The sequence below is a fragment of the Primulina tabacum genome, chromosome 4 (assembly GCF_025594145.1).
Source record: "Primulina tabacum isolate GXHZ01 chromosome 4, ASM2559414v2, whole genome shotgun sequence".
Taxonomy (NCBI): Eukaryota; Viridiplantae; Streptophyta; class Magnoliopsida; order Lamiales; family Gesneriaceae; genus Primulina; species Primulina tabacum.
In genome coordinates, this window is record NC_134553.1 from 20711771 (window position 1) to 20783859 (window position 72089).

The window sequence follows — 72089 nt, forward strand, 5'->3', positions numbered from 1 at the left end:
TCATCAGTTAGTATAGCTTACAGAGTCTTTAACAAGAAAACCCTAAATGTTGAAGAATCTGCTCATGTTGACTTCGATGAAACTGAACTAACTAACAAGCCAACTGATCAAGTTGAGCTAGTTGATCGACTGACAGATATCAGTTTGGAGGATGATAATGAAGAAGACAATCATATTAATCAAAACACTCTTCAAACACCCGAACCAGAAGTGTCAGATCAATCAACTGAACCAGAAGCCATTCCTAATGATTAGTTGATAGAGCAAACTGATGATATTCAGTTGCCAGCTGAAGAAATTGCTGATACAACAAATACTGAGTATAGATGGAGAAAATCACACCCACCTGAATTTGTAATAGGAAATCCATCTGATCCAGTAAGAACTCGCCATCAAATGCTAAATCTATTTATCTATTCAGCTTTTGTTTCACAAATAGAACCAAAGAAAACTGATGAAGCTCTTGCTGATCCTAACTGGGGTAAATGCAATGCAAGAAGAGCTAAATCAGTTTACTCATAACAATGTCTGGAACTTAGTTCCAAGACCAATTTCAAAAACTGTCATAGGTACAAAATGGGTTTTCAGGAACAAACTGAACGAAGATGGTTCGGTTGGACGCAACAAAGCAAGATGAGTAGCACAAGGATACAGACAAGAAGAAGGAATTGACTATGATGAGACATATGCTCTAGTTGCAAGACTGGAAGCAATCAGAATGTTTCTTGCCTATGCATCATACAAGAATTTCAAGGTCTTTGAGATGGACGTAAAAAGTGCATTCCTAAATGGCCAATTGCAAGAGGAAGTATATTTTGAACAACCCCCAGGTTTTGTAAATCACATCTTTCCTGATCATGTATATCATTTGAACAAAGCATTATATGGTCTTAAACAAGCTCCCAGAGCTTCGTACGAAACTCTTTCAAAATTTCTAACTGATCATGATTTTTCTGTTGGATCAGTTGATAAGACCTTGTTAAAATTTACTAAGAATAATCACATTTTATTAGTTCAAATTTATGTTGATGATATCATATTTGGGTCAACTAACCCCAAATTATGCGAGAAATTTGCTAAGTTGATGCAGGAAAGGTTCGAAATGAGCATGATGGGTGAACTGACATTCTTCCTTGGACTGCAAGTGAAGCAACTGGAGACTGGCATATTCATCAGTCAGACTAAATATACAAAGGAGCTGCTGAAGAAATTTGGCATGGAATCATGTTCAGCTGCAAATACTCCCATGAGCTCATCAGTTAAATTGGACACAGATCAAGGGGGAATATCAGTTGAGGCGACACTATACCGAGGTTTAATTGGGTCATTATTATACCTAACTGCCAGTCGCCCTGATATTGTATTTGCTGTGTGTATGTGTGCTAGATTTCAAGCAAATCCTAAGAAATCACATTTCTCAGCTGCTAAAAGAATTTTGAGATATCTTAAGGGCACACAAAATGTTGGATTATGGTATTCTAAATACTCTACTTTCAATTTAGTTGGATATTCAGTTGCAGATTATGCAGGATGTAAGCTTGATCAAAAAAGTACAAGTGGATCTTGTCAGTTTCTTGTAGACAAACTGATCTCTTGGTTCAGCAAGAAGCAGACATCTATAGCTATCTCAACAACTGAAGCAGAATACCTTGCTGCTGGTAGTTGCATGTGCACAACTGATCTGGATCCAGCAACAACTGAAAGATTATGGAGTAATTACAAATAATTCGCCCATATTTTGTGACAACACGAGTACAATTGCCATCACTTATAATCCAGTTCTCCACTCAAGGACAAAGCATATAGATGTCAGACACCACTTCATCAGAGATCATGCTTTGAAGAAGGACATTAAACTGGAGTATATATCAACTGAACAACAAGCAGCCGACATCTTTACCAAACCATTACCCGAGACTAAGTTTTCTTACTTTCGCAATATTCTTGGTTTAATTGATTTGTCTTAAAATTATTACTAATGTTGCTTTCACTAATAGAATTATCTGCAGAAAATAAGAACACAACAGAAATCATAGAACCAACTGTATCTAGCCAATCCCTAACCCAATCATTCATCTCATAAATTCGAATTCTAGAAAATGCCCTAGTTTTAGAAATCTTATCAACTACATGCCACTCCTTCCATAACATAGCCTCCAACAAACATTTGTGCTCAATCAAATCTGTAACATGCCTAACTTCAAAACGTTCAAGATACTTTCTTGCTGTTGCTTCCTGAGCAAAAGTAGGAATCGCACCACTTCTACTCACTCTCTGCAACTCATGAATCTTAAACCATGTTGACCTCACCTTTTTGAAAACATATTCCTCCATCCTTCTCTTCATCTTTTCTAAACGTGGATTCGATTGTTCAGTAACATGAACGTGTGTACTGCTGCATGCATCAGAGTCACTTGAATCCGACATTTTGAACTATTGTTGTCCCACATTGTATCATCTTATTTATAGACAGATAAAATTTAAATGATAAAGAAACTGAAGAGACTCTAGTCAACCGAAGCGTTTTTCTCATTTACCGAGGCCTCTTAACTATCAGTTGTTCATTGTCAACTGATATTAGTCTACCATTTACAACTCAACAATTAACTGATTTCAATTCTTAATCAACTTATATCAGTTAGTCTTTCATCAGTTCATGTGTTTATGATCATAATTTATTATTTGCAGGAAAAAGAAAAGCAAAGATAAGCCAAAATAAATACTTCATTCAACAATAAATATTTGCCTGAATTACATTTTCATATTTTTCCTCTATATCATCTATCCACATTCTCAACCAAACAGATAGAGCTGAGGAAGATGTCTTGCAAAAGCTGTGAGAAGAAGCTATGCTGATTAAGGAGCTCCAGTTCCTTTTGAAGCATCAGCTGATAGATATGACCTTCTTTGAAGACGTCCACCCACACAGCTATGTTCAAGTGCTCCCGCACTTCTCTCAACTCTGCCATCAGCTTGGGAGTAGTAGCCTCTCCAGAATTATACAGGAACTCTAGCTCCTGTAACCTTTCCCAGTAGGGTAGACTCTCATAGAAGACTTCGTCTTCTATGGCAGTCTTCCTAACTTCCAGAGAAAATGGCGAAGCACTCGAGCTACTCGCATCTGCCATTCTTTAGTTTTGAATATTTTTCACCAATATAACTGAAATCAACCGTGTTATGTCTATTTATAGCAGAATATCAAGGAAGCTGAAAAAGTCGTCAATATTTCAGCAGACCGATAATCTTTCTAATCTTTGAATTATTAGCTTTAATTATCTTATGCACTAATTAAGGGGGAATAATGGTTTTAAGAGGTTAACTGAGAAGACAAATGTTAGTAAATTCTTAAACTGAAAGGGACACAGTCTTTCAACTGATCTTTCAGTTGGGAATTTCACTAATCTTCTCATATAAGTTAACTGATTAAAACGAATTATATTCCAAATCAAGTGACGTGACTGTCTACTATCTAATGATGAATCCTATTTTGAAAAACGTGGAAGCATTTGAACCATTTAAATTGTACACACGCTTATAACACACGTACACACATTTTTACTCAAATTTTTAATGGACTGACACGTATCCCGAATTTAAACAGTCACGAACAACTGTACTAAGCCCGCTTCAATTCAGTTTTTCTTCTTACGCGTACAAACAGTTTCTAAGATAATACTTATTCCAGAGCTCTCGTTTACAAATTGCAGACCATTTTATCTATCAAAATGGCGAATCAAATTCCCGCTTACATGCTGAATGCAATGGCTATCAACTTTGGATCAATTCTATCTTTTGGCGACACTAATGTCAAGAACGTTTTTCAAAAACTCGAAACTGCTGGGTTAAGGACATTCTTGGGACAATCATCACAAGAGATCTACCCCAAAGAACTTCAGGAAATCTACTCCAACGGTACGATCAATTCTGATGGAAACATCGCTTTTACTATCAATGGTCAGCCGCTGACCATTTCCGAAGATTGCTTTGGAAATATTTTCTTTACCATCTGATGGACTAGCACACTTATCTGATGTTAAGGCATCTGACATTGAAAAGATGCAAACCTCACTTTCTGCTGAAGGACGGAAAATCTCTGTTTCCGAGCCAAAGAAGGAATTGAAGCACGAAGTTCAGTTACTTGCTGATATAGTCGCCAAAGGGATATTGGCGAAAGCTGGATCTTTTGCTGCACTTACTTTGGAAAAATTTCAAGCTATTTCCATCATTATGGCTGAACATAAATTCAACTGGAAGCATCTTATATTCAATATTTTAAAGAATATGTTTCTATCATCCAAACAGTCCAAAGGTTTTGCAGTGCAACTGAGCTATCTGCTGAAAGAGAAGGGGTTAGTGGCAGATAATACAGAAAAATCATCAAAATTTAAAGTCTTTAATGCGAAGAATACTATGCCACCCAAGACAAAATTGGACATCTTTTCTGATCAGTTTGTAAAGATAAAACAGGAGATTGGGATTCAACAAGCGGCTCCTAAATCAATAAAAAAGGCCAAGACATTGGCTCAACTGAAGTCAGCAAAAAGAAAATTAATTGTGGAAGAATCCGATCCAGAGAAAACTCCTTCCCCAAAGATCACCAAGAAACCGAGAACCCAGAGGATTAAACCAATAACTACAGTGGAATCTATTCCTACTGACAAGCCAATATCTTCAGATGCTCAGCAGCCAATTGAAGCAGTCCCTCTGAAGATCATCCCACCAGAAAAAACAATTGGTGAAAAGAAAGAAACAGTTAGGATGAAAGCCCCTCTGATTAATATTACTCGTCCCACTCCTCTGGCACCTGCCCGACCCAAGGGCATTAGTATTATAGAACGGATGGATACTACACGAACTGGTCTGGAAATTCCACACATCTTCAGTTCTGACAAAGGCAAAGGAAAATTGACTGAAGAACCAAGGCCATCCAATCCCATTCAAACCCACATTGACCTTGTTTGGGACGAGGTTAATGATTTTGCAGCTTCAAAACTTCAACTCTATGATGCTTGGACAGCCTATCGTACACAGATTTTTGCCAAGCAACTAAGAAAGCAATCTCAAATGAACAAATTCATCAAGCTGGAAGCTTCTGTCCTCAAGATAGTCAAAGCTGCCACCATTGTCCAAGCTATGGAGAGAAAAACATATTTGTTTGATCAGATGAGAGCAAAGAAGTTAACACAAATTATTGACAAACTGAAGGCTAACTACGTTCCAACAAATCCTACTGCCTATGCTGATCATGCAGTGATCACTCAGCTAGACACCGATCTGATGGGATTGCTATCTCAAATAAAGTTTTGGGAAATGGATCAAGAGTTAGTCCTTCATAAAGGAGATTCAGACGATGATGAAAAGGAAATAGTTGAAGAACCTCCCTCAAAGCAGAAAGAGTCATCGTCACAACAGGCTATTATTCCAACTGAAGAGCCAGTTTAGGATGTGTCTCAATCACCAACTGGTGAACATCAAATGTACACTGAAGCAGAATTATCTTTCGCAAGCATTGATAAATTTATTCAGATAGTGGTGCAAGAATCCCAATTGAGTGAACCCATTTTTGATAATGTTGATCATCCCGTTGATCAAATCAATCTAGAGGTACCTATCTCTTCAGAAGCACCAGTTCAGCCAGATCCTTCTGCTGAACAGCCTATTTCAACTGATGTGCAAATTGATCCCCAAGATCATCCTCTAGAGACACCAATTTTGACTTCATCAGACTCTATTATTCCTCCAGGCAGCTCATTTGCTGATCAACATCCACTTTCTCAACCTCAAGTTCCAGAAGACATTGCTGCAACAAGTCACTTCAGTTCAGAATGTTGCTGAAACAGTAACAACTAACCAAGAGTTGGTTATATTTGATCAAACCACAAAGGGACCGGAATTCCCTCATCAGTCACCTCCTCCTCAATCCACAGAAATGGATTTTGTTCTTGAAGAGATCCAAAATATGCAGCACAATATGCAGCAGATAATCACTGACATCAAGAAGATTCAATCTACACAATTATCTCACACTGTCAAATTGGAATCTTCAATTGAATATGACTCTGTAAAACTGAAAGCAATTCAAGCAAACATGGATTCTCTCACCAAAACTGTAGATGAGATGAAGAAAGGTGTAGCTCAAAGCCTATTTACAACTCAGGATATAGTTAGTCAACGAGTTCAACGATTAGAAACTTCTGTTTCTAATAAAATGGAATTGTTGCAGACCTGTTTGCAAACTGCTGTCTCAAGTATCTCAGCAGATGTCAAAATTCTTTCAACTGATGTTCGAAAATTATCTGAGAAGATGGAGTTGTTTGACAAAAAGGGGGAAGAAATCAAAGGAATGCTAGAACAACAGAAGAAATTCTCGTTTCAGTAGCAGTCTTCACTGTACTCATCAAGTTACTGATTCAGTTGATCAGTTTCTTATTTTATCTACAAAGAGTCCAATAAATCATAAAATTCATTTGATCAATCTCTTATATACAAAGGATTCAGTTACTTAATTTTGTCAAACACCATAAAGGGGAAAATTGTTGGAAACTAAATCCAGCCGAATGCCTTAAAGTTAAGTATCTCTCAGCTGAAGATGTCTCGGGAAAGAACTTTCAACCGACAAAGAGACATAACAGATTACAACTGAATATGAAACGCCGCACCACAACCAAAACTACCTAGAACAACGCATTCCGGCTAAAGCATTTAAGACGCCGCAAACAAAGTCCAAAGAATAATGAAGTGGAAATCAACGAATACATAGATTCAAATTTATCTCAAGTTACCATTGGAAAAGAAGCATATAAATATGACAGAAGAGCAGCTGAAAACAAAAACGAAGTAAATACTATTCAAAAAGCTTGCTGTCACTCTGTCAAAATCTCGGCTCACCTCTTACTTGATTTATTCGTAGCAGTTAAGGCTACAATTTGAGCTTACAAGCAAGTTGTAATAATCATTAAAATTCGATAGTGCTAAGATCAGTTAAGCACTGAGAACATTCTGTTATACTAAGAGTTTCAGTTTTTGGCAGTGTTAAGTCCAAGCTGAAGTGGGTCAGTACAATTCTTGTATTTGATCAAAGTCTTTTAGTGAATATCCTATCCTTGTGATAGAAGGGGTGACATAGGAGTAATTGAAATCTCCGAACATCCAGAAACAACCTTTGCGCATTTTATTTTTGTATTCTATCTTTCAGTCAGTTACGTTCCGCAACTGATTCAGTTTAACTGATTGATATTGATCAACAAGATTCCGAGAATCAGTTTGTCACCAAACTGAACTCAAAATTTGAAAAGATCAATTTTAATTGTGAGTGTTTATTCAACCCCCCTTTCTAAACACTTTTGATACGTTAACCGATCCTAACATAGTCATAAGATGATTATACCGCACAACCCTCCCTCGGACTTTCCAAGTGGTTATCATTCATCGATAGGATAAGTCCGTGGTTATGATTGTAAACCATTAGTCCTTATAACCCGGGACAACACTGAGGCTCTATATGCTAGGGATGTGCTTTGACTCGTTTACCGGCTCCAGGAGAGTCATCAGGTGGCGAGGTTGGTTACAGTTGCGACACATGTAGAAGCCAGTGTATTGTAGTCGAGAATTCACCGCTCAGCTACGGGTGTGGATATCTAATGTGATCTGATGAAATAATAGTACGTGGAATATCTGGCCAGAGTATGAAATGTACGTTAGAGAAGCAGTTCTCCAATAGTACATGCGATGCCACTATTTATATGTGTCACATAGTTATCGAATTATTATGCAACCCTCGATGAACCAATGGTTGCAAATTCGATCGGGATATATGAGATGAAGGGACCGTACTGTACGCTAATCATAATCGACTGGTTCTTGCAGGCACTATTAGTGATACCTAGGGAATCATGGGACTATGCTACTAGACGCTCTTACCATGATTCGATGGGTTTAATCAGAAATATGATTTCTGACATTCTCATGATAAATTGTTGATACATAAAATGAGGCAAATAATGGTAAGCCCGAATAAAGGATTATGTCCTGAATCACAAGGAGTTGTGAACCCACGACTAGCTGTATCCCTGAACCATTGAGGGTAACACAAGCACTGGATCGTTTGTTCCCTTTGAGAGAATAAATTCAAGAGGTTGAATTTATATTATGATGTTGTAAATTCAAGGAGTTGAATTTATGATAATTAAATTTTGGGAGAATAAATTCAAGTAGTTGAATTTATGATAATTTGAGAATTTAATTTATTAAACTTAAAAGTTGAGTTTATTAAATATTAAATTTTGGAGGTGATAAAATTCAAGGAATTGAATTTATAATTTAAATAATAAATTCAAATGATGAATTTATAATCGATTTAATTATTAAGATCAAAAATTGAGTTTATTAAATATTAAATTAAAATTGGTGGGAAGTATGTTTAATGGGCTTGTAGGAGTACAAGTCTAACATACTAAATAATTAAAGTTCTTAATGGACTTTGATTAATTAATTAAATTAATTGGACTAGCACAATTAATTAATCAAGCTCATTAATGCTAAGTATGTGTATTAAGGTCATGGCTTAATTATAAAAGGGCATTGAGGGGCCACAACCCTGGCAACCACAAGACACAAATCTCGAAAATCAATCTCCTCCTCCTTTCCAAATTTCGGCCACCTTGATTCGAGTTTAGGGTTGAGCCGCCTCTCGTTTTTTATCTCCAACATAAAACTTCTTCCAAATATTCTAGTGCTATCAGGAAGAGGAACAAATCTTTTAGTTTTGGACTTGATAGAAGGAGTTCTTGAAGAACGTTCGTAGGGAATTGATCAAGAGCTATATCCGCTAACCCCGGAATAGTTGGAGCTGTGTGAATATTTCACCAAAGGTATAAAATTCTAACTCCCTATGAATGTTTGATTAAATAAACCATATGAGTGCCCAAAACAAATATATTTTGAGTGTCAAAATAAAATTAAAATTTTAATACTTCTGCTGTGTTTGGGCACGAGAAAATCGAGATCCAACAGATAGTAGGTAAACAGGTCCCAGAGCCATGAAAATTGATAGACTTAATTTAATTGTGGTGATGAGAATCAAAAACAGTAGGAATAGCAATTACCAGAAGACAATGCAAAGCAGAAGCTATCAATTCGCCTTTAAGCAGTACCTTAGTTAGTACTCAAATGGCTTAGAAAAACAGAAGCAATAATAAGCAGAACTTGGCTTCACTAGAACAGTACTTAACGGCTTTTTATCGGTTGTTTCAATCTTAAATGTTACCGTTAATTTATCAAGTACGAGTATTAAATGCTTCATTAAATGCTGAACAAAATTATTTAGTACGCATTACCTATTTTGGTATGAAACAAGACTGATTGTTTTGTAGTCTTTTTGTAGGAACCTTTTTAAGCATTATAGCTGTTTCTATCACATTTCAAAGAAGCCGTTCTAATTATAGACGTTGGATTCAAGTTATCTATATATATGCATCAAACCCATTTAGACAACAACGCTGATCATTTTATCAAGAAACACTTTATCTATCCAACGTTACTTTGAGCAACCACGAACCAATCATTATCTTCCAAGCTCAAATTGCAGAAAAGCAGTACACACTTCATATCTTACATCTGATCTTTGGAGATCATTTTGTACTTCTGTTTCTTCACCTCTTCAAGCAAAATTCTTTACTATATTTTTCGAAGAAGAGTTTGTAATCTGGAAAAGAGTATTTTCCAGAACCATGTTGTATTGAATTATATTTTGTTGAGTTACTAAGAGTTTCAGTAGGCAAAAGATAAGTCCTGCTGAAGTGGGTGTGTACAAGTGTGTACTGTAAAATCCAAAGTCTTTTAGTGATACTTTCTGGAAACAGAAGAAGGGGAGACATAGAAGATTTTATCTTCGAACTTCCAGAAACAACTACTGTTTTACTGTCTACTATTATTACTGTTTTTCACCTTACTCCATCGAATCGTTTCTGCACTTATATTTGTGATCTGCTGGATTTACGCTTTAACAAGAACATCTACAATCTCTAACATGATACTAGCACCCTTTGCAAAAACTATCGGAAAAGGGAAGAGTTTATTCACCCCCCTCTAAACTCTACATCGATCCCCAACAAGTGGTATCAGAGCAGATTTCTCTTGTTCTGAAAAAATTACAACAGTTATGGCACATTTTAGCCAGGTTCCCATGTTCTCAAAAGAAGACTTTGATGACTAGAAGATCTGGATGCAAGCTCACCTTGCAGCTCAAGACGATGACATGGGGTATGTCATCACAGATGGTCCATTAGAGATTTTAAAGTCTAATACAGCTATTGCTTATACTGATGGTGTGCCGCAAATGGTTGAAAAACCAAGGAGCGAATGGACTGGCGAAGATAAGAAGAAAGCCAATCTTTATAATGTCACGAAGGACATTCTTTATAAAACTCTTGATAAGAACACCTTCAGTAAGATCAAGATGTGCTCTACCGCGAAAGAAATTTGGAAAAAAGCTCATTCAAATATGTGAAGGAAATGAGCAGACGAAGGAAAATAAACTGTCTGTAGCAATGCAGAAGTTTGAAAATCTGAAAACGAAAGCTGGAAAAACTCTGAATGAGTTTGATGAACGGTTCAGCATTCTGGTTAATGAACTAGCAGCTCTCGGTAAAGAGCATGGCAACAGGGAAATAAAACTCAAGGTGATGAGAGCTTTACCCAGGGAATGAGACGTCAAAACGATGGCAATGAGAGTCTCTAAAGATCTAAACAAGTTGGAAATACACGACTTGTTTGCTGACTTGAAAGCCTATGAGTTCGAGCTAGAAGTGAGAAGCGGAGAAGAGCCCTCAACAAATCTTCCAACCAAGGCTCTTGCTGCTACTGCTGTAGTTATTCCACAAGCAGTACCTGCTACCATCATTGAGAGCACTTCTGAAAAGACTGTTGAAAAGATCAGCAATGATGCTATGTCTCTCTTTGTGAAGAAATTCTCCAGATTCATGAAAAAGAATCACCGAGCTTACCAAAGCCCTAATCGGAGCTTCAAGAAGGATTCACCACCTGGTGACATGGCGTGCTTTAACTTTGGAAAGATCCGTCACTTTATTGCTGATTTTCCAAAGTCCAAGAAGGATGACCAGAAGAAAAGGAATTCAGAAGAGACCGCAAAGCGATGATTGCTGAGGAAAGCAAGTCTAAATGGGCGGATTCTAGTTCTGAGTCCTCTGAGTCAAAAAATCATTCTAGCGAAAGTGATGCAGAAGAAATCAAATGTCTCATGACGGATATCGAACCAACCTCAACATCTGGAGAGGTACTAGACTTTGACTCTGAAAAATTTACATGAACTGATTTAATTAAAACATTGCATGACATGGTGGAAAAGTACTCGAGACTTTCTCAATCATTCGAGGAAGTTAAGATTGAAAATCTAAACTTAAAGGATCAAGTCAGTAAGCTCACTTGTTTACAAGAGAACAACTGCAATGATTTAAAGATTGAGATGAGTAAGTTGAGAACTGAGAATGAAAGAGTAAATGCAGATGATTACCAGACAATGAGATCTGAAAATCAAAAGTTATCTGTTCTTGTAAATGCATGGAATAAGTCGTCTGTTTCTTTAGAGAAGATGCAAGAATTGTAGAAGCAATCCGGTGACAGAACTGGTCTCGGTTTCAACAATAATGAAAGCACTTCTGAAACCAGTACAAAGCCAGAACTAGATAAAGGCAAAGGGAAATTCATTCACTTTGCCAAATCTAGTGTGGTATATGAACCTGAAGTACCAACTGTTCGAGTTGAAAAGAATGTAAATCAGATGAACAGAAGAAAGCATTATGGTGGGTTATGTTGAACCTAAGGGGAGAGTTCACCAGAGTACTGGATCCAGTAGAGGATTCAACTCAGGAGGAAAACCCTCTATAAAGTTTAAAAACTACCAAAACTATAATTCTAGACCTGTTCAGAAGAGATACAAGCAAGATAACACAAACAGAATTAAATAACAACATTCCAAAATGTATACTGTTAGAAATAACAGACCTTCTGTTGAACACACCGCTTTGAATACCCGAAGTACAAGGTCACCAAGAATTGTACAAATGTGGGTCCCTAAAGGACTGATAAGGCTTGGACCCAAATAGATTTGGGTACCAGATACTAAAATTTGTGTTTGCAGGAACAACAGAAGAAAATCAAAATTAGCAGCTCCACATGGTATCTGGATAGTGGATGCTCCAGACACATGATTGGACCGAAAAATCTGCTATCAGAAGTAATGAGTTGTACTGGACTAAAGATAACTTTTGGGGACAACTCAAAAGGTAAAACCGTGGGTAAGGGTAAGATTATACATGGTAACATAACTATTAATGATGTACTACTGGTTGAGAATCTCTGTTATAATTTGATTATCATTAATCAATTGTGTGATAATGGTTATTCTGTAGCTTTTGAGAAGCACACATGCACAGTCAAATATTTTACTGAGTCTACTGTATTAACTAGAAAGAGAGAAGGCAACACCTACAAAGTTTCATGGAACTTAGATCATGTTGATGTTCCTACATGTTGATAAGCATTGGCTCTGGCACAAGAGATTGAATCACCCGAATTTCAAGTCAATCAACAATCTCAAGAAGCAGAATTTAGTTGATGGTTTGCCTGATGTTAACTTTGTTAAGAATCATATTCGTTCTGCATGTCAACTTGGCAAGCTGGTGAGATCTATCTTCAAGAAAAAATGTAGTAAATCAACTTCAAGGTGTTTGGAATTATTGCATATGGACTTATTTGGTCAAATCCCTATCATGAGCTTAGGGGGAATGAAGTATACACTTGTTGTTGATGACTTTTCTAGATTTACATGGGTAATATTTCTTACTGGAAAAGACCAAACCAGTAGCCTCCTTATCAAGCTTCTGAAAAAGATTCAAAATGAAAAATCAGTTTCTGTCATTAAAATCAGAAGTGATTGGGGTACTGAGTTTACTAACAAGATTCTTGAGTTGTACTTAGATTAACAGGGCATTCATCATGAATATTCAGATGCCAGAACGCCTCAACAAAATCGAGTGGCTGAGAGGAGAAACATAACTCTTAAGGAAGCTACTAGAACAATATTAGCGGATGCAGACATCTATCAACACTTCTGGGAAGAAGCAATCAACACAACATGCTACACACAAAACAGAACCATGATCAACAAAAGGCACAATCAGACTCAATACGAAATATGGAAAGGGAGTAAGCCTAATGTATCTTACTTTCATGTATTTGGTTGTAGATGTTTTGTGCACAACAATGGTAAAAACTATTTGTCTGCATTTGACTCGAAATCAGATGCTGGATCATTTCTTGATTATTCAACAGTAAGCAAAGCTTTTAGAATTTTCAACAATAAAACTCGTAATGTTGAAGAATTTATTCATGTTGTCTTTGATGAAATAGCATTGCTCCTGGAATTTCTAACGTGTCAATTCGAAGAAACAGGTTAGACAGAATTCATCTGGAACTGGATAGTGAAGATGATGCAGAACCTAGTATTAAAGAAGCTCAAAATCCAGAACCAGAAATTCCTCTGGTAGAACCAATTGTTCAGACACAAGATTTACTAGAACCAGAAGTGAATATTCCAGAACCGGCTACTGTTCCACCTCTGATTTTTTCGAATACATCAAACCAGGAAGAAATCTCTTTAAATCCTTTTGTTTGGAGGTAATCCCATCCTCCATCCTTGCTTATTGGTAATCCTGCAGCTCCATTATGAACTAGAAGGAAAATGATTAATGAATATATGCATGTTGTCTTTATATCTTAGGATGAACCAAAGAAAATTGAAGAAGCTCTTGGATCCCAATTGGATCGAAGCTATGCAAGAAGATCTGAATCAATTTAAGAGGAATGAAGTTTGGTTTCTTGTACCCAGACCATCTCAACAAGCCGTTATTGGAACTCGGTGGTATTCAGAAACTAACTAAATGAAGAAGGAACTGTGGTCAGAAATAAAGCAAGACTGGTAGCTCAAGGTTTCAGACAATAAGAAGGAATAGACTACGATGAAACCTATGCACCAGTAGCAAGGCTTGAAGCCATCAGAATATTTTTGGCCTTTGCTGCTTTTAAGAATATCAAAGTTTATCAGATGGACGTGAAAAACGCATTCCAAAATGGTCTACTGCAAGAAGAGGTAAACGTTGAAAAACCTCCTGGTTTTATCGACCATTTCATACCTCATCATGTATTTAAATTACACAAAGCTATGTATGATTTAAAACAAGCACCTAGAGCATGGTATGACACCCTCTCACAATTCCTTGTCAATCATGATTTTACTATTGGCACAGTAGATAAGACTCTATTTACCTTAGTTAAGAATAAGCACATTTTGTTATTACAGATTTATGTTGATGACATTATTTTTGGGTCAACTAACCCCAAATTATGTGCAAAGTTTGCTAAGTTATGCAGGATCAGTTTGAAATGAGCATGATGAGAGAATTAACATTCTTCCTAGGACTACAGATCAAGCAACTTGATACTGGAATTTTTATAAATCAAGCTAAGTATACCAAGGAGCTATTGAAAAAGTTTGGCATGGAAGCATGCTCTGCTGGTTCCACTCCAATGAGCTCATCTACTAAACTTGATAAGGATGATAGTGGAATTCCAGTAGAGGTAACTCTGTAACGTGGTCTTATTGGTTCACTGTTATATCTTACTGCTAGTAGATCTGATATTATGTTTGTTGTTTGCATTTGTGCAAGATTTCAATTTAACCCTAAGCAGTCACATTATATTGCTGCTAAACCTATTCTGAAGTACTTAAAGAGAACTCAAAATGTCGGTTTATGGTATCCCAATAATTCATCTTTCAATCTTATTAGATATTCAGATGTCAGGTTGCAAATTAGACAGAAAAAGCACAAGTTGTTTTTGTCAATTCCTTGGTGATAGGCTGATCTCCTGGTTTAGTAAAAAGCAGACTTCTATAGCTACGTCTACTGCAGAAGCAGAATACCTTGCTGATGGAAGCTGCTGCTCTCAAATACTATGGATGATACAACAACTTAAAGACTAGAGAGTTCAAGCCTCTAAATCACCTATCTTCTGTGACAATACCAGTGCCATTGCAATCACGCAAAATACAGTACTTCACTTCAGAATGAAGCACATCGACATGAGACATCATTTTATTAGAGACATGTGCAGAAGAAGGACATTCGTCTGGAATACAGTTTCTACTGATTTACAGGCAGCAGACATCTTTACAAAACCTCTGCCTGAGAATAAGTTTTCTTATTTTCGTAATATACTGGGTTTAATTGATTTAACTTGATTTTGTTGGAAAATATTATCAGTTATATGTTATTTCAACTAACATTGATTTACTTGCAGAAGAGTAAAGAGACGACTTATGAAAACTACTGTTATTTCATTTAGAATGTAATCGAAACCAGGTTACACGATCTAATTCATCTCCCACAGAATCTTGCCACTCAGAAATCAAATTATTCAACTCATGACTCCTAATCTTCTTAAAGGATTCTGCATTGGAAATCTTTTCTAACTAATGTCATTCCTTCCAGAGCATCACATGAAGCAGAACTCCATCAGTAGCAAGCTCAGAAACATGATCAACTTCACACTCCCGTTTGTACTTCCTTGTTGTTGCTCTTTGTGCAGTAGTAGAAGTCAAACCATTTCATTGTATATTCTGAAGATCTTGCACTTTGAACCATGAAGACATGACCTTAATCCAGATATATTCCTCAATGGTCTTCTTCAAAGCTTCCAGATGAGGAAGTGTTTCTTGTGTTACCAAGAAATGAGTACTGCTACAAGCATCCGAATCACTTGAATCCGACATATTTAAATTGTTGTTTCCTTAACATTTGTTGTTATCTTATTTATAGACAGGTTACATTTAATGTTTGAGAAGTTGAAGTTTCTCAAGTCAATCGAAACGTCTTCTGATTAATTCAGATTGAGTCTTTCTTATTTCTTATTTATTTACGCAATCAATAAAACAAGTAGATAAACATAGACATGACAAATGAGATTTTTCATTCATAAAACCAGTAGAATTACACAACGTTTATGTACTATATTTGTTGATATCAGCAGCTTGAAGTAATTCAGTGCAAAGTACTTAAGCAGAAACCTATCTAAGGACTGCTAGGGAACCCCTATCCTTGAATGATTGTGGTTGTGGAAGTGGTGATTCTACAGCCTAGTCCTAATAATTTTGAACAATCTTACTGATTGTTCATATTATAGACTGAGGATTTTCTTCCAAGTCTTCGTATCGTTAAAAAGGATGTCTTCAAACATCTTCTTACGAGACGCTGGAAATTGCCTCTGGAACTCCTCTGCTGATTCAGACTCTGGAGAAGACTCCGAGAGTTCACTTTCTCTGCCCATTTGATTTTATTTGATTTGATACGTGACTTAGTTTGTGAACTTGCAGGCACTTATATAGAGTTTTGGAAAGCTGAAGAGACGGCTCTCTGACTACACGAATACCAAGATTCATCTGTCTTTCCCTCAGATTTCGTATCTTCTCATTTATTAAGTTGCATTAATTAAGGGGGAACATTATCGTTTTCAGAATGTTATTTTCTTGCTTTGTCAGAAGCAGAAATGATGTTTGTCTTTTCTATAAAACAATCTGTCTACTGGTTTTCTATAAAAGTGCTGGAAATATTTCAGTACTTTGTAACTTCGAGTAGATATTATCATAAAATGACAGATCTCCTTCTGGCTATTTTCAGGAACCAATTGGACATCCCGCTCTTTTCATCTCTTTTCAAAATTTTAAAATCATTAGTCACTCTGACACCATCTATTTAACTTTTCAAATACTCAACCGCAAACATATTGACACGTGTCCTTGTGTTTCACTGACGGCCGTACATTTTTGAATATTAACCGCCTCTCTTATTTCTTTTCACTTTTTACGATTCCAGACTTTTGCCTACTAGGTACTGATATCTCTTGCTCACTTCTCTTACTGATCTTACTTCAAATTTATCTTGTTTACAAAAGAAATGGCCGGAACTTACACTTTAAACGCTTATCAAGTTAACTTTGCTTCCGTACTAACTATCAAGAATGAACATCTTGTCAAGATGTTTCAAGCTATTGAGAAATACGATCTCAGAAAATTCTTGGAGGCACCTGCCGTTATCTACAAAACTGCTCTTTTGGATTTCTATGCCAAGGCAACTGTACAAGAAGGAAAAATCATCTATTCTCAAGGGAACGCATCCTATTTCCATTGACGGTGCATTATTGGGATCTACTTTCTTTCTGTCTTGTTCTGGTTTTTCTGAACTTTCTAGCATTTCTAAGGAGGAAATGTCTACTGCCCTTCTCATTTTCTCAGCTTCTGGAGAGGAACTCTCTCCATCCGGTTTCAAGAAGCTTTTGAAGATGGAATTTCAAGTGCTTGCTGACATTGTCGCAAAAGCACTGTTGGTAAAAGACGGAACGTTTGATCGGCTGACTAAAGAAAAGGTTCAGGTGATGATTGCCATCACTTCGGGGTATAAGGTGGACTGGAGTCGATTTCTTTTCAAAATCATGATGGATATGATTGTTCGGAAGAGTTCTGGTTCTGCTGTCCAAATCAGCACAATGCTCAAGGATGCTGGTTTTGCCTTTACTACTAAGCAGGACGCTTCTTACGTCACTATGGCTAATGCTGACAATGTGCTCGCCTTAAGGCCAAAGCCATCCGTTGCTGAGTTCATTGCCTTGAAGAAGGAAGTGGGAGATACACAAACTGAGGCTCAAGGACCTGAGAAGAAGATAAAGAGAAAAAGAGTGGTTCTCTCTACTGATTCTGACAAAACGGTGTCTGAGGAGTCTGCTGCTCCTACCAAAGTATCTCTACCAGCAACCCCTAGTAAGAAGAAAGCTCGCACTGTTGTTTGCATCAAGAAAACAGTTGCAATCACTGATTTAGACTCTGTCCCCTTGAGACAAGTGTTTCCAGAAGCCACCTCTTCTATGCCAGAATCAATCCCTGCTCCTAGACCAGCAGCTACTTCTACTGCAACCACCTCATCTACTGCCCCAGTTTTCAGACCAACTTCTGGAGTTGTCATTCGTGAAACTACTGCAGAGTCTTCTGCTTTTAAACCCGTGTTGCCTCTTCCATATTCAGGTAAAGGCAAAGGAAAACTCGTTGAAGAACCACCATCTCACGCCGCCAAATCAGTTTTTTCAACTGGTGTTGATCTTCACATCGAGGAAATTGAGAGAACTGCCAATGAAGGCATGACGTTCTTCGATGAATGGCATAAGGTTCTGGTTTTTCATCCTCTCTCCTATTTCAGGACAAAAGGAACTTTTGGAAGATTAATGAAATACGAGGAGAAATTTTTTGATCTTGCTAAGACTCGAAATGTTATTGAGGCAATGAGACGACAGAGTTTCATTCTTGAGCAGCTTAAACGACAGCAGCTGGAATCTGTGTTGAAGACTCTTCAGTCAAATTTTGATGCATTGATTCCCACTGCTGCTCAAGATCAGAATGTGATCTTCATTCTAACTGCCCGTTTGAAAATGATGAATGAGCAACTTCTTGCTTAGGAACAGGCATTTCAAGACTCTCTACATTATTCAGTATGTTTCGTTCCAATTTTTTATCAGACTAAGCCAGTTGAGGAACAGATTACAGCTTCACCAAAAGCTAAGATCTCCAGTACTCCTGCATCACCTACGGGACCTACTCAATCTTCATCTCTTATTTCTGTTCGAGAATTGGCTTCGGTCGACAAAGTCATTGAATCCATTGTTATTTCTGCCTCTGCTACACCAGAAGCAGCTCAGGCTGCAAATGTAGTCCCACCAGCAGTCCAACTAACAGTTCAAACAGCAGATCAACCCTTGGCAGATTCAGATGCTACTCGATCTCCATCATTGCCAAATCTAGAGATCTTCTCTACTGAACATCGAGTGGAAATGGAAGCTATTTTGAATGATCCATCTTCATCCATTCCAGACTCTAAACAACTGGAAGCCTTGGAAGCTGCCGAACCACAAGAAATTGCAGCACCTTGATCTACTACTGCTGCTGAAGAAACCTCTTCTGAACAGCCCGTTGCAGTTGCTATTGCTTCTACCGAATTTATCCCTTCTACTGCTCTGGTTGTTCATCCTATGGACTCACCCTCTCAAATTGCTCATACTGCGCATCTTGCGGATATCAAAGAAAGAATGATCGCCCGAAGCCCCTCTTGAGAAGAAGAGCAATTCAATCTTGAGTTTGAGTTTGACACACTCAGACGGAGTGTTGAAAGAATTTCAGAGATCGTCAAGCAGTTATCTCATGAACATTCTGGTGAGGTCTATGCCACCACAAATTTCAGAGAACGAGTCATGAAGTATGTCATCAACACAGCAGAATCATTGGCAAAACTTGAGGTTGGATCCAACCTTTTCAGAACTAATTTCCTGAAAAGCCACGCTGACCTCGTGCTTGGTCAATCTGATGTTCTTCGTTGAATCAATGGACTTCAGACTCGAAACTATCAACACTCAGATTGAATCACAATCTCAATCGATTCAGGCTCTAAATGAACAAGTTTCGAGTCACACAGCACTTCTGGAGATACTGAACAATGGCATTACTACTCTTACTGGACGAGTGGATCTCTTATTCACTTGAGTGCAGGTTAATGATGCCAAAAAGGGAGAAAACAGAAGGCGGACCAGAAGCAGAAGGAAGAACTGGAGGACATCAAGCTGAATCGTCCTTCAGAAATCTAGATCTTCCTCAGGATAAGGATACTATGTTCCGGGACATTGGAACAGATGACTAGAATTTCTTACTGCTTTATTAACCTTGTTCAACTGATTATTTACTTATGATTCATCTAGTTTTAATTGCTATTTTCTTTATTATTCATTGCTACTAACTTCTAGGTTTTGGCATCACCACAAAGGGGGGGAAATTGAAAGATTTAATTTAATTGTGGTGATGAGAATCAAAAACAGTAAGGAATAGCAATTACCAGAAGACAATGCAAAGCAGAAGCAATCGATTCGCTTTTAAGCAGTACTTTAGTTAGTACTCAAACGACTTAGAAAAACAGAAGCAGTAATAAGCAGAACTTGGCTTCACTAGAACAGTACTTAACGGCTTTTACTCGGTTGTTTCAATCTTAAATGTTACCGTTACTTTATCAAGTACGAGTATTAAATGCTTCATTAAATGCTGAACAAATTCATTTAATACGCATTACCTATTTTGGTATGAAACAAGACTGATTGTTTTGTAGTCTTTTTGCAGGAACCTTTTTAAGCATTAAAGCTGTTTCTATCACAGGTCAAAGAAGCCATTCTAATTATAGACGTTGGATTCAAGTTATCTATATATGTGGATCAAATCCATTTAGACAGCAACGTTGATCATTTTATCAAGAAACACTTTATCTATCAAACGTTACTTTGAGCAACCGCGAACCAATCGTTATCTTCCAAGCTCAAATTGCAGAAAAGCAGTACATGCTTCATATCTTACATCTGATCTTTGGAGATCATTTTGTACTGCTGTTTCTTCAACTCTTCAAGCAAAACTCTTTACGATAACTTTCGAAGAAGAGTTTGTAATCTGAAAAAGAGTATTTTCCAGAACCCTGTTGTATTGAATTATATTGTGTTGAGTTACTAAGAGTTTCAGTAGGCAAAAGATAAGTCCTGCTGAAGTGGGTGTGTACAAGTGTGTACTGTAAAATCCAAAGCCTTTTAGTGATACCTTCTGGAAACAGAAGAAGGGGAGACGTAGAAGATTTTATCTTCGAACTTCCAGAAACAACTACTGTTTTACTGTCAACTGTTATTACTGTTTTTCACCTTACTCCATCGGATCGTTTCCGCACTTATATTTGTGATCTGCTGGATTTACGCTTGAACAAGAACAACTACAATCTCTAACAGGATTCTAGCACCCTTTGCAAAAACTATCGAAAAATGGAAGAGTTTATTCACCCACCCTCTAAATTCTACATTGATCCCCAACAAAAATCATACATATCTCGAATAATCTAAGATATCCAAAAAAAATCTCAAAGAGAAACAACTGCATTCATAAACATATGAGCCATAAATCAAACTCTATTCCAATGTCAATAATAAATACATCTATATTTATACAACAAATCCCCAAACACGATATTTCAAATCCATAATTTCATTATAGTAAACCTCGTAGGCAATTATCTACCAATAATTTCAATAATCATATCGGTACCCTAATTATATGTCCCAAACGCCGAAATAATTCATTTCTCCGCTATAACGAATTCAAAACTTTATAACAATACTGGTATTTTTGGAATGCAAACTATGTCTAGAGCACACATATAGCAAATTTAAATACCACTCTTAGCAACACTAGGGGAAAAATTCAATATGTTAAAGAAAATACTTGCGTCAAAAAATAGTCATATTCGAGATAAAAAAAATATATATACTCGAATCTGAATTTTAAGAGGCAGATTGAATGGGATCTGGTTTGGAAATTAATATTCTCTCAATTTCACTCCGTCTCTCGCATCTGAATTTGGAAATGAAAAAGGAAAAAGTTGCCCCACGTATTTAATATCTTGGTACAAAATACAATCTAGGTACCACAATAAAATTAGGAGTCGAATTAATAAAGATGAGATGCATTCATCCTAACTTTTTCCCCCTAAATTTATTCCTTCATACCATGTCTGACCCATTGAATGCAGCCTATTTACTCAACTCTGTTAATAAAACTCTATTTAGTCATCAAATATCAAACATTCACTACTACGGCAATCACTAATTTGCCTTGTGCTTTGATTGAACCTCTATATTAAGCAAGCAAATGTGAGAGTTCTACGCTCATGAATCCATCCGATGGACCATAAAAATCAAAGCAACAGATAAAATCATTTCATACTGAAATTTAATTCACGAGGTGTGAAAACACTCAAATTTCAATGGTATTATCCTGAAGTAGAATATCTAGTTCTTGTTATGAATCGTGTTTTCTCGTGCCCAAACGCAGCAGAAGTTTTAAATTTTTTTGAATTTTGACATTCAAGATATTGTTTTGAGCACTCATATGGTTTTAATGTTAGAATAGGTGCCCGGCAAGCCAACTTCTGGCTCCGGTTTTATTGACACTAATGTAAAATAATCTTTATTTTAATAATATTTTACGATTTTGTTCGATCGTGGCATTAAACTTTGTTGGGGATCGATATCGAGTTTAAAGGTGAGGGTGAATAAACTCGTTCCTTTGTTGAACGTTTTTGCAAAGGATGCTAGAATCCTGTTAAAGATTATAGTTTATCTTGTTCGAATAAATGCTCAATATATCACAATAATAAGTGCAGAAACGATCTGATAATATGAGAGTGAAAACAGTAAAATAGTAGACAATGGAACAGTGTTTGTTTCTGGAAGTTCGAAGATAAAATCTTCTACGTCTCCCCTTCTTTTGTTTCCAGAAGGTATCACTAAAAGATTTTGGTTTTTGCAGTACAACACTTGTACACACCCACTTTAGTAGGACTTATACTTTGCCTACTGAAACTCTTAGTTTCACACAACAAAATGTAATATAGCGAAGTCATGAAAAAACTCTTTTCAGATTACAGACTCTTCTCAACAAGATGTAGTAATGTGTATAACTTGTGAAGAAACAGCAGCACAAAATAATTTTAAAAGATCAGATGTCTATTATAAAGCGTGTGCTATTTTTCTGTATGTTGAGCTTGAAGATAAGTAGTAGTTGTCAATAGCTCAAACTAGCATTGAAATAATCGTTGCATTGATAATAATAATAATCTTATTTTCTAAAAAGGATTGACCCTTGTATATAGAAAACTTGAATCCAACGTCTAAATCAAAAACGGCTTCTGAAACTCCTGAGTAGAATCTGCTTTAATACCTAAAAGGGGTCCTGCAGAAAGCTTCAGAATGCCAAAACTACTAAGGAGCGTTAAATGTCTTTGTACAACATTAATGGTGCAATTAATGCTAGTACTAGGTAAAGTAATGGTAACATTTAAGACTGTAACGATCAAGAAAAAGGCATTAAGATCTGATAAGTTATACTTCTGCTTTCCAAAGTTCTAATTATGCTTTAATAAGCCGAGTTCTGCTTCTGGTATTCTAGGCCGTTAACGAGGGCTTCTTCTTTTATACTGTATGTGATTTTAGCTATCACGACCTAATGGTTTTAACTCTCATCACCACAATTAAATTAAGTCTAACAATTTTCCCTTTTGTGGTGATGCCAAAGCCTAGAAGTTAGTAAAGATGAAGAACAACAATTATATCAAAAAGCAGATGGAAAATATAACAAGATAATTGATAAGTAATTTAAACAAAAGAGTTTATGAGAGTTTAATCATCAGTTTTGATGTCTTTGAACATCGTTTCCTCATCCTGAGGATCTTTATTTCTAAAGGAGGATTCTGCATGATGTCCTCCAGTTCTGTCTTCTTCTGTCCTAACTTCTGCTTCCCCCTTTTTTGGCATCATTGGCTTGAACTCAAAAAAGTAAATCATCCATTCGGCCACTAAGAGCAATAATTTCATCATTCAGCATCTCCAGAACAGGTGCCTGATTCGAGACACGATCATTAAGATAATGAATAGATTGAGATTGGAAATCAATCTTGGCATCAATAGTTTAAAGCCTCGAATCCATAGCTTTAATTTTGTTGGAGACTGAGCGAATAGTCGAATCATGATCAGAGACATTCTTCATTATATCTGCTTGTCCAATCAAGATGTTCGCCTGACTTGAGAAAACAGTCTGTCCAAAGCAGTAGAAGGGGTATCTTCTGGTAGAGCAGAAGATGGTTGGGAAGAATTTCCTTCAGGAGTTGTAGAATGTTCAGATTCTGCTCTATCTTCTGGTTGGGGCACAACAACAACTGTGTCAGTGGATTCCAGAGGTTCAACAACTGGATTAGATTCAGATGGGACATCGACTAGAGCTTCCATTTTTGCTTGATGTTCAGCAGAAAATCTATCCAAGTTTGGCAGTGATAAGTATTGAACAACATCTGACTTTTCCATAGTCTGGTCTGTTGGTTGAGCTTCTTGGTTACCTTCTGGAATTTCCACTTCAGCAATCCGAGTGCTGCTGGTGCAGTAGTAGATAGGACAATTGATTGAATAACTTCATCTACTGATGTCAACTCATGAACAGAAATCAGAGATGAAGATTTGGTAGGAAATGTCAGCGATGCAAGAGTACTGAAAACCTTAGCTTCTGAAGGAGCTGTGGTCATTTCCTCAACTGGCTTAATTTTGTGAAAGTCTGGGACATCACCTACTTGGTACTGCAACAGCTCTCCAAAGGCCTGTTCTTGAGCAAGAAGTTGATCATTCATCAATCGAAAATGATCAGTCAAAATATAAATCACATTCTGATCCAGAGCAGCAGTAGGATTCTTGTCATCAAAATTTGACTTCAAGGTCTTCAAAACATAATCCAGATTCTGGCATTTGAGATGCTCAAAATGTAATTCTTTCTGTTCATTGCATCAATCACATTATCTGTCTTAGCAGCAGTAAAGACTTTCTTTTCATTATTCACCATTTTTGCATAGACACCTGGTGATCTCAAGTATGTGATTGGGTGGAAAACTCTAACCTTAAGCCAATCATCAAAGAAAGTCATGTCTTCACTGGCAGATTTTTCAATTTCTTCCAAGCGAAGATCAATAGCAGTAAGAGTAAATGACTTGGCACCAAGAGGTTGTGGTTCTTCAACGAACTTTCCCTTGCCTTTATCTGATGATGATGCAGGAAGCACAGGTTTAAAAGCTGAAGATCCTGCAGTAGTTTCTCTAATAATGACTCCAGAAGCAGGTCTGAGAGTTTGAAAAGATGTAGAGGTTGTGGTAGTGGAGATGGCTGCTGGTTTTCAGACGGGGATGGAATCTGGTTTGGATGAGGTAGCTTCTGGAAACACTTGTCTAAGAGGGACAATGTCAAGATCAGCAACGGCTACTGTTTTCTTGAGGCGAATGGTGGTTCTAGATTTCTTTTTGCTGGGGGTGGCTAGGAGGGAGGTTTGGGTGGGAGCAGCAGACTCTTCAGATATGGTTTTTTCTGAGTCAGTCCAAACAACTACTCTCTTCCTCTTGATTTTCTTTTGAGGAGCTAGAGCCTCAGTTTGAGTGTCGTCGATCTCCTTTTTTAGGGCAACAAATTCAGCCACAGTTGGCTTAGGCCTTAAAGCAAGTACATTATCAGCATCGGCCATTGTGACATAAGAAGCATCCTGTTCAGAAGTAAGTGAAAAACCAGCATCCTTCAACATCATGCTGATCTGAACAGTGAAACCAGTGCCCTTTATTAAAATCATATCCTTCATTATTCTGAACAAAAATCGACTCCAGTCCACTTTAATGTCAGAGATGATAGATACCATCACTTGAACTTTTTCTTTGGTCAGTTTACTAAATGTACCAGCTTTGACCAGAAGTGCCTTTTCCATGATATCGGCAAGCACTTGGTATTCCATTTTGAGAAGCTTCTTGAAGCAAGAGAGAGAAAGTTCCTCTCCATAAGCTGAGAAAGTGATGAGGGCAGTGGACATCTCTTCCTTAGAAATAGTTGAAAAATCGGAAGTACCTGAGAATGGGAGAAAGAAAGTTGATCCTAGCAGTGCAACATCAATGGTATTAGATGCATCTCCCTGGGAGTAAATGATCTTCTCATCGTCAATGGTTGCTTTAGCATAGAAGTCCAGGAGGGTTGTCTTGTAGATGATTGCAGGGACTTCCGAAATTTCCTGAGACCAGATTTTTCGATGGCCTTGAACATCTTAACAAGATTCTCATCTTTGATGGTCAGAACCGATGCAAAGTTAACTTGACAAGCATTGAGAGTATAAGCTCTAGCCATTTCTGCAAATAAGATGAACACGAAGTAGATTCTGTAGTTGAGATGAATGCGGGAGAAAGCAATAGCTAGTAAGCAATAGTCTGAGATCGTAAAAAGTTTAAATGAGAGAGAAGAGGAAGTTAATATACACCATGTACAGCCGTCAATGTAAACATAAGGATACGTGTCAATATGTTTACGGTTGATTTTTGAAAAGTTAAAAGATGAGTGTCAGGTACGCCAAAGTTTTGAAATACAAAATAAGAGACGGGCTGTCCAAGCGGTTACTAAAAGAAATTAGAAGAGAGTTTGTTGTTTTATGATAATGTCCACTAGGAGTTATAAAGCACTAAAATATATCCAACATATTGATAAAAAACCAGTAGACACATTGTTATATTGAAAAGACACATCTCCTTCTGCTTTTGACAAGGCACGGAAATATCAGTCAATAATATTCCCCCTAAATTAATGCGAATAAACAAATATTAAATGCGAAGATTCAAGATCTGAGGGAATGACAGATGACCCTTGATATTCGTCCATGAGGTGAACAGTCGAGTGTCTTTTTAGCTTCCCTGAGGCTATATAAATACCTGCAAACACACAAACTAAGTCATTTACACATAAAACAAATCAAATCAAATGGATAGTGCAACCATTCTCTCGGAGTCTCTCAAGAGTCAGATGCAGCAGAGGAGTTCCAGAGGCAACTTCCGGCGTCTCGTAAGAAGATGTCTTGAGTACTCTTCCACCATGTCATGCATTGCATTAACCAAATCAGTTCGTGTAAATTTATCAGAGTCAAAGTTAAATACCTCTCCAGATGTCGAGGTTGATTCAGTGTTTGTCATGAGACATTTGACTTCTTCTTCATCACTATCACTGGAGTGACTATCTAAATAAGAAGACTCAGAGCTAGAATACGCCCACTTTGATTTACTTTCCTCAGCAATCATTGCTTTGCGGTCTCTTCTGGACCTTTTATCATTTCTCTTGTACTCCTTCTTCTTCTGATCATATTTTTTGGCTTCGGATAATCAACAATAAAGTGTTCGATTTTCCACAGTTAAAGCACGTCATGTCACCAGATGGTGAATCTTTTTTGAAATTTCTGTTGGGATTTTGGTATGCTCGGTGATTTTTCTTCATGAATCTGGAGAATTTCTTCACAAATAAGGACATAGCATCATTGTTGATCTGTTCAGCAGTCTTTTTAGATGTGCTTTCAATGGAAGTAGCAGGTGATGCACTTGGAGCAACTATAGTAGTAGCAGTAGCAGTAGCAGTAAGAGCCTTGGTAGGTGGATTCGATGAGGGCTCTTCTCCACTTCTCACTTCCAGTTCAAACTCATAGGATTTTAAGTCTGCAAACAAGTCATGTAGTTCTAACTTGTTTAGATCTTTAGATACTCTCGTAGCCATAGTTTTTACATCTCATTCCCCGGGTAAAACTCTCATTACTTTGAGTGCTATTTCTCTGTTGACATATTCCTTTCCCAGAGCTGCTAGCTCATTTATCAAGCTGCTGAAACATTAATCAAACTCGCTCAGAGTTTCTCCAGCTTTCATTTTGAGATTTTCAAATTTTTTCATTGCTACAGACAACTTGTTCTCCTTGGTCTGTTTATTTTCTTCACAGATATGGATAAGTTTCTCCCAAATATTTTTTGCAGTAGAACACATATTGATCTTGCTGAAGGTGTTCTTATCAAGTGTTTTGTAGAAAATGTCCTTCGCAACATTGTCAAGATTAGCTTTCTTTTTGTCCTCGCCAGTCCATTCACTTCTTGGTTTTTCAACCATTTGTGGCGCACCATCAGGAATAGCAATAGCTGTATTAGGCTTTAGAATCTTCAATGGACTATCTGTGATGACAAACCACATGTCATCATCTTGGGCTGCAAGATGGGCTTGCATCCTGATCTTCCACTCATCGAAATCTTCTTTTGAGAACATAGGAACTTTACTGAAATGTGCCATATCTGTTGTAGATTCTTTAGAACAAGAATGACCCGCTCTGATACCACTTGTTGGGGATCGATATCGAGTTCATAGCGGAATGAATAAACTCGTTTCTTTGTTAAACATTTTTGCAGAACAAACACCCCAATAGCCAATCAAAGAAACACAAGCTCCTAGGAGATCTGAATGGATCCCAAGACCGCCTAATAGGTTGAGCCTGCTCTTCTTGAAGAGGGCCAAGATGAGCATATTCCTGGATGTGATCCAAGAAATTTAAAGAAGAATTGTCTGGTGTCGATTCATCTAAATGGATTGAAGTCATGCGGTCCGAGATGGTCTCATGTATTCGAACCAAATATGGTCCTTAGTAGATCCACCTAAGGGAATTGTTCCAATAGGAAGCAAATAGATTTACAAAAGGAAAATTGGAGCGAATGGGAAGGTGGTGACCTTCAAAGCTAGATTGGTAGCAAAAGAATATACTCAAAGACAAGGTGTTGACTATGAGGAAACCTTTTCTCCAGTCGTAATGTTCAAGTCCATTAGGATATTGCTATCCATAGCATCATGGTATGACTATGAAATATGAAAGACGGATGTGAAAACAACGTTCTTCAATGGGGATATTAAGGAAGAGATTTATATGTCTCAACTTGAAGGATTCACATAAGTAGGAAGTGAGCATAAAGTATGAAATCTTTATAGATCCATTTATGAACTCAAACAAGCATCAAGGAGTTGGAACCTCAGATTTGATAACACTATCAAAGAGTTTGATTTGGCCAAAAATCCTGAGGAAACTTGTGTATACAAGAAGATTAGTGGGACTGCAGTGACATTCCTAGTGCTTTATGTTGATAACATGCTACTCATTGGGAATGATGTAGGGATGTTGCAATCAGCTAAAGTTTGGTTATCTGGTAATTTCTCCAGGAAGGATGTGGGTGAAGCATCATATGTATTAGAAATACAGATCTATAGGGATAGATCAAAGAGGATGTTAGGGCTCACCCAATCTACATATATTGATACCATACTGAGGAGATTCTCTATGGAGGAGCCCAAGAGAGGATATCTCCTAATGTCTCATGGTGTGAATCTATCCAAGTCTATGTGCCCTAAGACTGATGAAGAGATAGAAACCATGAGAAGCATTCCATATGTGTCTGCCATAGGCAATATTATGTATGGTATGATATCTACTTGATATGATATTGAATATGCACTGAGTGGTGCAAGTCGATATCAGTCAAATCCCGGTCCACTGCATTGGAAAGCAGTGATGGACATTCTTAAGTACTAGAGAAGAACTAAGAATTTGTTCTAGGTATACGGGATTGGAGAACCAAAATTGGAAGGCTACACTGATTCTAGCTTCCAATCAGATGTGGATGATTCGAAATCAACCTCTAGATTTTTATTAAAACTCAATGGTGGTGTTGTCTCTTGGAAGAGTTCCAAGCAGGACACCATAGCGGATTCAACAACTGAGACCAATACATAGCTGCATCGGCTGCAGCAAAAGAGGGTGTTTGGATGAGGAATTTCGTCCAAGAGTTGGATGTAATTCCTCAAACAGTTGATCCAGTTCCGGTCTACTATGACAACTCCGATGCCGTTGCACAGGCGAAGGAAGCGATGTCTCATTAGCAATCCAAACATATACTGAGGAAGTTCCACATAATCCGAGATACTGTTGGAAGAGGAGACATTTCAGTAGAGAGAGTCGCCTCCGCATATAACGTTGTTGATACACTGACGAAGCCCCTCCCAGGACCATTGTTTGAGAAGCATCGCGAAGCAATGGGTCTAAGAGAAAGTGGGAGATTGTTAGAGTAGTTGCCCGACAAGTCAACTTGTGGCTCCGATTTTATTGACTCTGATGTAAAAATATCTCTATTTAAATAATATTTTATGATTTTATTCGATCATGGCATTATACTTTATCTGTATACCTATGTACCCATGCAAGCTGCATAGATAAAGTTCTTGAATATACAATAGGTACCATGAGGTCTGCGTCGCAACGTAAGATCATTAAACTCATTAGGAAGTGTACCGTATATTTTAAACTGGTTCCTAGTCGATTCAGCCACCTAAAACAAGGATAAAGGTCGCTCGAACTTGAGACTAGCATCTGTGACGTGAACGACGTGTTTTCATTGGCAAGGGCATGTAGATGTCCATTCACACAGATGGATGATCATATGATGATGCACTGAAAAACCCTCCCTCGGACTGTGCAAGTGGTTTTCACTTATCGAGTGGAATAGTCTGCAATTATGGTTGTACACCATTAGTCCTTTGACCCGGGATAATGTAAGGGCTATACGTACTAGCATGCACTTTGATCCATTTACCGACTCCCACGAGAGTCATCAGGTGGCGAGTTGGGTTTAGTTTCGAAATACGCATGAGCAAATGCATTGTAGTTGGGGATTCACCGTTCGCCTACGGGTGATGATATTCTATGTGATCTGATGAATTAATAGTGCAAGGAATCTCTGACAGAGCAAGAAATCTGCTTTAGGGAAAGATTTTCCTAGTTGGACATATCATGCCACTATTAGTCCTCAAAGATAAATCGCATCGTTATCGAATTCATATGCAACTCTTGATATACCAATAGTTGCAGATTCGATCGGGATATATGTGTTGAAGGGACCGTACTGTACGCTAACCATGACTAAAGGTTCTTGCAGGCACTATCAGTGATACCTAGGGGATCATGGGGCGATGCTACTAGACGCTTTTACTATGATCCGATGGGTGGAATCAGAAATGAGTTATGAAATTCTTGATCAAGGAGTTGATGAAAAGAATGGGATTAACTAGGATGAAACCGAATAAAAATAAATGTTATTCTGAATCACCTGGAGATGTGAACCAACGGCTAGTTGTATCCCTGAACCATTGAGGGTCACACAAGTATCGGATTCTGTGTTCCCGTTGAGATAGTCAAATTTCAAGGAGTTGGAATTTGGCGACTATAGTTTGATGGAGATCAAATATGAACCTTATAAAGGATTTTATGAGCTGATTTCATTGGATGGAAGAAATGAAAGTTAGCATAATTGCTAAATAAGGAAGGAGAGTGGAACTGCCTGTTTTGTGAAGGAGTTCACTAATACTGACAGCTGCCCAATATGGTAAGTGAAAATTTTGATCTTCGAAATTTTTTATTTTCATTATATGAACAAGACTTGTATCCTTGATACATCGGCGCTCTCGGATCGTCGATCGGGGTTATAATGAGTTTGAAATCATTTATTTAGTGAATTTGGAATTTACTAGTTAAATGATGGTGCTGGTCGTAGTGACTGCTAACATGTACAAATTCTCAAAAATATTCTAGAGAAGTCTAGAATTAAATTAACCAAAAATTTAATTTATAAATTAAATAATATTTAATATATATATACATGTATATATTTTATATGGTGGTATAAAATATGAGTATATGATATTATTATAGCATGTATTATTAAAGGTTAATAAATAAATTATATATTAATAATATGAGAATTTAATTATAATGAAATTATAGAGTCCTTGTGGAAGGGGGACTCCCAATATTAGGAATTTCACTCTATAAATATATCATAAGAGTGCATAATTCATAAGAGATTTTTTTTCCAAAATTCACAAAATTCCATTCCCAATTGCAAAGTAAACACACGGCCACCATATGGAAAGTGGAAAGAAATAATGGCAAAAAGCACATTTGATTTCCTTTATTATTGATTAAGAATAAATAATTGTTAATTAGTTGTTGATTTTAGAATCAATAAGAAAGAGATTAACAAAAGAAAACTCCTCCCACCTTAAAAAGCTCTCGGCCAAGAAATAAATTTTGGTGAAAATTTTGGCTACTTTTTGTCTTCCACCGCCGTGCCGCACCGTCACCAGATTTTGGAAACTCGGAGTACGCAATCTCAATGCACAAATCGCTTGTGATTTCTAGTGCACTCCAACCGAGGAACATAGCTTTCAATCGTGCACCTAATTAGGCGATCAAATCTGAAGAGCAGTTCGTAGAGATTTACAAGAAGGGCTATGTTCGCCCAAACACCGGAATAGTTTGGAGTTCAGCGTTATGAACGCGAAGGTATAATTATTTAAACACCCTATGAATGTTTTAAAAACACACGACGCCCAAGAATAAAAATTTTAAACTTCCGCTGCGTCTTGGGTGCGAGAATACAATGTCACAACATTTAATAAACAAACATTCATAGGATGTTAAGTATATACCTTTAGTAAACAATTTTCATTTGGCTCCAACTAATGTGGTATAAGCGGACATAGCTCTTGATGTATAACCCTACGAACTTTCTTCAAATATTCTTTCTTCAATCTTCTAATCCGGTCCACGACTGGATTACTTGTTCCTCTTCCAACCGGCACTAGAAAGTATGGAAGGATTTTATGTTGAGATGATGGCCGAAAACAAGGAGAATGGGAGGTGGTTTTTTTCGAAAATCCCTTGGCTTGGAGGCTAGGGTTTCCAAAATTGTGAGTGGAGAATTGTGTGTGTAGCCCTAAACCTAATACACAAATATATATAAACTTATGGCCCATTAATTAAATACTTAATGCGTTTAATCAATTAATTATTCTAGTCCAACTAGTTCAATTAATTAACTAAACCTTTAAAGTCCAATTAAGAACCTTAATAATTTGTATGTTGGACTTGTACTCCTACAAGCATATTATACATACACACATTACATTTAATTTAAATCATTTATAAATTCAGCATTTGAATTTAATATTTTAATTATAAATTCAACTCCTTGAATTTATCATTCTCAAAATTTAATAGTCATAAATTCAACTCCTTGAATTTATTTATTATATTTTCTATAAATTTAACTCCTTGAATTTATTTATCAATATTTTCTATAAATTAAAATCCTTGAATTTATTATCTCAATGTTTTATTTAAATTCAACTCCTTGAATTTATTATCTCAACATGGACAAAATAATCCAGTAGTTGTGTGACCCTCAATGATTCAGAGATACAGTTAGTCGTGGGTTCACAACTCTTTGTGATTCAGGATATAATCCTTTATTCGGACTTACCCTAATTTTTCATATTCTATATATCAACAATTGATCATGAGAAAGTCAGAAATTATATTTCTGATTAAACCCATCGAATCATGATAATAGCGTCTAGTAGCATCGCCCCATGATTCCTTAAGTATCACTGATAGAGCCTTCAAGAACAAGTTGGTTATGATTGACGTACAGTAAGGTCCTTTCATCTCATATATCCCGATCGAATCTTCAACCATTGGTTCATCGAGGGTTGCATAAGAATTCGATAACTGTGTGACACTTCTTTGAGAATAAATAGTGGCATTGCATGCACAATTGGAGAACTCCTTCCCTAATGTACATCTTATACTCTGGCCAGATATTCAATGCACTATTATTTAATCATATCACACAGGATATCCACACTCATAGGTGAGCGGTAAATTCCCGAATACAATGCACTGCCTCCTACATGTGTCGCAACTGTACCCAATCTCGCCATCTGATGACCCTCCTAGAGTTGTTAAATGAGTCAAAGCACAGCCCTAGCATATAGAGCCTCAGTGTTGTTCCGGGTCGTAAGAACTAATGGTGTAAAATCACAACGATTGACTTATCCTCTCGATGAATGATAACAACTTGTAAATTCCTAGGAAGAGAAGTTCGGTATAATCATTATATGACTACCCATCTGCGTGTTTGAACATCTCTATGCCCTTACCAAGAAAAGCGATAGACAACATCACAGATGCTAGTCTCGAGCTCAAGCGACCTTTATCCATGTTTTAGGCGACTGAATCAACTAGGAACGAATTTAGATTATACAATGTTTACAAATGAGTTTCACGATCAAATTACGATTCATTTTTATTAAAGTATAATAAAGGTCTTTATCTATGTTGATCACATGGGTATACAGATAAAGAAATAACGAACCATGAATTAATGCATTATATTAAAATAAAGATTGTCTATTACAACATGATCAATAAATTCTCTAGCCAACAGTTGATTTATAGGGCATCTACTCTAACAATTCTTACTATAAAAATAGGCTCATGAGCAAAAGTCAACATGTATAAATATGATACCTGGATTTGCAATAAGGTATTAGTAATGAGCGAAAATATCGATCGAAGACACCTATATTACCAGATTGTACCGTCGAAGTTAAAAATTGATTTGGTGTCTAACTACCATGAGAAAGGGTCTCCTTGCGTCTCAAATATGATCGTGCCTTTGAAAGTTGACTTTTCTAGTATTAACATGTCATAACTTGAAACTTCAGGGGTCTTTCCTATCTGGTTCACAAAAGAATACAATTTATACAGGCCGTTTTTTTTAGAGTAGGTGCCCGGCAAGATAACTTGTGGTTAGTCTTTCCTATCGAGTTCACTAAAGAATACAATTTATAATGGCCGTTTTTGTTAGTGTAGGTGTCCGGCAAGCCAACTTGTGGTTAGGGCTTTTATTGACTCTAATATAAAACAATCTTTACTTTAATAATAATTTACGATTCTATTAGATTAAGGCATTATACTTTATATGTATACCCATGCAAGCTGTATAGATAAAGTTCTTGAATATACAAAAGGCACCATGAGGTCTGCGTCGCAACGTAAGATCATTAATCTCATTAGGAAGTATACCCTATATTCTAAACAGGTTCATAGTCGAATCAACCGTCTAAAACAAGGATAAAGGTCGCTCGAGTTTGAGACTAACATTTGTGGTGTAAACGTCATGTTTTATTGGCAAGGGCATGGAGATGTCCATTCACTTCAGATGGGTGAACATGTGATGATGCACTGAACAACCCTCCATCGGACTGTCAAAGTGGTTCTCACTTATCGAGTGGAATAGTCTGCAGTTATGGTTGTACACCATTAGTCCATTGACCCGGTACAATGTAAAGGGCTATACGTACAAGCATGCACTTTGATCCATTTATTGACTTAATCGAGGGTCATTAGGTGGCGAGGTTTGGTGTAGTTTCTAATTACGTAGGAGCAAATGCATCGTAGTCGAGAATTCACCGTTTGCCTACGGGTGAAGATATCATATGTGATTTGATGATTTAATAGTGCAGAGAGTCTCTAGCCAGAGCAAGAAATGTGTTTTAGGAAAATATGTTTTCCTAGTTGCACATACCATGACACTATTAGTACTCAAAGATAAATCGCATCGCTATCGAATTCATATGTAGCTCTCGATATACCAATGGTTGTAGATTCGATCAGAATATATATGTGTTGAAGGGACCGTACTGTACGCTAATCATGACTAAAAGTTCTTGCAGACAGTATCAGTGATACCAAGGGGATCATGGGGCGATGCTACTGGACGCTCTTACCATGATCCGATTGGTGCAATAAAAAATTAGTTCTGACATTCTTGATCATGGTGTTGATGAAAAGAACGAGGCTAACTAGGGTAAGTCCGAATAAAAATAAATGTTGTTCTGAATCTCATGTAGATGTGAATCCACAGCTTGCTGTATCTCTGAACCATTGAGGGTCACACAAGTATCGGATTCCGTGTTCTCGTTGAGATAGTCAAATTTCAAGGAGTTGGAATTTTGGAGATCAAACAAGAAGCTTATAAAGGAGTTTATGAGCTGATTCCTCATGATGTAAGAAATGGAAGTTAGCATGATTGATAAATATGGAAGGAAAGTGGAACTGAAACATCCACTACTCGTTTTACTTAAAAGTACTATTTTTTTTTACATTCTATTAATTTCGGCCGTGTACTTAAACATGTATATAAAATATTTTCGACAACATTTTAAAAATAAAACATCCAACAATATTTTAAAATCAAAGGAAATATTTTCAAACATAAAATCGTCAAATGTTTGCATATCCTAACTTAGAAAAATTTTTAAAACTAACAACCTCTCAAAAATCAGTCAAAAACAATATAAAAGTCATCGGGTTATGTGCACCTTCAGTCCAGTTAGATCAACCATCAAGACCTCCATTATCGTTATTATCATATTCATCTGCATCAATCACACCTAGTGAGTCTAAAGACTCAGCAAACCACATTCTTGACACCAAATAATACGTATACAGATCACATGCAACACTGAAAAATACTTTTACTTAAAATAACATTTCATAATCATGTATAAACATAAACATTTTCTTATCAACATATTCATATTCATATCATAATAAACATATTCATATTCATCATATACGTATATGTTTTCCTTTTCGTTGAATTCAGATCGTTAATTGTGACTTTCATATTCGTATTAAAGGTCGATGGATCCATCTATATGTAACCACAGTACTGGGCGGCGGGGATATTTTCATCCTTCAGCATTTCATATTAACATATAAAACAGCATTCAGGCCACTGCCATGACTTTAACTTCCTTCAGCATTTCATATTTTCATCACTTTATAAAATTCATGCATAAAATAATCATTTTTCTTTTAAATCAAGCATACAACATATCTTTTAGCGTTAATGTTTCATCACAAAATTCCATAAACATTTTGAAATAATCATATTAACATATAAAACAGCATTCAGGCCACTGCCATGACGTTTACTATTTTTCGGGTGTAAAAATTACCGTTTTACCCCTACACGTAAAATTTCACAATTTTGACTTTTTTCTATTTCCGTTGACTCTAGACCATCCCAAATAATTATTTAAGCTCAGATAAATTTTCGTATTTTTGTTTAGCTTAGATCGATGGTATTTTATTTATTCTTTAATTATAAATTTATTAATACGTTTTAATCTCGAATTAAATCAAACATTAATATAAAATTTCCAAATTTAAAACATAGACTTTTTATATTTAATTAGCCCTCGTGAACCATGATTCGACCCATATGGAACCATGTTTCAATTCGCACTTCTCCTAGAAGAGTTTCCGGTGCGAAATGAAATTCATAGGATATATATTAGAAATTCAAAGGAAAAATAGAACTACGACCGGCCATCATATTAGTAAATAACGTATTCCTTAGCTTAATCGAACCATGTTAAGCCATCCTATGAGCAAATTTATGTTTTCATCGAACCATGCTCGAGCCAACCCAAGCCATCTTCGGGCCAGACCTCCCCTGGACCCTCATGAACCCTTAGAACCCCTAGGACTTGACCCTATCTCGATCGAAGCCTCCCACATCAGCAGCAAGCACGGCCGAGACTCCTTAAGACTAGGACTCTTCGGTAACCATGCTAGGACCCTAACCACTGAGCCAGCCCCTGACCTAGACCCTTGTGCACCCTCTCAGGACCCTAGAAACCTAGCCTAGCCCAACCCTAACCCCCTGACCAAGCCACAAGTCCCCTCGCGCAGCAGCTGAACCTGCCGCATACTCTCGGGTGGAGTCCTAGCTTGCTAGGACTCTTTCCCAGCCAATTCTCTCAAGTCCTAGCCTAGCTAGGACTCCGCTCCTGACCCAACCATGACCCAGCCAAGCCCTGGTCGCAACCAAGCCAAGCCATGCAAGTCTATACCTTGAAATCGAGCCCTGTGCCACAAAACGTGCAAGTTTTGCTTCCAACTTATTCAATCTCGTGTGCAGCTTATTTCATGTAACTTAGGACTCTTAAATCATGTAAAAACGTTGCCCTTTTAAATCTAGAAATGGCAGCCCCTTCATGTATGAAATCATCAAGTTTTGGATCAAAACCATGCTTCAAAAACCCATGCTTTACACAAACACGAAAATAAATAAAAGAGTGACTTGGTTTTCATGAAAAACATAATTAAATACATATTATGGTGTGATGGATGAGTTAAGAAAAGAATATAGCGTGCCTTTGCATGTATAACGCATGAAATTTCATTGACGAAGCGAAGAATGACGATGAACGAGGACCCTTACTTGAAAACTAGAGATGGCCGATGATTTTCCTTGAAATTGTTTTGTGTGTGTCGTGAGTTGAGAGAAAAAGGAGTCCTTGTTCGTTGTTGGGGTGAGGGGCGTGTATGTTATGTGAATTATGAGGGTGGGTTTGTACTTTAAATATTAATCAATACACTTGTAATAGCTTAGGCCCATTAACATGGTTATTTAGGCCCATTAAACCCTTAGTGCATTAATAAAATATTTCGTTTAGGAAAGTTTGTGAGTTTATTATCCAAGTTGTCAAAACGTTCGTATTTTTGTTGAAAATCGAATACCGATAAAATTTACCTCTTGGCGTATAAAATCACCTCAAAAATCCTTATTTTCAAAAATAATAAAAACCACCAACCTTATTTTAAATAATTAAAAACAATTATTTAATAAAAACATTTTTTTTCATTTTTGAGTCATCGTTCTCCGTTTCTCGATCGCAACTCGAATAACTTTTAAAAATACATTTTAATGCATTCGAGTAGGAAACTACTATAAAATCATATAAACATATCAGCATAATCAATTTAGCAATTAGAATAAATTAATTAGATATTTTTTCATTTTTCCTATATTTGCATGCAGTTGGATTATGTCGTCTTAATTTTGGATCTTACAGGAACTGACTGTTTTGTGAACGAGTTCACTAAAACTGGCAGCTGCCCAATATGATAAATTAAAATTTTGATCTTCGAATTTTTTAATTTTCATTATATGAAAAAGATTTGTATCCTCGATACATTGGCGCTATCGGATCGTCGATCGGGGTTAAATGAGTTTGAAATCATTTTTTTTTGTGAATTTGGAATTTACTAATTAAATGATTATGCTAGTACTGTTGACTACTAATATCCACAAATCTATATATATAAAACAGAGTTTTTGTCAAAAATAGTAATTTCTGCCAAAATGACATTTCTAAAAAAAGAAAGATTTATAATGAATATTGATATATGTGTACTGCAATAAATGATCATTTCAATTATTGTTTGCATTGATTATATCAATTCATTTAATTCAATTTTGAATTTATTTAATTTTATATTAATTCAAATGTAATTTATGTATTATATGTATTTTTTTGTTTTTTTACTCAAATTAAAACTAAAATCTATTGAAAACATAAATTATATTAAAATTTTGCATTGATTATATCAATCAATTTAATTTTAAACTGTATAAATCAATTTAAAATACAAATGATTACAATGTTCAGTATCACTCATTAGGTAAATCATTCAAAAATAAATTTTTCTAGTTTAAGTAATTTTTGCCCGAATTACTTACTGAAAAAGAAATAAAATATTTAATTAGTTTATTTAATTTTTCTAAAAATAAAATTTGTTGAGTGTTAAAAGTTATCACTACAACAAGGTTTTCCAACATTAATTTTCCATTTAATAAACATAAATTATTTATCTCAAATACATATTATTTCGAAATCTATATTTATATCTATATCCATTTAAAAAGAGTGAATCACATTCTCAAATAATGTCATATATCTATATCTATATCTATATCTATATCCATTTATATATAAACATAGTTTTTATCATATTTGAAAAGTTTCGCAAAAAATAATATGCTATAAAATAAAAAATTATAATTATTCATGTATTCTACTACCCTGAATTTTTGGTATATTAATTAACTGTAAACCTTTATTGTTATTTTGTATCTTAATATAACTTTCATATATGTATTTTAATAAAAATTTAATATAAATATTTATAACATGTTTTCAAAGATTATAATTTGAGTGTTATCTCACATGACATAAATATTTTGATATAATAACTTTTTATAATAATATTTAAAATTTAAATATATTCATTATATTATATCAATAGTTTAAAATAATTATTCAAACACAAATAATTACAAATTTTAATAATTACGTACATAAAATAACATTCCATGCATCGCACGGGTGAAATACTAGTTCTCATATATGTTCTAGAGTAGTCTAGAATTAAATTAATTGAGGAATTAATTTATAAATTAAATAATGGTTATTTAATTTAATTAATGTACATATATATTTTATATGGTGATATAAAAAATGTGTATATGATATTAATATATAATGTATTATTAAAAGTTAATAAATATGTTATATATTATTTATATGAGAGCTTAAATATAATGAAATTATAAGGGTATTTGTGGAGAAAGAATCCTAATTAGATTAGAAGTCTCACTCTATATATACACAACTAGGACTCATAATACATACTATATGCTTTGCACACAAAACCACCACAAATCCTCTCCTCAATTGAAGCAAGTGTTCGGCCACCACAAGGAAAATTGATGAAGAAACTTTGGCCCACAAAGCAAATTAGATTTGCGTGATTGTTGGTGAAGAATCAATAATTATTTGTTAATAATTGATTGAAAATCAATTAGCACAAATCCATGATTGGAAATCATGGGATTCTCGGCAAGGTTTTGGGGAAAATTAATTTCGGCCATCAATAGTCTTCCATCGCCGCACCACCGACGCTGCACCATCTCCGGATCTAGGAAATTCGGAGGCTACAATCTCAACGCACAAATCGTTTGCGATTTTTAGTGCAATCTAAGCAAGGAATATATCTTTCGATCTTGGACCTAATTAGGCGATCAAATATGAAGAGCAGTTCGTAAAGATTTACAAGAACGGCAATATCCGCCTAAACACCAGAATAGTTTGAAGTCTAGGGTTAAGAATGTGAATGTATAATTATTTAAACACGCTATGAATGTTTTAAACACACAACGCCTAAGAACAAAAATTTTAAACTTCTGCTGCGTCTTGGATACGAGAAAACGATGTCCCAACAGTTTTTTACTAGAATTAACCTATCACTAACTTGAAACTTCAGCGGTCTTCCCTCTTTGGTTTACAAAAGAATACAATTTATCCTCGCCTTTTTTTTATTCTTGGTCTAATGATTTCAACTTAATCCCAATCAGCACAGTAATATACTCAAAAGTAAATCTCATCAACATACTTTACATCAATCTATAATCCAACATCATAAATCACAATTACGACATAATAATATAATCGAAATTAAATCTCGTCAACATATATACATTACATCAATCTAAAATCCAACATCATAAATCACATTTATGTTCCTGCTAGGCACACTACGCAGTTAACATCATAATCCAAAACAAGGACACCTCGACCAACATAATAAAAACCAAGATACAACTACTTGGGGCATACCACTAGAATTTTTAATCCTAGTTTCACCGGGACTCTTAATTTTGATTGATTAAAATTCTCATATTGCTATCATATTATATGTTTATCAACTTTCGATTATGCATGATATATTTATATTATATATACACATATCTTTATATCTTCATATAAAATTTACATAGAAACATTAATACATTTATACACAAATATATATTAATTAAAATTAAATAATCATTTTTTAAGTTATTTAATTAAATTGTCAGTTATTTAATTCTAGACTCCACTAAAATATTTAATGAGGATTTTGTTCATATTAGTAGTCATCACTACTAATATTATTATTTAATTAGTAAATTTCAAATTCACTAAATAAATAATTCTGAACACATTATAACCTCTACTGACGATCTGACAGCGCTGATATGCCAATGATAAAAATCTTGTTCAAATAATTAATATTGAAAATTTCGAAAATCAAAATTTTCACTCTATATATTTTGCAGCTGCCAGTTTTGTGAACTTTTTCACCAAAATAGGTAGTTTCAGCATCCTTCCTCAATTAGCTAATAATCTAACTTCCATTTCCTCCATCTTCAAGAATCAACTTATAAACTATTTTATAAGCATTCTGTTTGATTTCCATCAAACTACAGTCGCCAAATTCAACTAATTGAACTTTGACTATCTCAATAGTCCCACAGAATTTGATACATGTGTGACCTTCAATGGTTCAGTGATATAGCTAGTCGTGGGTTCATATATCCATGTGATTCAGAAAAAAATTATTTTTATTTAGAATTATCCCAATTAGCCTCATTGTTTTCATCAACATCGTGATCAAGAATGTCAGAACTCGTTTTTGATTGCACCTATCAGATTATGAACCATCATGGTAAGAGCATCTAGTAGCATCTCTTTATAATCCTCTAGGTGTCACTGATAATGCCTACAAGTACCTTAAGTTAATATTAGCGTACAGTATGTTACCTTCAACTCATATATCTCGATCAAATATGCAACCATTGGTATATCAAGAGTTGCATGAATTCAATAACAATGTGATGTATCATTGAGTAATAATGGTGACATGATTTTAGCAACTGGGAAAAAATATTTCTCTAAAACACATTTCTTGCTCTGACCAAACACTCTTTGTATTATTAACTCATCAGATCACATATGATATCTTTAGGTGTAGGCAAATAGTGAATCCCGACTAAATGATTTTGCTCCTACGTATTTCGAAACTACACCCAACCTCGCTATCTGATGACCTTCAATGGAGTCAGTAAACATATTAAAGTACATGGTAGTACATAGAGCATCTAAATTGTCCTGGGACAAAGGAAAAATTTTGTACAGACATAACTGCAGGCTTCTCCACTTGATAGATAATAACCTCTTGAACAATACGAGGGATGGTTGTTCATTGCATCGTCATATGATCACCCATCTGTATGAATGGACATCTCCATAGCCTTACCACTGAAACATGATGTTTACATCGCAGATGCTAATTTCAAGCTCAAGCGACATTTATCTTTATTTTAGATAACTGAATCGACTAGGAACATGCTTAGAATGTATGGTACACTTTCTCATGAGTTTCATGATCTTACATTGCGAGGCAGATTTCATCGTATCTATTATATATTCAAATATTTTATCTATGCATCTTGCATGAGTATACAGATAAATCAAATTTCATAATTGGGTAAAATTGTAAAATATTATTAAAATAACAGATAGTTTTTAAAATAGAGTCAACAAAGCTCAGGCCACAATTTGGCCCGTTGGACACCTAATCTAATAATCTTCCACTTTTTCTATAGCCAACTACCCATAGATCTTAGACCCATTGCTTGACGATGCTTCTCAAACAATGGCCCTGACAGGGGCTTCGTAAGTGGATCATTAATATTATCTGTAAACGCGACTCTTTGTATTGATGTGCCACCTCTTCCCACAATCTACCGAATTATGTGAAACTTCCTCAGTATATGTTTGAACAGCTGATCTTTTCTTGAACAACGTCACTGGTGTTGTCGCAGTAAACCGAGACTGGATCAAATGTTTGAGAAATGACACCCAACTTTTGAACGCAATTCCTCATCCAAACTCCCTCCTTTGCTGCAGATGCAGCTATGTATTCAGCCTTAGAGGTTGAATCCGCTATCGCATCTTGCTTTGAACTCTTCCAAGAGACGGCACCACCATTGAGCTTGAATACTAATCTAGATGTTAATTTTGAATCATCCACATCTAATTCGAAGCTGGAATCAGTATTGCCTTCCAATTTTAATTCTCCACTACCGTAAACCAAAAACAAATTCTTAGTTCTTTTAAAGCACTTAATAATTTCATTCACGGCTTTCCAATGCGAAGGACCGGGATTCGACTGATATCTACTTGCAACACTCAGTGCTTAGGCAATATTTGGTCGATTAGATATCATACATACATTATACTGCCTATAGCACATGTATATGGAATTCGGCTAATGGTTTTTATTTCCACATCAGTCTTAGGGCACATAGACTTGGATAGAGTCGAACCTTAACGCATTGAGAGATATCCTCTCTTGGAATCCTCCATAAAGAATCTCCTCACTATGGTATCGATATATGTGGATTGGGTGAGCTCAAGCATCGTCTTCAATCTATCCCTATAGATCTGTATTCCTATAAATAGGATGCTTCACCCGTATAATTCATAGAGAATTTATTAGCTAGCCATACTTTAGTTTATTACAACATCCCTATGTCATTCCCAATTAGTAGTATGTCATCAACGTAAAGTACCAAGAAAGTCATTGCACTCCCACTAATATTATTTTATACACAAGGTTCCTTAGGGTTTTTGGCAACATTAAATTCTTTGATAGTGCTGTCAAATCTGAGTTCGAGTTCCTTGATGCCTGTTTGAGCCCATAAATAAAGCTTGCATACTTTATGTTCACTTCCTACTGATTTGAATCCTTCAGGTTAAGACATATAAATCTCTTCCTTAATGTCGCCATTAAGGAACATTGTCTTCACATCTATATGCCATATTTCATAGTCATACCATGCTACTATGACTAGCAGTATCCTAAGGGACTTGAACATCATGACTTGAGAAAAGGTTTCCTCATAGTCAACACCTTTTTTTGAAGGTCACCACTTTTCCATCCGCCCCAAGTTTCTTTATGTAAATCCATTTGCATTTGATAGTGTCATTTTTTCATATTTTATTATGTTAATTTTAATCCATTATTACTTAAGTTTAGGGTACCAAAATCACTTTTGAATTTCACATGCATACATTTTCTTATTGTGTAGACTTTCATCTGTCTTTTTGACATGTCTCTATTTTTGAAATTTTTTTATATATTCATGAAAATTTTGTAATCTAAGATTGCATTATCCTCTTACTTGATCTCTCTTTTATATCAAATCTTCTACTTTTATCTTGTATTTTATTCCCAAATTTCAAAATTATGTCTGAAAATTTTCGAAATTCACATGTTTAGATCCAATATCTTTAAATTCGTAGATCTTGGCCTCTTTATTTATCCCAAAATCAAAATATATGTATAACATCATCTTAAATTTCGAGCTCCACAGATATTGTGCACACAATTTAATTATCATACACAACTTTATATAGTCATGATGATCTTGAATAATAACATAAAATTTTTGGATAACCTAGTACAACTTTCAATTACAAAATAATATCAGAGTTTTGAATTTGTAAGTTTTACAAAATGCACGTGTTTTATACAAGAAAGTGATTTCTTAGACTGTTAACTTACGGATCACATAGGATATCTTCGTCCACAGGCAAACGGTGAATCCCCGATTACAATGTATTGGCTCTTATGTATTTCGAAACTACACTCAACCTTACCACCTAATGACTCTCATTGGAGTTGGTAAACGAATCAAAGTATATGCTAGTACGTAGAGCCTCTACGTTGTCCTAAGTAATGACTAATGATGTACGACCATAATCGCAGAATATTCTACTCGTTAAATGATAATCACTTGGAAACTCAGAGGTAAGGTTGTTTAGTGCTTCATCAAATTATCAATAATCTATTTGAATGGATATCTACATACCTTTACCAATGAAATATGACATTTACATCACAGATGCTAGTCTCAAACTCAAGCGGCGTTTCTTCTTATTTTAGTTTGCTGATTCGACTAGGAATATTTTTAGAATATTTTATACATTTTCTAATGAGTTTCATGATTTTACGTTAAGAGACAGACCTGATAGTACCATTTGTATCTATGCTGTAACGTACAGTACTTTTAAACTATTTTAAAATTTGCGAAAAAATAAAAATTTTCTTAAATGAGTAATCATCATTCAATTTCGATAAAAATATGTAGTTCATCCAAAATATTTGCGACAAAAGATGAAAATAAAGTTTTCTAAAGTAATCGATTAACATCGTAAACAATCCCCTCAAAATCCAGAGTATTTGAAACATGCAAAAAAATCTTAAAACATAGGCGGTCCTCGGGTTTAGCCTCTCGCACAGTCCAAGTCGGCTCACTGGTCCCCACCTCTTGTCTCCTCAAGGCCATCCTCACCTGGATCGATCAAGTCTAGTGAGTCTAAAGACTCAACATGTATAAACTGGATATAACAAGTAATACGTAATAAAACAATATGCATCTATAAAATAGGGCGTGCATACTTGAAACATGAACGTAATTACATAAACATAGACGTGCCATCATCGTAAAACTTTTCATAAACATACTTGCATCATACATACTTGAACATGCGTAGACTTCATCATTTTGCGTAGAGATACGTTTCAAAGCAAGTGACCCATACATAAATACGCCTGATCAGACTAAACCACAGTACTGGCTGGCAGAAAAAATCCACTATCACATACATGAGATTCCCGATCATGCTTTACTGGGTGGATTTGTCCCTGATCATGATTTACCGTTTTCCAATCCTAATCTAAACCCGGTCATTCTTTACCGAGGTGGAGACGTCATCTGCCACGTTTACCGACTTCCAAACTCGTTCATAAATTGATCACAAGAAATTTAACATACCTCAAAAACATAAAATATTTCCTTTTGCACGTCGAACATACTTACATAGCGTTGAGGGATGCCTTAAGTCTCGTTTGGGGCCACTGCTGCACATACTAACATGAGTTCAAACAGTTATCTTTCATAACATAGATGTATTAGTCATGCTCACACCCAAAAATGACAAATTTGCTCGGGACTCGACCTCGTTTAATCATCGTACTATATCATGACACCAAACCCCAAAACAATCAATATATATAGATACATATTTATAATTTTTTTTAACATGGAAGACATGAGCGCCGTGTAACGGTCCTGGTCCGGGTCCGGGTAGATGCTGGAAATTAACACTTCGAAAGAAACAAGGGCACGGACCTCGTGTCAAGGTCCGGCTTTGTGTCCGTGTTGGCTCTGGGATTGTAAACCAACGGAATTCACTACGCTTGCGGCTTAATCCTCCTAACTCAATCATATGGACCATGAACCAACACCTCGAGACCCATCCTAGGACGTTATGACAATGATTCAAACTCCCATGACGTCTCAAAACAACGATGCAAATCATACAACGCAACTCAAACCGTGAACACGACATTTTGACACCAAAATGTTTCCTAAGACTTCTAATGCAACCAATTGCCTATCGACACGAAACAAAGCACCAAAAATCATCCCAACATTATACTCACAACACTTAAACACAGCACCGATCACCCAATGATTCCCAACGAAGCCTGCAACAAATAAACTTCGGGAATTCATCAAGAACATATTTCAGAAAATTGCAGTTGAGCAGGCTTACGAAAATGATCATAACTCACTCGTTTTGAGTCCAAAAATTACGAACTTACTGTCAAATCGAAGGTATCAAATGGTACTACGTTTTATGTGTTGAAAGTTTTTCCAGAAAATCGACCGAAAAGTCGCAGTATTTAAAATGACAGCAAATTTCAAGTTTTGATAATCCAAAAATTCTTTCAAAAGCGATCCAATCATTTTTGCTCAAACTTTGCACAACATACATGATTTTTACACATAATAAACATAAAAACATATTATACAACAAGATCGATGCAGAAACAAAATATTATACATTCCTTTTGATTTTTAAAGTTACCGAAACGACGACACCAAAGCGGGAAAGATGTGAGGGTTGATCCGGACTAAACGTGGCACGATTTTCTTGAAGAAATGCACGAGAATTTACTGAAAATTTTGAAGGGGAAAGGCTGCTGGGGAAAGGGCTTAGAACCCTAGCTATTCTCTCAAAAAAATTAAAACAAACTAAAATGAAATATGTGTGGGTGTGTAAAGTATATGGGTGTGTGTAAAAGTGTGTTTGTGTGTGTTTTTGTGAAAAATTAAGGGTATAAATTTGCTTAGTTACCCAATAAAAAATTCTAATTAAAAATGTTAACTCCCATCAACCAAACAAAATCTCCTAAATTAAAATAAAATGCACAATTTCTAATTCAAAAAGATTAAAGTCATAAAATCACCTAATAATTAAATTAGGCTTTAAAATGCTAAAATTTAATGAATCATTTAAAATGACATTTCCTAACTTAAAAATAAAACACTACATTTTAAAATCACCAAAATCGTCGCTGGTCTCTTTTCCTCGATGCCGCATCGAAAAATCGCCTAAAACATGAAACTCGATAAAACATTTTATCATGCATCACATAAACATAAATAATTTAAAATAATGCAATTTCATAAATCATGCATCACTAAAAATTATTTTGAACTTAAATAAAAAATTTAACAATTAAATAAATCCATGGGTTTTACGTGTACTGATTTGGACTCTACAATTCCTCCCCCACTTAAATAAATTTCATCATCGAAATTAAATTTTACCAAACAACTCCGAGTAGCGGTTCCTCATATCTGCCTCGGCCTCCCAAGTGGCCTCCTCCACTGATTGATTCAGCCACCGGACTTTGACCAACTTGGTCACTTTGTTCCGAAGCCTCCGCTCATGTCGGTCTAAGATTTTGATAGGTCTTTCCTCATACGACAGTTCCGAAGTCAACTGCAATGGCTCAAAGCTCAAAAAATGCGAATGTTTGGCTATGTAGTTCTTCAGCATTGAAACGTGGAACACATTGTGTACACCAGCCAGATTCGGTGGTAGGGGTACATGATAAGCTAGTGTCCCAACCCTGTCAAGAATCTCGAACGGTCCAATAAACCTCGGACTAAGCTTGCCTCTCTTCCCAAACCTCATAACACCCTTCATAGGTGCTATCTTTACGAAAACGTGATCACCTACGGCAAACTCAAGATCCCTTCTCCTCTTGTCAGCATAACTCTTTTGGCGACTATGGGCGGTCTTCATCCTGTCTCGGATCTTGACCACTACATCTGCAGTCTGCTGAACAATCTCTGGGCTAAGTTCTGATCTCTCACTGACTTCATCCCAATGAATCGGTGATTTGCACTTCCTTGCCTCGTAGGGAGCCATACCTATAGACGATTGGAATCTATTATTGTAGATAAACTCCACTAGAGGTAGCTTTGATTCCCAATTCCAGTGGAAATCGGTCACACAAGCACTTTACAAATCCTCCAAAATCTGGATCACTCGCTTAGACTGGCCATGTAACGTACCGTACTTTTTACCTCTTAAAATTTGCGGAAAAATAAAAATTTTCTTAATTATAAAATAAACTGTATGTCTCCAAAAGTTGATGCAACAAAAAATCTAAAAATAAAATTCACCACAAGCATCTGATTAAAATCTCATAGCCAGTAACATAAATCAGAGTATTTTGATCATTTCAAAAAGCTTAAAACATGGCGGTCCTCGGGTTTAGCCTCCCGCTCAATCCAAGCCAGCTCCTTGGTCCCCACCCCTAGTCTCCTCAATATAATCCTCACCTGCATCGATCAAGTCTAGTGAGTCTAAAGACTCAACACGTATAAACTGGAAGTAACAAGTAATACGTAATAAAATCACAAGAAACTTTAAAGTAGGATGTACATACTGAAACTTGAACTTGCAAATAAACTTGAACATATGTACATAACATAGACGTGTCATAACGTGAAAGCTTTTCTTAAACATGCTTGCATACTTGAACATACTTGAACATACATAATTTCATCATTTTGCGTAGAGGCATGTTTCAAAGCAAGTGACCCATAACATAAATCGCCTGATCAGACTAAACCACAGTACTGGGCTGACAGGGAGGAATCCACTGCCACATACATGAGATCCCCGTTCTTGCTTTAACGGGTGGATTGGTCCCCGTTAATGCTTTTACGCTTTCCAATCTTGATCTAAACCCGTTCATGATTTAACGGGATAGATTGGTCCTTGGTCATGCTTTACCGCTTTCCAATCCCATACATAAATTGGTCACGAGACATTTAACATACCTCAAAAACTTGAAATATTTTCTTTGCAAGTCAAACATACTTACTTGGCGTTGGGTATTCGTTGGATCACGTTTGGGGCCGCTGCTGCAACATACTACAAGAGTTCAAGCACTTAATTTCCATACTTAGACATAATGATCGAGCTCACCACCCAAAATGGTAATTTTCTTATGACGTTCTAAATCGCTCGGGACTTGACCTCCTTTAATCGTTGTACTAAACCATGACATCAACCCCCTAAACAAATCCTAAAATGACGCGTGAACATTTCCCAAAACATAGAAGGCATGAGCCTAAAATAGTGATTTAAAAAGTCATGGACGAGCGCCTAGGCGCTGGACAGCGCTGCGTTGCGGCGCTAGCAAGGCCGAAGGCCAAGTGCTACGGTGCCACAAGGGCAACGCCGCGGCGCCTGGCTTGTACAGAACGGGCACTGCGGCACTCCCTGGCAAGTGCTGAGGCGCTAATCCTGCGCACAACCAACCCAAAATAACACATTTTGATGCAATTTTAAAAGTCATGCTTAAACGACTCGAACCGATGCAACGAGACTCATCTTAGGACGCTATGACATGGATTCGACTCAAACAAATGTCCCCAAAACAACGACGCACAACAACTACACAACATAATCTTTAAACATGAATTTTGACACCAAAATACTTCCTACGACTTCTAATGCAACCAAGTGCCTACCGACACAAGACTAAGCACCAAAATTCATCCCAATGTCATACTCACAATATCAAACGCAGCAGCGATCCACCAACGGTTCCCAACGAAGCCTGCAACTCAAAAAGTTCAAGAATACATCAATACAAAATTTTTCCAGAAAACGCAGTTTGAGCAGTCCCACTAAAAACACCATAACTCACTCAATGTTTATACAAATATTTCGAATTTTATATCAAATCGAAGGTATCGAAAAGTTCTACGATCTTTGTGTTGAAAGTTTTCTCAAAATCGCGACCGAAAAATCGCTGAAATTCAAAATACTGTGAAAAACAAAATTTCAGATCCAAAAACGTTCAAAAATTGATTTGACAAGTTTATGCTCAAACTTCCACATAACATACACATGTTTTCATACAAAATCAACATCACAAAACGTAATATAACGAGATCGATGCAGAAACGACAGATTATACGGGCCTTTGATGTGAAAAACTCACGACACGGTGATACCGAAACGGAGACGGTGCGAGGCTTGATCCGAGACAATTGTGGCACTAAAATCTTGCAATAAAACTCACGAAAATTTGCAGGGATGTTGAAGGAAATGCGGAGGCTGCTGTTTTCTCTCAAGAACCCTAGGGTTTGCTCTCTCAAAAATCTAAAAATCTGAATAATGAAGTGTGTGTGTGTGTTAGGCGAATTTTATTGTGTCTAAAAGTGTGTGTGCGTGCAATTGTGTGTGTAACGTGTGTATGTTTTAATTAGGGCCAAATTATTGTTTAATTAAAATAACCTCTAATTAAAAATACTAACCTCTTCTAACATAAAGTAAAAACATTTAATTAAAAATAAGTACACACTCACTAACTTTTAAATGTTTTTAAAATCATAAAATCACCAAATAATTAACTTAGGCTTTTAAAATAATAAAACTAAAATACTTATTTAAAATGCCCCATCCATAACTTAAATTAAAATACCACGTTTTAAGGTTGTCAAAATCATCGCCGGCTCGATCCCGAATCAAATAATCGCCTGAGACATGAAATTCGAGAAAACATTTTGACGTGCACCACATAAACATAATTTAAAATAATGCAATTTAAATAGGTCATGCATCACTAAAAAAAATCATTTAAAAATTAAATAAATGCTTTAATAATTAAATAAATGCATGGGTTTTACGTGTACTGATTTTGGGCTCTACAATTCCTCCCCCACTTATATAAATTTCCTCCTCGAAATTAAATCTTACCGAACAACTCCGGATAGCGATTCCTCATATCCGACTCGATCTCCCAAGTGGCCTCCTCTACTGCTTGATTCAGCCACCGGACTTTGACCAACTTGGTCACCTTGTTTTGAAGTCTACGCTCATGTCTGTCTAGGATTTGGACAGGTCTCTCCTTATATAACATGCGAAGGATTCGCTAAGGACTTCCTCAGCATTGAGACATGGAACACATTGTGTAGCCCGGCCAGATTCGGCGGGAGGGCAACACGATAAGCTAGTGTCCCAACTCTGTCAAGAATTTCGAACGGTCCAATAACCTCGGACTCAGCATGCCTCTTTTCCCAAATCATATAACACCCTTCATAGGTGCTATCTTTATAAAAACGTGATCGCCTACGGCAAACTCGAGATCTCTCCTCCTCTTGTCTGCATAACTCTTTTGGCGACTCTGGGCGGTCTTCATCCTGTCTCGAATCTTGACCACCACATTTACAGTCTGCTGAACAATATCGGGACCAAGTTCTGCTCTTTCCCTGACTTCATTCCAATGAATCGGTGATATGCACTTCCTTCCATATAATGCCTCGTAGGGAGCCATACCAATGGTTGCTTGAAAACTGTTGTTGTAGGTAAACTCCACTAGAGGTAGCTTTGATTCTTAATTCCCTTGGAAATCTATTACACAGGCTCGCAATAAATCCTCCAAAACCTGAATCACTCGCTCAGACTGGCCATCTGTCTGCGGGTGAAAAGCTGTACTGAAAAGCAACTTCGTCCCCATGGATGCATGCAAACTCTTCCAAAAGGACGATGCAAACCTCGGATCCCTATCGGACACAATGGAAACTGGGATCCCATGCAACTGAATGATCTTCCTGATATAAAGCTCTGCATACTGCGTCATGGATAAATTCGTCTTCACTGGCAAGAAGTGTGTTGACTTGGTGAGTCGATCCACTATGACCCAAATGGCATTGGATCCTCTATCTGATCTCGGCAAGCCAACAACGAAGTCCATGATGATATTCTCCCATTTCCACTCGGGGATAGGGAGTGGCTTAAGCATCCCTGCAGGCCTCTGATGCTCTGCCTTCACTTGCTGACAAGTGAGGTATTCAGACACAAACCGACGGATGTCTTTTTTCATACCTGGCCACCAATACAAACTCTGAAAGTCTTTGTAGATCTTGGTGCCTCCTGGGTGAATGGAGTATGGAGATGTATGTGCCTCTGACAATATATCCTCCTTGATCGAATCAACACTAGGCACCCACATTCTACCTCTGTATCTCACGATACCATCAGACACTGTGTAGAGTACACTGCCCTTGGCTTCATCTTTCAGCCTCCACTTCTGCAACTGCTCATCTGAAGGCTGTACTCTACGGATTCGGTCTAGCAAATCAGACTTGACTGTCAGATTAGATAGTCTGCACTGACAACTGTGCTACAACTGTGACTTTTCTGCTCAAGGTGTCTGCGACAACATTAGCCTTCCCTGGATGGTAGCTAATCACGCAATCATAGTCTTTCACCAATTCTAACCATCGTCTCTGTTTCATGTTCAGCTCTTTTTGCGTGAAGAAATACGTGAGACTTTTGTGATCAGTAAATATCTGGCATTTCTAGCAGTATAAGTAGTGTCTCCATATTTTCAACGCAAAGACAACAGCTGCTAATTCAAGATCGTGAGTCGGGTAGTTCTTCCCGTGCACCTTCAATTGCCTGGAAGCATAAGCTATGACCCGACCATGTTGCATCAAAAATGCGCCTAACCCGAGCTTAGATGCATCAGTGTATAACACAAAATCTCCTTTCCCTGATGTCATGGCTAACACCGGCGCTGAAATAAAAGCTTGCTTCAAAGTATCGAAGCTCTTCTGACATTCATCACTCCAAAGGAATTTAGCATTCTTCTTGGTCAGTGAAGTGAGTGGCACTGCTATTGAAGACAATCCCTGAATAAACTTACGGTAGTAACCGGCTAGACCCAGAAAACTGCGGATTTCTGATGCATTCTTTGGCTCAACCCATTCCTTAACAGCTGCCACTTTAGCTGGATCCACCTCAATAGCGCTGCTAGATATTATGTGACCCAAGAACGCTACTTTCTCCAACCAAAACTCGCAAACAGCTTGCAACTTTGCAAAACCTGCAAAACTGTCCTCAAATGCTGGTTGTGCTCCTCATGGCTCTTCGAGTAGATAAGAATATCGTCAATGAATACTATGACGAATTGATCTAGGTAGGGCTGAAATACTCGATTCATCAAGTCCATAAAAATAGCTAGAGCATTCGTCAATCCAAATGGCATCACTAAGAACTCGTAATGCCCATACCTGGTCCTGAAGGCTGTCTTGTGCACATCTGCATCTTTCACCTTCAGCTGGTGATACCCTGATCGAAGATCTATCTTTGAGAACACTACAGCTCCCTGCAACTGATCAAACAAGTCTTCGATTCTAGGAAGTGGGTATTTATTCTTGATCGTCACCTTGTTCAAATCTCGGTAATCGATACACAGTCTCATGCTCCCATCTTTTTTCTTTACAAAAAGCACTGGAGCGCCCCACGGTGAGAAACTAGGGCGGATAAATTCCTTGTCCAAAAGCTCCTGTATCTGCTGCTTGAGCTCTAACATCTCAGCTGAAGCCAATCGGTACGGTGCCTTGGAGATTGGCACTGTGCCTGGCATTAGATCAATCGCAAACTCCACCTCTCTCTCTGGTGGAAGGCCTGTGACGTCATCTGGAAAGATGTCAGGAAATTCTCTGACTACTGGCACATCTGATACTGACGGAGTGGGTACGTCAGGTGCGGAAATAAAGCTGGCCAAGAAGGCCTGACAACCCTTGTGCATAAGTCTCCGCACCTGCATGCAAGAGATCATGCGCGGGAAATTTCTCCACCTAGCTAGCTCGAAGAAAAACTGTTCCATGCCCAACGGCCTAACCAATACTGACCTTTTCTGAAAATCAATCAGGACTCGGTTCATCGTCAGCCAGTCCATACCCAAGATAATTTCGAATTCTGGCATCGGCAACAAAATCAAATCTGCATACACTAGGTGGCCTTGCATTTCGAGATCAATGTCCCTGAACACGCTAGTAGTTGACAACTCTTCCCCTGATGGGACTGTCACGGAATAATTCACGTTAAGGCTGATGGTCTTGATATCCAAGTGGTTAGCAAACGTCTCCGAGATGAATGAATGAGTGGCCCCGGAATCTATCAAGGGCTTAGTAGCTAATCTCTTAATGAAAATAGTTCCTGAGAGACGTTAGCACAACACAAAACTTATATCTCAAAAATTCTAACTTTAACCTCATGCAACAAGGGACACCAAAAGCTCCAACTAGCATTCTAATAGTCCCAATCAAAAAGAACATGCGAGGTGAAATTTAATAATGTACTGAATTAAATAATTTTACCAGTCAACAACGTCGTGTCTGGGTTTGCCTCCTGTGCATGCATGGCGAACACTCTGCCCTTAGTTGGCTGCCTCCACTGCGGACACTCCTTTAACATGTGGTCACTGGCTCCACATTTAAAACACTTTCCTGACCCATACAAACATTGTCCCAGGTGCTGGCGGTTGCACTTAGGACACACTGGGAAATCACCGGGCTTCTGAGGCGCCCTCTGTTGCTGAATTGGACCCTTGCCCTTTTGCGGTCCTTTATATGGCCTCTTCCCTGGATGTCCCTAGAAAGTCTTCTTGAATGGAGGCCGCTGCTGTTGCTACTGCTGTGGAGCCCGATAGGGCCTCTTACCCTGCCTGTCAGCCTCAATATCTCTCTGATCATGTTCTGCCGCCAAAGCTCTAGACACGGCAATTGCATAAGTCGTAGGACCCGCAACTCGAACATCACGGCGCAAGATCGGCCGCAACCCATCCATAAAATGCCTCAACTTAGTCTTGGCATCATTAGCAATCAGGGGCACAAAGTGACACCCCCTCTCAAACTTCCTCACACACTCCGCAACGCTGCTATCCCTCTGACGCAACGTCATGAACTCCCTGATCAATCTGGATCGTACTTCTTCAGTGAAGTATTTGGAGTATAATATCTCCTTAAATCCGTTCCAAGTCAACGTCTGCAAATTGACCGATATTGACGCACTCTCCCACCATATTCTGGCGTCCCTGACAAAAGGAAAGTGGCATACCTGATCCTGTCTGCATCGGTCAGCTCTATGAAATCGAAGATTACTTCGATGGACTTAATCCATCCTTCAGCTATCATCGGGTCAGTGGTCCCTGAGAACTCCTTTGGGCTCATCCGTCTGAACCTCTCGTATACTGCCTCTGGTCTGGGCCTCGCTTCTGTATTTGCCGCAGCCTGGTTCCCCGCAAACTGTGCGAAGAACTGTTGCATACCTGCAAGCATCTGAGCTTGCATGTCCGGCGGTGGAGGAGGAGGAGCGTCTCTCCCCTCCTCTCGAGCCTCTCTATCCTCATCCCTAGCTTCGCGGTCAATAAAACGTCTAGGAGGCATACCGTTCCAACAATTTACCCAACACGTAAGCCCCACATGCATGAACATGATAACAATAACATAAGATGCACGTACTTGAACTTGAAAATATGCACATGCTGAAATCAGAACTTCATGCTTACTGTATAACATAAATTTAAAACCTTAAAACTTACAGACTTGAGGTGTGACTTCGTGAGCTTCTTGCGACTGGCAGTAGCCATAACACTTTACAAGAACACCGCTCTGATACCAACTGTAACGTACCATACTTTTTACCTCTTAAAATTTGCGGAAAAATAAAAATTTTCTTGATTAAAACATAAACTGTACGTCTCCAAAAGTTGATGCAACAAAAAATATAAAAATAAAGTTCACCACAAGCATCTGATTAAAATCTCATAGCCAGTAACATAAATCAGAGTATTTTGATCATTTCAAAAAGCTTGTGGCGGTCTTCGGGTTTGGCCTCCCGCTCAGTCCAAGCCAGCTCCTTGGTCCCCACCCCTAGTCTACTCAAAATCATCCTCACCTGCATCCATCAAGTCTAGTGAGTCTAAAGACTCAACACGTATAAACTGAAAGTAACAAGCAATACGTAATAAAATCACAAGAAACTTTAAAATATGAGGTACATACTGAAACTTGAACTTGTAAATAAACTTGAACATACGTACATAACATAGACGTGTCATAACGTGAAAGCTTTTCTTAAACCTGCTTGCATACTTGAACATATTTGAACATACATAATTTCATCATTTTGCGTAGAGGCATGTTTCAAAGCAAGTGACCCATAAAATAAATCGCCTGATCAGACTAAACCACAGTACTGGGCTGACATGGACGAATCTACTACGACATACATGAGATCCCCGTTCATGCTTTAACGGGTGGATTGGTCCTCGTTCATGTTTTAACGCTTTCCAATCCTGATCTAAACCCGTTCATGTTTTAACGGGGTGGATTGGTCCCTGGTCATGCTTATCTCTTTCCAATCACATACATAAATTGGTCACGAGATATTTAGCATATCTCAAAAACTTGAAATATTTTCTTTGCACGTCAAACATACTTACTTGGCGTTGAGGGATTCGTTGGATCACGTTTGGGGCCGCTGCTGCAACATACTACAAGAGTTCAAGCACTTAATTTCCATACTTAGACATAATGATCGAGCTCACCACCCAAAATGGTAATTTTCTTATGACGTTCTAAATCGCTCGGGACTTGACCTCCTTTAATCGTTGTACTAAACCATGACATCAACCCCCTAAACAAATCCTAAAATGACGCGTGAACATTTCCCAAACCATAGAAGGCATGAGCCTAAAATAGTGATTAAAAAAGTCATGGACAAGCACCTAGGCGCTGGACAGTGCTGCGCTGCGGCGCTGCCTAGCGCCTAGCGCCGCAGCGCTAGCAAGGCCGAAGGCCAAGCGCTGCGGTGCCACAAGGGCAACGCCGCGGCGCCTGCCTCGCGCAGAACGGGCACTGCGGCGCTCCCTGACGAGCGCTGCGGGGCTAATCCTGCTCATAACCAACCCAAAATAACACATTTTGATGCAATTTTAAAAGTCATTCTTAAACGACTCGAACCGATGCAACGAGACTCATCTTAGGATGCTATGACATGGATTCGACTCAAACAAATGCCCCCAAAACAAAGACGCACAACAACTACACAACATAATCCGTAAACATGAATTTTGACACCAAAATACTTCCTACGACTTTTAATGCAACCAAGTGCCTACCGACACAAGACTAAGCACCAAAATTCATCCCAATATCATACTCACAATATCCAAACGCAGCACCGATCCACCAACGGTTCCCAACGAAGCCTGCAACTCAAAAAGTTCAAGAATACATCAATACAAAATTTTTCCAGAAAATGCAGTTTGAGTAGTCCCACTAAAAACACCATAACTCACTCAATGTTTATACAAATATTTCGAATTTTATATCAAATCGAAGGTATCAAAAAGTTCAACGATCTTTCTGTTGAAAGTTTTCTCAAAATCGCGACCGCAAAATCGCTGAAATTCAAAATACCGTGAAAAACGAAATTTCAGATCTAAAAACGTTCAAAAATTGATTCGACAAGTTTATGCTCAAACTTCCACATAACACACATGTTTTCATGCATAATCAACATCACAAAATGTAATATAATGAGATCGATGTAGAAACGACAGATTATACGTGCCTTTGATATGAAAAACTCACGACACGGCGATACCGAATCGGAGACAGTGCGAGGCTTGATCCGAGACGATTGTGGCACTAAAATCTTGCAATAAAACTCACGAAAATTTGCAGGGAAGTTGAAGGGAATGGGGCGGCTGATGTTTTCTCTCAAGAACCCTAGGGTTTGCTCTATCAAAAATCTAAAAATCTGAATAATGAAGTGTGTGTGTGTGTTGTGTGAATTTTAGTGTATGTAAAAGTGTGTGTGCATGCAATTGTGTGTGTAACGTTTGTGTGTGTTTTAATTAGGGCCAAATTATTGCTTAATTAAAATAACCTCTAATTAAAAATACTAGCCTCTTCTAACTTAAAGTAAAAACCTTTAATTAAAAATAAGTACACACTCACTAACTTTTAAATGTTTTTAAAATCATAAAATCACCAAATAATTAACTTAGGCTTTTAAAATACTAAAACTAAAATACTTATTTAAAATGCCACATCCATAACTTAAATTAAAATACCACGTTTTAAGGTTGTCAAAAATTGTCGCCGGTCTCTTTTCCTCGATCCCGCATCGAATAATCACCTGAAACATGAAACTCTTGAAAACATTTTAACGTGCACCACATAAACATAATTTAAAATAATGCAATTTAAATAGGTCATGCATCACTAAAAAAATCATTTTAAAATTAAATAAATGCTTTAATAATTAAATAAATACATGGGTTTTACGTGTACTGATTTTGGGCTCTACAGACCATCTGTCTGAGGGTGAAATGCAGTACTGAATAGCAAATTTGTCCCAATGGCTGCTTGTATACTCTTCCTGAAGGACGATGTGAACCTCGGGTCCCTGTCGGACACGATAGAAATTGGGATTCCGTGCAATCAAACTATCTCCCTGATATAGAGCTCCGTATACTGCATCATGGAGAAAGTCGTCTTTACTGGTAAGAAGTGCCCTGACTTACTAAGTCGGTCAACTATAACCCAAATGGCATTGGACCCTCTAACTGACCTCGGCAAACCAACAACAAAGTCCATGGTGACATTCTCCTATTTTCACTTGGGGATAGGGAGTGGGTTAAGCATTCCTGCTGGCCTTTGATATTCTGCTTTCACTTGCTGGCAAGTGAGGCATTCTGACACCAATCCACGGATTTCCCGCTTCATACCTGGCCACTAAAACAGAATATGCAAATCCTTGTACATCTTGGTACCTCCTGGATGGATAGAATACGGGGATGTATGTGTCTCTGTCAAAATATCCTCTCTGGTCGAATCAACACTAGGCACCCACATACTTCCTCTATACCTCACAATGCCATCAGACACTGAGTAGATAACACTGCCATTGGCTTCATCCTTCAGTCTCCATTTCTGTAACTACTCGTCTGAAGACTGACCTCTACGGATCCGGTCTAGCAAGGAAGACTAGACCGTCAGATTAGACAGCTTAGGAGCTCTACCCCTGGGATAAACCTCTAAACCAAACCTCCGAATCTCTAATTGAAGAGATCTCTGCACTGGTAACTATGCTACGATTACAATTTTTCTGCTCAAAACATCTGACACGACATTAGCTTTTCCTGGATGGTAGCTAATTTCACAATCGTAGTCTTTCACTAGCTCCAACCACCGTCTTTGTCTCATATTTAGCTCTTTCTGCATGAAAAAATACTTGAGACTCTTGTGATCAGTAAATATCTGGCATTTCTCGCCGTACTAATAAATTCTCCATATCTTCAACTCAATGACAACGGTAGATAACTCGAGATCATGAGTCGAGTAGTTCTTCTCATACACCTTCAACTGCCTGGATGCATAAGCTATAACTCGGCCATGCTGCATCAGAACTGCGCCCAAACCGAGCTTAGAAGCATCGGTGTAAAGCACAAAAATGCCTTGCCCTGCTGGCATGGCTAACACTGGCGCTGTGATAAGAGCTTGCTTCAAGGTATCAAAGCTCTTCTGGCACTCTCCACTCCATATGAATTTATCATTCTTCTTAGTTAATGAAGTGAGTGGCACTGCAATTGAAGAAAATCCCTGAATAAATTTTCTGTAGTATCCTGCTAAACCTAGAAAACTGCGGATCTCTGACGCATTCTTCGGCTCAACCCATTCCTTAACTGCTGGATCCACTTCAATACCACTGCTAGATATTATATGACCCAAAAATGCTACTTTCTCCAACCAGAATTCACACTTACTAAATTTTGCAAACAACTTGCGACTCTGCAAGACCTGTAAAACTGCCTCCAAATGCTGACCGTGCTCCTCATGGATCTTCGAGTAGATAAGGATGTTTCAATAAATACTAAGACGAATTGATCTAAGTATGGCTGAAATACTCGATTCATTAGATCCATGAAAATCGCTAGAGCATTAGTCAGTACAAACGGCATCACTAAGAACTCGTAATTCTCATATCTAGTCCTGAAGGCTGTCTTATGAACATCTGCACCTTTTACCTTCAGCTTATGATTCCCAGATCGTAGATCTATCTTAGATAACACTGTGATTCCCTGCAACTTATAGAACAAGTTCTCGATCCTTGGTAGTGGGTATTTATTCTTGATCATTACCTTGTTTAGTTCTCGATAATCGATACACAACCTCATGCTCCGATCCTTCTTCTTTACGAAGAGTACTGGTGCGCCCCATGGTGAGAAACTAGAGCGGATGAATTCTTTATCTAGGAGGTCCAGAATCTGCTACTTGAGCTCTAACATCTCATATGGAGCTAAACGGTACGGTGCCTTTGAGATTAGCATGGTTCCAGGCACAAGGTCAATGAAAAACTCCACCTCTCTCTCTCTGGTGGAAGGCCTGTAATGTCACCCGGAATGACGTCAGGAAAATCTCTGACTACTGGTACATCCGATATCGACGGAGTGGGTGCATCAGGTGCGGAAAGAATGCTGGCCATGAAAGCATGACACCCCTTATGAATAAATCTTCGTTCCTGCATGCAAGAGATCATGCGAGAGAAACTTCTCCATCTATCAGGCTCAAAAAAAAACTGCTCCATGCCCAAAGGTCTAACCAACAGTGACCTTTTCTGAAAGTCAATAATAACTCTGTTCTTTGTCAGCCAGTCCATTCCCAAGATGATATCAAATTCTGGCATCGGCAACACAATAAGATCGGCATACTCTAGGAGGCCGTGCAGTTCAAGATCGATGTCCCTGACCACGTTAGTAGTTGATAATTCTTCCCGGATGGGACTGTCACTGAATAGTTAACGCGAGTCCAATAGACTTGACGTCCAGATGATTAGCGATCGTCTCCGAAATAAAAGAGTGAGTGGCCCCTGAATCTATAAAGGTCTTCGTTGCTACCCTCTTAATGAAAATTTTTCCTGAGAGACGTTGGTACAACACCAAAATTATATCCCAAATTTCCAATCTTAACATCAACCATAGTAGAAAAATCTTTACACAAGTCACCAAAAATACTACCTAGCACACTAATAATCCCAAATAAAATTTGAAACATGCATATCAAAAATAATACGGTGCTAAATTAAATAAGTTACCAGTCAACAAGGTCTTGTCTGGGTTCGCCTCCTCTGCCTGCATGGCGAACACTCTACCCCGGGTCAGTTGCCTCCACTGTGGGCAGTCTCTCGGCATATGATCACTAGCTCCGCATTTGAAGCACTTGCCCTATCCCCATAAGCATTGTCCCGGATGCTGGCGGTTGCACTTCAGGCACATCGGGTGCTCTCCCGGCCACTGAGGAGCCTTCTGCTAAGGAATAGGACCCTTGCCTTTCGGAAGTCCCTGGGATAGCCTCTTACTTTGCGGTCCTTGGAAAGGCCTCTTAAAATGGGGTCGCTGCTGATGCTGCTGCTGAGGTTCCTGGTAGGGCCTCTTGCCCTGTCTGTCGACCTCTATGTCTCTTTGGTCCTGTTCTGCCGTCAAGGCTCTAGATACGGCAATGGCATAGGCAGTCAGACCAGCAACCCTCACATCACGGCGCAAGATCGACCACAAACCATCCATAAAATGCCTCAACTTCTCCCGGGCATCGTTAGCAATTAGGGGCACGAAGTGACACCCCTTCTCAAACTTCCTCACGAAATCAGCTACGCTGCTGTCTCCCTGACGCATCGTCATAAACTCCCTAGTCAGTCTGGATCATACTTTCTTAGTGAAGTACTTGGAGTAAAAGACCTCCTTAAAGCCATCCGATGACAGAGTCTGCAGATTCACCGACACAGACGCGCTCTCCCACCACAGTCTGGCGTCTCCTGTCAGTAAAAATGTGGCGCATCTAACCCTGTCTGCATCCTGCAGCTCCATAAACGCAAAGATTACCTTGATGGACTTAATCCATCCTTTAGCTATCATCGGGTCCGTAGTCCCCGAGAACTCCTTCGGGTCCATCCTCTGAACCTCTCATAAACAGCTTCTAGCCTGGGCCTCACCCCTGTATCCACTGCAGCATTGTTCCCTGCAAATTGTGCAAAGAACTGGGTCATCCCTGCAAGCATCCGAGCCTACATGTCTGGGGGTGGACGAGAAGGAGTGACCCTCTCCCCATCCTGAACTTCTCTGCCCTCTTCACCTACTCCACGTGCAACCAAACGTCTGGGAGGCATACTGTTCCGAAATTCCCCAAACACGTAAACCCAATATGCATGAACATCATATCAATATCATAATATAAACGTAATTTGAACTTAAAACATGTACTTGCTGAAATAATGACTTGATGCTTACTACATGAAATAATTTAAAACTTTAAAAATTACAGAATTAAGGTGTGACTTCGTGAGCTTCTCGCAACTGGCAGTAGGCATAACCCTTTACAAAAACACCGCTCTGATACCAACTGTAATTTACCTTACTTTTAAATTATTTTCAAATTTGCGGAAAGTAGGGCGTACATATTTGAAACTTGAACGTAATTACATAAACATAGACGTGCCATCATCGTAAAATTTTTCATGAACGTACTTGCATCATACATACTTGAACATGCATAGACTTCATCATTTTGCGTAAAGATATGTTTCAAAGTAAGTGACTCATACATAAATGCGCCTGATCAGACTAAACATTAGTACTGGGCTGGCAGGGAAAATCCACTACCACATACATGAGATCCCCGGTCATGCTTTACCGGGTGGATTGGTACCTGATCATGATTTACCGCTTTCCAATCTTGATCTAAACCCGGTCATTCTTTACCGGGGTGGAGAGGTTCTCGGCCATGTTCACCGACTTCCAAACCTGTTCATAATCGATCACAAGGCATTTAACATACCTCAAAAACATAAAATATTTCCTTTCGTTTGTCAAACATACTTACATAGCGTTGAGGGATGCGTTGAGTCTTGCTTGGGGCCACTACTGCACATACTAACATGAGTTCAAACACTTATCATTCATAACCTAGACATATTAGTCTTGCTCACACCCAAAAATTACAAATTTCCTTATGACGCTCTAAATCTCTCGGGACTCGACCTCGTTTAACCATCGTACTAAATCATGACACCAAACCCCAAAACAATCCCTATATATACATACATATTTTAAATTTTTTTTAACATGGAAGGACCCCGTGTAAGGGTCCAGGTAGACACTGGAAATTCACATTTCGAAAGAAACAAGGGCACGGACCCCGTGTCAGGGTCTGGCTCTAGGTCCGTCTAGGCTCTGGAATTGTAAACCAACGGAATTTACTACACTTGCGGCTTAATCCTCCTAACTCAATCATAAGGACCATGAACCAACACCTCGAGACTAATCCTAGGACGCTATGGAAATGATTCAAATTCCCATGACGCCTCAAAACAACGATGCAAATCATACAACACAACTCAAACCGTGAACACGACATTTTGACACCAAAATGTTTCCTAAGACTTCTAATGCAACCAAGTGCCTATCGACACGAAAAAAAGCACCAAAAATCATCCCAAAATCATACTCACAACACTTAAACGTCGCAGCGATCACCCAACGATTCCCAACGAAGCCTGCAACAAATAAACTTCAAGAATTCATCAAGAACATATTTTCAAAAAATTATAGTTTGAGCACTCCTACGAAAACGATCATAACTCACTCGTTTCTTGTTCAAAAATTACGAACTTACTATCAAATTGAAGGTATCGAAAGGTAATACGTTTTATGTGTTGAAAGTTTTTCCAGAAAATCGACCGAAAGGTCGCAGTATTTAAAATGACAGCAAATTTTTAGTTTTGAGATCGAAAAATTCTTTCAAAAGCAATCCAACCATTTTTGCTCAAATTTGCACAACATAAATGAATTTTTACACATAATAAACATAAGAACATATTATACAACAAGATCGATGCAGAAACAAAATATTATACATTCCTTTTGATTTTTAAAGTTACCGAAACAACGACACCAAAGCGAAAAAGATGCGAGGGTTGATCCGGGACGAAACTTGGCACAATTTTCTTGAAGAAATGCACGAGAATTTATTGAAAATTTTGAAAGAGAATGGCTGCTGGGGAAAGGGCTTAGAACCCTAGCTATTCTCTCAAAAATATTAAACAAACTAAAATGAAATATGTGTGGGTGTGTAACGTGTATGGGTGTGTGTAAAAGTGTGTGTGTGCGTTTTTGTGAAAAATTAAGGGTATAAAATTTGCTTAACTACCCAATTAAAAATTCTAATTAAAAATGATAACTCCCATCTACCAAACCAAATCTCCTAAATTAAAATAAAATGCACAATTGCAAACTCTAAAAGTTTAAAGTCATAAAATCACCTAATAATTAAATTAGGTTTTAAAAATCCTAAAACTTAATGAATCATTCAAAATGACATTTCATAACTTGAAAATAAAACACCACATTTTAAAGTCGCCAAAATCGTTGTCGGTCTCTTTTCCTCGATCTCGTATCGAATAATCGCATGAAACATGAAACTCAAGAAAATATTTTATCGTGCAAAATAATGCAATTTTATAAATCATGCATCGATAAAAATTATTTTGAACTTAAATAAATAATTTAACAATTAAATAAATGCATGAGTTTTACATGTACTGATTTGGGCTTTACATTAACAATAATCTTTTAAATATTTTATCTATCATGCTAATGCAAAAAATAAATGTCTATCGGGTGTGTACTGCCGCACTCTATCTACTCAATCTTCAGCGCCTTCTCATATCATCAAATCCTATAACATTCAAACTAGCGAGTCTAATGACTCAGCACGTTCTAAATATAAATAGAAAATAATACATATACAATCACAATCATTTAAAATCATACTTTTATTTAAAATAGCTTTTATGCATAAATAAATCGTAAATCGTAAAGTCATTTAATCGTTAAGCTTTCAATCCTTTAACATTTTTGGGTGAAGTTTGATCCTTGAAAGAGACTAACATTTTATCCTCTGGTCGAATAATCAGTCTTCAGCTCCATATGGCCCGTGGGGACGAGCACTAGGCACCGCCATGGAACTACGATCGTCGGGCTCCCTCTGGGGCCTTGTTCCGTAAACGGACTCCCTCTGGGGCCTTTTCCCTCATGACATTATCATAAAATTGTAAGTTCATCGTTCCTTCTTAAAACGGATCCCCCTGCATATCCTCTATTCTTTGTCACAGTCAATTCACTTCCTCAAAATACTTTTCCTTTTCTTTTTAAAGCATAAAATATCACGACTTTAAAAAATAACATTTTAACAGTAAAAATTGCACAGTTTTACCGTAAATCATTAAATATCATTTTTTCCTCAAAATCATCATTTTATATCATTTAACATGTGTTACGACATTTCGGGACGCTGCCAACCTTTGACGTATGATTTTTCGATTTTGACTTTTTCTTACTTTTAGTGACATGGGCTTATCCCAAATAATTATTTAAGCTAATTTTCTATTTTTTAATCATTTTTTTTAGATTAAATTCGAGACTTTCGATTTAATTCCTTAATTAATTATTCGTAGAGCGTTTTAATCCAGATTTATTTCAAACTTTATTATTTTTTTCCCAAACTTTAACCATAGACTTTTTATTATCTAAACTACCTTTGCGTGCCATGAACCACCCCCGTGGACCCATAGTTCAAACTTGTTTATAATTTAGCATTTTTGACCCTTGCATGAACCCACCGAACCATCTCTCAATTTTATTGAACCACGCCCGAGCCACCTCGAGCCAAACCCTGACAAACCCACCTATGGACCCTACGGACATTCATAACCCATTAAACAGCCCTTAAACCATGCATGGTTCCCCCTGCAACAGCATTGAAATCGTGGCCCCCTCTTCCTATCCTTGATAAAATTCTAGTCCCACTAGGACTCTCCTAGCTTATCAACCACCGACCACACCTGACCCACACCGACCCTGGACCATGATCAGACTCAACCGAACCCAGCCCAAGCCCTTGAATCATGGAACGGGCCACCTGCCCGAGAACAACAGTAGCGCCCATGTAATCCTCATGTTGTGGTCGAGCCATCAGCGAACCACCCTGCACAACCCCTGACCCAAACCCTGACCATCCTCCCTAGACCCTAATGGACCAGCCTTGAGTTGCCCTGCCCTATCCGCGAACCACCCTAACCGCAGCCACCCTTGTGCGTGCATGGGAGAGTCCTACTTTACAAGGACTCTTCCACAGCCACTGGTCTCGAGTCCTAGCCCTTCTAGGACTCTTCTCAACCCTTGACCACGTCCAGCACAACCCCCTAGACCAGCCCCTGCCGAGTCATACATCGCACCAGCCCACTAGCCAACCCCTTACCATCAAGTTGCCTTAGGAAAACCCTAGGCTCCTTCCCGTCCCTAGCCTTCTCAATTACAGCCTCGTTTCCACCTTAAATCATCCTCGTTTTAACCATAAATCATCCTATGTTGGTAGCCTAACCCTTAGAAATCATAACGTTTCAAAACCGGATATAAAATCGTAAAAACTTTGAAAAGAATCGTCAAATCGTTAAACCATCGAACGTTAATATTTTTCATGCAAAAAAATTAAAACATGTATATTATGGTTTTATGTCGGCAGCCTAACCCTTAAAAATCATAACGTTTCAAAACCGAACATAAAATCGTCAAAACTTTGAAAATAATGGTCAAAATCATTAAATCATCGAACGTTAATATTTTTCATGCAAAACAATTAAAACATGCATATTATGGTTTGAATGATGCGTCAAAGGGTCTAGAAAACGTGTCTTTGCGTTTTAGAACGCTCGAATATTTGATCGTCGGTGTGGGGTGCGAAGAAAAACGAACGGGCGACGAAGACTCCTTATTTTTCCTCCCCTCATATTTTCTAATTTTATGTGATATGTGTGTGCAAGGTTTTGGCTGGTAAGTTCTCTCCAAAAGCCTAGGTTTGCATTTTATAGATTTTAATTTTCATGTTAATAGGCTTTGGTGTTGGGCCTTAAAGTATAGGAGCAATTGAGCCTACTCAATTTAGTTAAATTGGGCTCAATAACTCTTATTTAATTGATAAATAAAAGTTTATAAAAATTAATTTCCAAAAATAATATTTTTGATCTTGTAAAAACTCATCGTTTGCTCAAAATCGACTTCTTGGGTAAAATTGAGCTCGTCTCATAAAATAATTCGAACTCTATCATTGTTAAAAAAATTTAATCATTTTAAATAATCTTAAGAAGCCTTGAAAATATTTATTCTTTTCTTGGTCATCCCCGGTTTCCTTTCCCCATCCTATTATCGAATATTCGGGTAAATCATTCAATTTCATAAAATCATGTGATATAATCATTTAATCATACAATCATACATTTAAATATTTAATATGCATCAAATAAACATTTAAGATCAATTAAATAAAATAATTATGTAATTCAAATAATTTTCATGCATGTGATTTACGTAGGTTGATTTTTCGGAAGTTACAGATAAAACTTGCGTACCGGTTTAAACTACGTCCCACGAGTAAAAATACCCAATTAAAGCCCATTTTCGAAATTCTCCCTTAAATAAACCATATATTAATAAGTAATAACAATTATTCAATAAAAATATTTTTCCCGATTATCCCCGCTCTCCGTTACTCGTTCGAGCGTGAAATGCAACTTAAAACCCTAATGAATGAAACTTTGACAACCAATAAAATACACACGTAACCATGCAATACTCATGCAATAAAATGCATAAAAATCGTAAATCACATATTTTAAATAAAAAAACCTAGATTACATGCAGTCAGATTACGTAATTCGAATTTTCTAGACCTTACAATACAACTCATAAATCTGGACCAGGTACATCATCCACCGATCATTATTGAAAATGTCTGCTGATCAAAGGTCGGATAAATCCTCCACCGACCAACATCGCAAACCAACCAGATACATCATCCACTAGCTGACTCATCAATAATAAGTCCAACTAGGGCTGACAATATATCATTTTCCATTTCACGACATTTTAATAAATTTGTTTACATGTGAGTAAATTTCTATATTTGCATCGAAAATGAACGTACCTGGTTAATCGAAATTCAAGAATGAGTCCCACCAGATTCTCGTTGTTATTATATTAGTTTTTTACAAAACAAAACAATATCCCACCGTTAAAATGACATTTATGTTTCAACAAGATCATCCATACCTACTCAACATATATTCCTAAATACTAATCTTCAACAATAACAGTCACTGTAATACAATTCCCGCAATATCCACGCAACTCCTAGATCTGAAAATAATAAAGAACTCATAAAATATCAATGTAGCTTCAATCTGATTTTCTACCAAATCTCTGAACTATGACAGCAAGTATCCCAAGCATTTAAAATTTTGAAAAGAAACAAGGAGCAACTTATTTTCCTTAAGCCAGTTCCAATTCACAATTATAGCCAATCCTTACAGTATATATTCCAGAATCGATGACATTATCTTAACATTTATTTATATGTTCTACTATACAATATATTATCATTTCAACAAATTAAAGGATTTTAACCGACACTTACACGGACGAAACAACCCAATTTACAATAACTTTATCTTACCACAATTCCAAATCAAACTGTTGGTTTACACGAATATGAAATTAGTGTGTAGCACTAAGAGATTTCAATCTCATCAAAATTTCTGACATATTTACCTACAATTTCATCATGAATCTAGTATAGCATAAATCCTAAACTCAACATAAACTTAAATAAAATGCGAGATTCTTTTCTACACTTCATCTTTAATCAATTTACGAGTCTGGACTTTTTCTAGATTCACAACAAACATGCAGTTTGAATTCTAAATCACTACAAAAAAAATGCTTTTCCGCAGCACGTCATCAACAGCGTAAATAAAAAGCACGCTGCGAATATTACTTTTAACGGCGTGCACCATATGTACGCTGTTAATATTGTTGCACTTGACAGAAATAACTGTTGGATCCCGGTTTTCTACACGCCAAAACGCAGCGGAAGTTTTAAAATTTTTATTTATTTTGACAATCAAAATGTGTTTTGCTTTGGGCGCTCGTATGATTTTAACAACAATTCATAGGGCGTTAGAATTTTACTTTTGGTGAACAATTTCACTTGGCTCCAACTAATCCAGTATAAACGGATTAGCTCTTGATGAATCCCTACGAATTTTCTTCAATGAACTCCTTGTTTGATCCTCCTACCAAGTCCACGACTAGATCGCTTGATCCTCTTCCAATTATGGAAGAGATTTTACGTAGGAGAAAAATATTTGAGAGACGGCTCAAAATTCTTTCTCAAGAGAGGTGGCCGATTTTTGAGAAGAAAGATGGAGGAATTTTCGAAAAACACCATGGAGAGGGAGGCTAGGGTTTTTCAAAATTGTGAATGAACTATTATTAACCTTAAGCCTAATACACATATATATAAGCTTAGGGTCCATTAATAAATTAAAACTTAATGGCTTAATCAATTAATTATTCTAGCCCAACTAGTTAATTAATTAATTAATATTTTAAAATTCAATTAAGAACCTTAATAATATGTATGTTGGCCTTGTACTCCTACAAGTTATTTATACATATACCCATTACATTTAATTTAAATCTCTTATAAATTCAACATTTGAATTTAATACTATAAATTCAACTCCTTGAATTTATTACCTCCAAAATTTAATATTCAATAAACTCACTTTTGAGCTTAATAAATTAAATCCTCAAATTTTATAAATTCAACTTCTTAATTTATTCTCTCCAAATTTCATAAATTCAACTTCTTGAATTTTCTATCTTATAAATTCAACTCCTTGAATTTATTTTCTCAAAATTTAATTATCATAAATTCAACTCCTTGAATCATAATATAAATGCAACTCCTTGAATTTATTTTTTCAAAATTTAATTATCATAAATTCAACTACTTGAATTTATTCTCTCAACGGGAACAAACGATCCAGTGCTTGTGTGACCCTCAATGGTTCAGGGATACAGCTAGCCGTGGGTTCACAATTCTTTGTGATTCAAAATAATATTTATTCTTAAACGAGCTTACCCTAGTTAGCCCCATTCTTTTCATCAACACCCTGATTAAGAATGTTAGAACTTATTTCTGATTGCACCCATCGGATCATGGTAAGAGCGTCTAGTATCATCGCCCCATGATCCCCTAGGTATCACTGATAGTGCCTGCAAGAACCAGTCGATTATGATTAGCGTACAGTACGGTCCCTTCAGCTCATATATTCCGATCGAATTTGCAACCATTGGTTCATCGAGGGTTGCACTAATAATTCGATAACTATGTGATAACTATAATAGTGGCATCGCGTGTACTATTTGAATACTCCTTCTCTAACTTACATCTCATACTCTGCCCAGAGATTCCATGCACTATTATTTCATCAGATCACACACGATATCCACACCCGTAGGTGAGCCGTGAATCCCCGACTACAATGCACTGGCTCTTATATGTGTCGCAACTATACCCAACCTCGCCACCTGATGACTCTCATGGAGCCGGTAAACCATTCAAAGGACAGCCCTAGCATATATAGTCTCAGTGTTGTCCCGGGTCGTAAGGACTAAAGGTGTACAATCATAACCACGGACTTATCCTCTCGATGAATGATAACTATTTGGAAAGTCCGAGGGAGGGTTGTTCGGTATAATCATCATATGACTACCCATCTGCATGTTTGGACTTCTCTATGCCCTTACCAAGAAACGCAGTACACAACATCACAGATGCTAGTCTCGAGCTCAAGCGACCTTTATCTCTGTTTTAGGCGGCTGAATCGACTAGGAACGAATTTAGAATATGTAGTATTTACAAACGAGTTTCAACATCGAATTACGATTCATTTGTATTAAAGCATAATCAAGGACTTTATCTATGCTGTTTGCATGGGTGTACAGATAAAGTATAACAAGACCATAAAATGTTAAGTTATATTAAAATAAAGATTGTTTATTTCACTTAAGTCAAGAAATTCCCTAGACAACCGTTGGTTTGCAGAGCATCTACTCTAACAATCTCCCACTTGCCCTAGAGCCAACTACCCTTAATCCCATTGCTTCGCGATGCTTTTCAAACAATGGTCCTGGCAAGGGTTATGTAAGTGGATCAGCAACATTATCTGCAGAAGGGACTCTTTCGACCGATATGTCTCCTCTTCCCAAAATCTCCCGTATGATGTGGAACTTCCTCAGTACAGGTTTGGATCGCTGATGAGACCTTGGTTCCTTTGCTTGCGCAACGGCACCAGTGTTGTCCCAGTACAACGGGACTGGATCAACTCCATTAGGAATAACGTCCAACTCTTGGACAAAATTCCTCGTCCAAACTCTCTTTGGCTGCATCAGATGCAACAATGTATTTAGCTTCAGTAGTGGAATCCGCAACGGTGTCTTGCTTGGAACTTTTCCAAGAGACAGCCGCACCATTAAGCATGAATACAAAGCCAAAGGTCGATTTCGAATCATCTACGTAACATTGGAAGCTAGAATCAGTGTAGCCTTCCAATTTTAATTCTCCACCCCCATAGACCATGAACAAGTTCTTAGTCATTCTCAAGTACTTAAAAATATCTTTCACGGCCTTCCAGTGTAGTGGACCAGGGTTCGCCTGATATCTGCTTGTAACACTCAAAGCATAAGCAACATCAGGACGCGTCGA